Here is a 72089-nt window from a genome sequence, read left to right on the forward strand (position 1 = left end):
TGATGGGCACAACAAAACAAGTATAGACTAGATCGCCTAATTTGGAACAAAGCATTGCATATCCGTTTATTTGGAAAATGATTTGAAGTTTGCTACTCGCAAGTAGGCTAAGACACGGATTTTAATGAATTGTTCCAATTCAAGCAATCCAACCTTCACCCACAGGCATTTAGGCAATTATATCACATAAGCAATTAGCCTCATGGCAAGTATGCTGTCATGTTAACACTCGCATACATTCAAGATGCTAAAGCATAAACGCTTACGGTGTACTCCGAGCCAAAACAAGAAACTAGTTAGTAATCAATGCATGATCCTAGTTCATGTCAACAATGGCTAATGCAACACATGCAAAATGCAATTAAGATAGGTTCGGCTATCCTAAGAATGGCATATGGGATGCGACAATTTAATACACATATTCAACTTGGAATTGAAATACAATGCAATTAGTATGATGCGCCGAGCCCGGTGTATGCAATACTGATGAATGGATGCAAACATGCATAGCATAAGGTATGCTAATTGAAACATGCCCTAGAACTAACCATCATAAACGGTTAAATAAAAGGGAGAAAGAAATGAAGGTTGGAAGACATGCATTACACACACGTACGCTTATTACAACAATTGGCTCTCTAGAGGTAGAGACCGAAAGAATAATACAAATTAACTAATTAACTAACTAACAAGCTAATTAATTATTACATAACACTTAACTAATTAAACAAATCAATTAAGCTACTAAAGCAGTAAAGCAGCCTCGGGAAGAGGGGCAAATGCATGCATGCTTGACTCTGCTCGGAAATCCATCGCCATGCCTCATGTTGCCTCTGTTTACACTGCTCTGTACCTCTGAAAACTGCACAAGTCTCAAGGATGCTTCTGAACCACTCCCTGAGCACTGTGAGAGATCATCGACCAAGAGGAAAGGCCACCGGCCAAGGGGAACTGGTCATCGACCATTTGTGAGGCTCTCGGCCAACAATTTGTAGTTGGCCGGCACTGCAGATGGCCGACCGGCCATTTCTTCCTGCAGAATGCTGTTTTGCTGCAGTAGAGGACAAACAGAGCATGACAATGCATTTACAATACAATGTTCGCATAACCATCCGCCTATCATGTCATGACCTCAAGGGGGGTATGGTTCTCGACTCTCGGGCCATCAATCACACATTTCAATGCATGATGACCAAAGGAGCCAAGTGTGCAATTCAATATCAAATGAAATGTACAAAAACACATAAGGGACCCCAACCTCTATCATGCTTGATCAAAAGGCAAGGGATGCATGCTCAATGTTATGCAACCTAAGCATGCAAACAAGCTAATGCAACATGAGCATGTGAACAAGCATGCAAACATGCAAGGCATGTGACAACACTCAAGGATAAGCAAGCATGTAACAACATGTGAGGGACAATGTATGCAAACATGCAAAGCAACTTAACCAAAGATGTATGCCAAATGCAATATAACTCAAGCATGCAACAACATGCAATAGGCCAAGTATGCAACAACATGCAAGGCAAGCATGCAACAACATGTGAGGGATGGACTTAAACCAAAATGGGCAGCTCTCAAATAAGCCCAAGTCAGTGGCCAAAGTGATGCAACAAAGGCATGGAATACACCTACAAACATGCATGCCAATTGGCCTAGCACTTAAGCATCAAGAGAGCAACTTTCAAGCACACTTAAAAGAGGATAAACATGGACATATGACAAGCGTGTGAAGCCCTAAAAACATGCAAGGGATGATGCCAAATCAAATAAACCATGCAAGTAAGGCATGCACTAAAGCTTAAAGCTTGAAACTAGCCAAAGGACTCAAACAATGGCTATGTGAAACAAACCCCAAAGGGCCAAGGGGATCTAAAACAGTCCCAAGGCAGGTCTAAACAAGACCAAAAGTGAGTTCAAAGCTAGCCAACACAAACTAGAACACAATGCCAAAAACATGAGGTATGCAAGGCCACAAAAGAGGTGTCACGCTACACCTAACACAACCAAACATGGCATGACTTAAGCAACAAAAATCAGAGTTATGGCATGTTAAAATGAGCCCAAAAACTCACTTAGATGGCATCCCAAAGACCTAAGCATGGTGGCATACACAATGACACATTCATGAGGCATAAAACACATACTTTTTAAGACATTAAAGGAGTGATAAGTACAAGTGTACAAGCATGAAACATGGACTGAAATAACATTGTAAGTGATGCCAAACCACTGAAATGGTCCAAATGAAGCATGCTAGTGACTTGAATACTCAAAGCTAACAAGCTAAGATACATGGTAGCTATAAAAAACAATGCAAGCATGACCAAGACAAAAAAAATCAGAGCTCTAGCATGTTAAAACAAAGCTAAAAGCTTCATGGAGTTGAGCCAAAACATGCAAGCATGATAGTCTAAATGCAAGATACATGTTAAGCCAAATCATGGGATAACAAGACAAGTACATGATGCATACAAGGAGCCATTAAACCAACCTTAGATAGAGGTAAAACATGGCAAAATAACACCAAATACTTGCTGAAATGAAGCTAAAACAAGCTTAACAAACATGCTACAAACATAAGCCATTTATGCAAGCATTCAAGACAATAAGGAAAGGGGATGACACTCTCCTATTTAGGACTTCAAAACCACCTCTCCACCACTAAAAATTCTCTGGATTTCAGTGGTAGAAAGGTCATGCAAAGCTCAAATCAAGGGCCAAAAGAGATGACCTAAAACAAGGCCTAACAAGGCCTAAGAGGGGGGAAACAATCCCAAACCTCAAAATGACCTTAAACAAAGATCTAAAGCACACAAAATCAAAACTTTTATCAGTTATAAACTAAGCTTAAAACAATAAGCAAGAAGGGCTAAAAGCCTAAGCAAGAAAGGGGTATCCAAAGCAAGAATGCTCACCCTTGAAGAACCTCTTCAAAAACACCTCTCCAGCAACTTTTCCAAGTTTAAACCACTCCAAGAACTCTGAAACTAACTCCCTAGTGCCTCAACAACAAGAGGATGGTGTAATGCTAGGTGTTTGTGTGCAATAGTGAGACAAAATCACACCTTTGAGCACAAATACACACACAAATGTGAAGAGAGGAAGATATAGAGATAGATAGATACAAACTCTCTAAACCTAATTTTCAGAACCTCTAAGAAGGGAGGAGGAGCTCCCTTTTTATAGAAGTCCAACTTCTAAGCTTCCAAAGCAAGCAAAATCAAGAGCCAAATCCATCCATGCACATGTATGGAAGGGGGCAATTATGCATGCCAGCTGGCACTAAATATCGGCATAAAGCAGATGAACAGGGTTTGGCCAGCAAAAATGGCCGATTGACCAACACAATGGCCGGCCGACCAAATACAGTGTCGACTGGCCAACACTCTTGGTCGATGGCAAGGGAACATGGTCGATGGCCTCAGGCCTTGGCCGGTGGGTTGAGAAAATGGCCAACACGCCACCCTCTTCCCTCAAAAGCAAAAACACAAGTGTTTGGTCCACAACCAAGCACAAAACAGACAAGTTAAGAGATCTTGAGGCAAGGTGCGCGGTCGAGACCTCCGAGAAATCAAAACGAACACGGACATGGATGATCATCGAGTGTTCAAACGATGACGTCCAAGTCTTGAGGACGGTAAAAAATGGAGTGTCTACACATGGGAATGTAAATCCCTATCTTAATGATATTCCTGTGCGACCATAATATATTGTAAATCGAAAGAAATTCGTAAAAGATTGAGAAAATAATCCAAAATGAAATTTGGAGGTAGAGGACATTTGGGGTAAGTAATAAAAGCATTTTTGGCTTGGAAACGGAAAGAATTTGGTTTTCTGGGCATAGTGGTTTATAGAAAGAAGAAAATCTTGTTTTGAAAGAAGGAGAGTAAAACAACGTAGTTTCTGGGTTCCTCTCCGTACAATGCAAAACTGGGCTTGTATTCTCGTTAGAGAATGGAGATACCTCTATATAGAGGTAACGTTTGTGCGTATGCCTTAGGCGGGGTGTTAATATTACCGCCCCGCCCCCTTTACTACGTGTCACGGATCTTTAGAATGATACCACGGTGAAGCCGTTGAGTAAAAAAGAAAAGAATGAATACAAGAATTGCCGAAAAAAGTTGTATTAATAAAATTTGGAATCACACATATGATGAACTAAACAATTACAATGAAACCAGTCAAGGAGGGAAGGTGACGTTGAAGGGATCCAGTCCATATCATCATTTACCAATATGATGATTGGAATGCCCCCTTTTATATATTTGTCCTTCCCATACTTGACGTTTACAATCAAATCCCTCTGAGATCCTACTAAAGCCTTAAGAGTCTCAGTGGGGATTGCTTTATATCTAATATCATCTGTTAGATAAATAATGCAAAATTGTCAAAATTAGAAAAATACAATTTATTAAAAAAATAATTATGACATCCTAATGATCTGGCCCAACATGTTATTTTATGACATTCACTTGTAAAAATAAACGACAAATATTATTTAAAAATTAGACCATTTATTTTTTGAAAAAAAAAATATAATTAGCTAATATAACTACAGATCAACTTGATCTTTTTAATGAATGATCTACACATTATGATTTAAAAAATAAATGTTCAAATTATTGAGACGGGACTTATGATAAGTCCCACGAGCTTGAACAACACGGTTCAGTATAAAATTGTCATTTGACTAGTGCTTTTTTAGTTGGCTTTTTTGAATTGAGATTTTTTTAGCTTTGGACTAAAAAGTTCGTTTGGGTTAATATTTTTGATATTTTTGAGTGAAAAAATATAATGATTATGATTTAGATATGAGATTTTGTCTTTTAACTTATTTAGTCTATTACCTTTTGTTTTTTTTTTTTAATCCAAAAAATCCTAGCCAAACGAAAGACTAGTGTATCTTTTTTTCAAATGTATATATATTTGTTTTAAAAAAACATTTAAGTCTTTAAGATCTTAAAATTTCAAGTGTTTGGACCAAATTTCGACGAGCTTACTAAGGCCCCGTTTGGGGACTTATTTTTTTAGCCAATTAGCCAAAAAGTTACTAAATTAGCCAAAAAGCCAACAACGCATACCAAGAAGTCGAAGATTCTCTTTTCTCTCTTCTTTTTGCACATCTTTTCGTAATTAGCCAAAAAGTCATCCCAAACATACAAGTTTTTTTTTACCTACCTTTTTAGCCAAATAGCCAAAAAGTTACTAAATTAGCCTGTTCCCAAACGAGGCCTAAATACGGAAAAAAAAATTGTGTTGAATGAACTCTTAATCAAAATTGGTCATTTTTATTTTAAAACAAAATTTTAATCTAAAAATATTTAAAAAGGAAAAAAAATGTTATTCTCAACTTGTTTTGCGAAAATTTTATTGGATTGATTTTTCATGGTGCAGTACAGACTTGTTTGAGAATTTGGCTAGTTTAATTGCCTTTTTAATTATTTTATGAGATGAAAAAAAAATTATATTTGAGATGATTTGTAAATTTTTTTGTAATTAAATAAATGATTGTAAGAAAAAAAATAATTATTTAATATATAAAATTTGAAATTTTACCTTATTAATTATTTAAATATTTTTTATATTTATTCACTATTTAAACCAAAAAAGATATTCCTACATTTTTGTTTGCAAAATATTTAAAATCCAATTAAAGAGGTACTGATAGGAGTTAGTGGGCTCACCCAAGATTCACTTTAATGATGTTTTTGTGCGGTCTGCGAGTAAATCATCAATACAAATAATTAAGAATAATGTTTGAGGGCCCGAAATGAATTTGGCTCAAAACCCAAAACGACGTCGTTTTGGGTTTTGATTTTTTTTTTTTCCTTCCTCTTCTTTCTTTTCTTCTTCTTCTTCTTTGTTTTGAACCTGAGAAGCAGAGGCGAGAGAGAGAAACAGAGGAGAGAGGTGGGAGCTTGTCGTCGGTCGCCGGCCAATCGTCGCAGCTCATCGGTCGTCGGCCGATCGTCGCCTCTGCCTCCGCCCGCCTCCGCCTCTGCCTCTGCCTCCGCCCGCCTCCACCTCCGCCTCCCTCCGCCTCCGCCTCCAGGCCTATTTTTAGGGCCCCCTCTAGTTCTGCTTCTTCTTCTTCTTCTTCTTCGTTCTTCTCAAATTCAAGCCAAATTTGGCTCGAAACCCTTTCGGGCTCTGTAACAGAGCTGAATAATTAAATTGATTAAAAATCAATGTTCATGTAATTAAATCATATTTATGCTTATAAAATGAAGCGTCTATTTTAAAGGGTGAAACAACAATAAATCTTAAAATGTGATTTTGTAAACGGTTTAGTCCTTTCTTTTTTCTTATAAACTCAAAGGTGCCATTAAAGTAAAAATTACATAAAAAATTAGTCATTTTCATGTTTGGATTTAATTTTTTAGGGATAAAAGTGATTTTCTCAAAATGTAAAATTACATATTTAGGCAATTTGCACTATTAGAAGTTTTGGATTTTCCCTTATTCTAGAACAAATTACACATTACGAACAAAAACCTAAACTCTGATGTAACACTCTAATAACGTAACACTTCAATGTAACACACTAAAAAACTCATTGGTATAATTTTTCCAAATGTAACAGCGTAACACTCAAAAAAATTTCTTTGGTGTACGTTTCCCAAACGTAACGCTCCAAAATTTAAAAAAAAAAATAAAAATCCTTAGTGTACTTTTTCCAAGCGTAATACTTCAATCAGTGTAATCTCAAACGTAAAACTCCAATGTAACATACAAAATACTAAAAAAACTCCTTAATATACTTTTTTCAAACGTAACACTCACAGTTTGAAATGGTTTGAAAAATCTCAAATTCTTTTTTTTTTTTTTTTAGTGTTACATTGAAGTGTTACGTTTAGAAAAAGTACACTAAGATATTTTGTTTGTTTGTTTGTTCTTTTTTTCTTTTTTTTTTTTTTTTTGTTTGTTATATTGGAGCATTACATTTGGATAAGTTCACCAAAATGTTTTTTTGTGTGTTATATTAAAGTGTTACACTAAGGAATTTTTTTGGAGTGTTATATTAAATTGTTACGTTTGAAAAAAAGTATACTAAGGAGTTTTTTTGTGTATTACATTAGAATGTTACACTAAGAATTTTTTGTGTGTTACATTAGAGTGTTACAATAAAGAATTTTTTTAGAGTATTATATTATAGTGTTTTTTTTTTTTTTTTTTTTTCGGGGGTAGGTAAGTCATATATTTAACCAAAAAAAATAAATATTACAATGACGTTTATACCACGCCTAAAGGCAACGCACCCTACAAAAAGGGAAAACACACCTAGCTGCTACAGACAATAGATTAAAATTAAAGTCCGGAGCTAGGCTACCACAATATAACACATTGGACAAGTTAATAGTAAATAATTTCAGTCCAATACATCAAAACCCTTGCAACAGCAAATTTATCTTCCCTGTGAGAGGCCGTAAAGCAGCAAAAGGCACTGCAGCAGCAAGGACTTTGAAACACAGCAACACACGCATAAGCTGGACCGCACTCCACACACAAAGGGAGCGTGAAAACCACGCCAGAGCGACCCACCTTCATCATCCTCAACGCACGGCACCGGAAGAGCAAAAGCCATATCAGCACTAGAAGACACGGCACAAGCTTCATCCTCACTTCATGTCGGACCAACAAAGATACAGATTGGTGGCCAAACTCCGGCGCAGCAGCTCAGCAGCAGCTCAACACACAACTTTCAGAGCTTCGGTAAAATGCATCGTTGTCTTTTTCTCCGGCACACCTCCGACAACACACAACCAAAAAGATTCCTCTCCTTACACAAAAAGCCATAAACAGAGCACTAGGAATACTGGAAATTTGATCAGAGAGGTTGGAATCAGAATAACCACCCACTTTCCATCTCATCTAAGCACCACACTAAACTATGGTGGTGTCACGCATGACATACTACTTTACACAGTCTCAACACCATAGATCAGGAAAAATTATGAAGGTAGATGTGGGATTATTGACTCTCCCCAGCAAACAAATCTCTAGGAACTCTACACTCTTAATCAGCCATGAAGATCCAAGATAGGGGATCACAAGAAAACAAAACCCTAAAAGATATATCTAAATTAATATGGGTAAACACAAAATCAATACCTCCTAACAAATGATCAATGAAATACGGTGGAGGAGTAATGGATTCTCTAAGAAAATGGAGAGAACCCGGAGGAGGACCAATGGTTACCCCGGGGGGAGCTTTCTCTCTCTAGATTCTAGAGAGAGAGGCTTTGCTTTTTTCCCCAAGTGGTAGGATTTTATATTATAGTGTTATATTTGGAAAAAGTAAGAAGTTTTTTTTGTATGTTACATTAGAGCATTACACTAAGGAATTTTTGTGTGTTATATTAAAGTGTTACATTAAGGAGTTTTTTTTTGTGTTATATTAGAGTGTTATGTTTGGAAAAAATATGCTAAGGAGTTTTTTTGTGTGTTACATTAGAGTGTTACAATAAGAAATTTTTTTGTGTGTTACTTTAAAGTGTTACATTAAGTAGTTTTTTTGGAGTGTTATATTGGAGTATTACGTTTGGGAAAAGTACAGTAAGAAATTTTTTTTTATGTGTTACATTAGTGTTATGTTTGGATGTTAATTAATGTCAATGTTACAATAGGGATGAACAACACAAAAAGGAATGAACACCACACCAATAACACCACAAACGGGATAACATCATCCACCTACAAATCACTCCACTAAATCCCCACAAAAAAAAAAAAAAAAAAAATGGAAACTTAAAACCTACCTTACCCACGCACACCCAACATTAGGAAACAATCCAAACAAAATCACACACAAGGATAAACAAGTAAACTTTCAATCCCAAATCAAGGAAATGCAGCATACCCAAAATAAAAAGGACTAATTGGCTTGAAAGAAAACTTCTAGGACTAAATGAAATAACTTTTCTCCAAATAGGATTTATGAGTAATTGTTCCCATTTTTAAAGGAGAATTCTATTATACATATTTCTTATCATATGTATTCTTAGTTACATTATTATTTTTTTTTCTTTAGTTATGACTACGAGCATCGCCAACAGTAGTAAGCATTTTACTTACCTAAATATTATTATAAAATATACATTTTATTTTACCTATCAACTGTTTAATCTTAGAGAGTGAGTTGTCCATTACCATCTCTATATGGTGACAACTAAGGATACGTGTATCGGATCTTTAAAATGATACCACGGCGAAGCCATTGAGTAACAAAGAAAAGAATGAATACAAGAATTGCCGAAAAAAAAATTTTGTATTAATAAAATTTGGAATCATTCATATAATGAACTAAACAATTACGAAGAAACCAGTCAAGGAGGGAAGGTGACATTGAAGGGATACAGTCCATCCATATCATCATTTACAAGTATGATGGTAGGGATGCCCCTTTTTACATATTTGTCCTTTCCATACTTGACGTTTACAGTCAAATCCCTCTGAGATCCTACTAAAGCCTTAAGAGTCTCAGTGGGGATTGTTTTATATCTAATATCATCTATTACCTTAAATAATGCAAAATTGTCAAAATTAGAAAAAGACAATTTATTTTAAAAATAATTATGACGTCCTAATGATTTGGCCCATTGTGTCTTGTCGGATCGTGACTTCCCACAAAGGTAGAGAAATGTTGGTCGTTCTGGGCCGGTTCCGGACTCCTGTTAGACGGAAATGCAGGTCCAAAATCAGAACATGTTAGATGAGATGGTTGATGCAAATTATTTAATTTATTTTTTAATTCGAAGTCTTCTCGAATGACTTCGTTTGCACAGTCTTTACATAAAATAAATCTGTATGTCCATCTACTTACGAAAAAAATATTATCCTTCACCCATTGGGACAATTGTGGAGGAAGGGGGGGGAAGTTTGTGAATTTGGATGTGAATTTGGTTGTCCGCAAAATGGTGAATGGATTGTGATCTGAGTACCAGATCCATTGGTCGTTAGTCCAGAATGTTTCTAAGGAAAGAGGCCTTATTAGTGGAGTCGTTGATAAGGTCCCTCCATAGTTCATTCTGGGATTTGGTATCTGGAGATCTACCAGAAGGTCGAAAAGCCCCCCACTCGATATGGTTTCCCTCCTTGGAGAGATACTTTTTGTAGTTTGTGGAGGAATGGAGACGTTGGATGTTTGGGTGAAACACTGACCCATTGTCTGTAGAAATATCAAAGAAATTAGAATTTGTTATGTCTAATTTCTTGTCGCGTTGGATCATCACATGGGAATGTAAATCCCCATCTTGATGATGTTCCTGTGCGACCATAATATATTGTAAATCGAAAGAAATTCGTAAAAGACAGAGAAAATAATCCAAAATGAAATTAGGAGATAGAGGACATTTGGGGTAAGTAATAAAAGCATTTTTGGCTTGGAAACGGAAAGAATTTGGTTTTCTGGGCATAGTGGTGTATAGAAAGAAGAAAACCTAGTTTTGGAAGAAGGAGAGTAAAACAACGTAGTTTTTGGGTTCCTCTCCGTACAATTTAAAAATGGGCTTGTATTCTCGCTAGGGAATGGAGGTACCTCTATATAAAGGTAACATTTGTGCTTAAGCCTTAGGTGGGGCGTTAATATTACCACCCCGCCCCCTTTACTATGTGTCTCGAATCTTTAGAATGATACCATGGCGAAGCCGTTGCGTAAAAAAGAAAAGAATGAATACAAGAATTGCCAAAAAAAGAAATTGTATTAATAAAATTTGGAGTCATACATATAATGAATTAAACAATTACAATGAAACCGGTCAAGGAGGGAAGGTGACATAGAAGGGATCCAGTCCATATCACCATTTACAAGTATGATGGCAGGGATGCCCCTTTTTACATATTTGGCATTTCCATACTTGGCGTTTACAGTCAAATCCCTCTGAGATCCTACTAAATCCTTAAGAGTCTCAGTGGGGACTGTTTGATATCTAATATCATTTATTACATTCAATAATGCAAAATTGTCAAAATTAGAAAAATACAATTTATTAAAAAAATAATTATGACGTCCTAATGATCTGGCCCACTATGTTATTTTATGACATTTATTTGTAAAAATAAACGACAAATATTATCTAAAAATTAGACCATTCATTTTTTGAAAAAAAAAATACAATAAACTAATATAACTACAGATCAACTTGATCTCTTTAATGAATGATCTACACATTATGATCTAAAAAATAAATGTTCGAATTATTGAGACAGGACTTTTGATAACTCCCACGAGCCCGAACAACACGGTTCAATATAAAATTGTCGTTTGGCTAGGGCTTTTTTAACTGGCTTTTTTGAATTGAGATTTTTTTAGCTTGGGACTAAAAAGTTTGTTTGGGTTAACATTTTGATTTTTTTGAGTGAAAAAATATAATGATTATAATTTGGATCTGAGATTTTATCTTATTAACTTATTTAGTCTATTATCTTTTGTTTTTTTTAATTATTACTTAGTCTGTTATCTTCCTTTTTTTTTTTTTTTAATCCAAAAAATCCTAGCCAAACGAAAGACAAGCGGATCCTTTTTTTTAAATGTATATATATTTGTTTTAAAAAGTTTTTAAGTCTTTCCATGTTACAAGATCTTAAAATTTTTATAAATGTATGGACCAAATTTCGACGAGTTTACTAAATACGGGGAAAAAAAAAATTGTGTTGAATGAACTCTTAATCAAAATTGGTCATTTTTATTTTAAAACAAAATTCTAATCTAAAAATATTTAAAAAGGAAAAAAAAATGTTATTCTCAACTTGTTTTGCGAAAATTTTATTGGAGTGATTTTTCATGGTGCAGTACAGACTTGGTTTAGAAATTGGCTAGTTTGGTTGCCTTTTTAATTATTTTATGAGATGAAAAAAAAGTTATATTTGAGTTGATTTGTAAAATTTTTTTTAATTAAATAAATGATTGTGAGAAAAAAAATTATTTAATATATAAAATTTGATATTTTATTTTATTAATTATTTAAATATTTTTTATATATATTTATTCACTATTTTAACCAAAAAGGCTATTCCAACATTTTTGTTTGCAAAATATTGAAAATCCAATTAAAGAGGTACGGACAGGAGTTAGTGGGCTCACCCTAGATTCACTTTAATGATGTTTTTGTGCGGTCTACGAGTAAATCACCGATACAAATTAGGGGTGCAACTCGGGCAGGTTCGGTCGGATTGGGGGTCTGTCCAAGCCCGACCCGAATTGTATTTGGCAGTGCCCAAGCCCGACCATGAACCCGAGCATTGCTGCCCAAGCCCGGCCCGAGCTTTGTATTTTGAGCTCGGGTTAGCCCGAATTGCCCGAATTGCCCGAATTACCCGAATTGCCCGAGTCCAGAAACCTGTAGGTACATCTAAGGGTAGACATAAAAGATGCTAATCTAATGGTAGAAGACTAACAAAAAATAAATAAAAAATAAAAATTAAGACTAACTCTTTTACTTAATAGAAGACTAACCAAAAAAAAATAAAAAATAAAAATTAAGACTAACTCTTTTACTTAATTTATATATATTATATAATTTATTAAATTATATATATATTATATATTATATAATTTATATAATATATTAAATTCAATTCGGGTTCGGGTTGCTCGGGTTGGCCATTAGTTCTGCCCAAGCCCGGCCCGAATTGCAATTCGGGCATCAAAATTTTGCCCAAGCCCGTCCAGATTGCAAGATATAGTTGCCCAAGCCCTAAAAAAACTCGGGCTGGGCTCGGGTTGCTCGGGTTGAGCCCGCCCGAGTTGCACCCCTAATAGAAATAATTAAATTGATCAAAAATCAATGCTCATGTAATTAAACCATATTTATGCTCATATGAAGCATCTATTTTTAAGGGTGAAATATCAATAAATTTTAAAATATAATTTAATAAATGGTTTAGTCTTTTCTTTTTTCTTATAAATCCAAAGGTCGGGTGTCTCTATTTGCACACCACATTTGGTCTCAAGGCACATTACTTCTTAATGCACACCAAACACAAATTTGACTTTATTATTTTTGCTTAATACACACCATCCATTTTCAAATATACCTAAAATGTCCTCATCTTCTTCAACCATCCCACCAACCCCAACCCCAACCCTAACCCTAACCCTAACCCTAGCCGCCGCCGGCCGTCGCCTCTCCTTCCTTCTTCTTCGGCGAATCTCTTCCTCACTCCTCCATCCATCACTCTCCCTGCCTTACCACTTCCAACCACAGTCCCAAACCCTTCCACCCGCTTCTTCCCTCCACCACTGGCTCAACCACCTCCCCATCATAACAAGGGTGCATAGCAAGATATTTAATAGCAGCCTACATATACACAACAACATATGTAAAACAGACACAGAACTATCTTTTTATTTCCTAAAATAAAAAATTTGAAACTCTTTATTAACTTGCTAGTAACTGGAGCTTAAACATAGAATATATAGCTGGAAATTTGTTCAGAAATGTGAAGTTTTGCAATGTCATAATATGATATCCACCCTTTATGAACTAAAAGAAAAAACAAGAAACTAACAAGGGATACAAAGCACAAAAACAAAACCAGTCACCCTCAGCACAATATACCAAAAAAAAAAAAGGACAAAACAAAACACTATACATCATCAAAATATTAAAAGCTGCAACCAAATGGGTTAAACACAGACCTCCACATGAAATTCAAATATAAAATGACCTATACGACACAAAATAGATCATATCAAATATAGTCAGAAATTTATTTATTTATTTTTTTTTTTGAGTGATACGATCTGACAATCATCCCAATACTAGCTAAAAAAATGAAGATTTGAAATAAAATTCTATGCGATCTAGGGTTATGCGAGTCTAAATTGAAATTCTGACTGAGGTTTTTATCAAGGGTCTTGGTGAATTAATTTAAAAAAAAAAAAACCAATTAAATTCTTTCACTGTCACGAATTAGGCGGTGGAGAGTGGTGGTGTGTGGGGGGTGTATTGATATTCTTTTGTGGTTATTTTGGTCATTTTATGTAAGGTCATTATTGTAATAAAAAATAATCAATTAATGGTGTGCCTTGAGACTATATGTGGTGTGCAAATAGAGGCACCTCTCATTAAAGTGAAAATTACATAAAAAGGTAGTCACTTACACATTTGGATTTAATTTTTTAGGGATAAAAGTGATTTTTTCAAAATGTAAAATTACATATATAGGCAATTTACACTATAGAAGTTTAGGATATTCCCTCATTCTAGAACAAATTACACATTACGAACACAAACCTAAACTCTAATGTAGCATTCTAATAACGTAACATTTCAATGTAACACACTAAAAAACTCATTGGTGAACTTTTCCCAAATGTAACAACGTAACACTCAAAAAAAAATTCTTTGGTGTACGTTTTCCAAACGTAATGCTCCAAAGTTAAAAAAAAAAAAAAAAAAATTTCTTAGTGTACTTTTTCCAAACGTAACACTTCAATCATTGTAATTTCAAACGTAACACTCCAATGTAACATACAAAACACTAAAAAAACTCCTTAATGTAATTTTTTCAAACGTAACACTCACAGTTTGAAATGATTTGAAAAATCTCATATATATATATATATATATATATATATATTTTAATGTTACATTGGAGTGTTACGTTTAGAAAAAGTACACTAAGAAATTTTGTTTGTTTGTTTGGTTTTTTTGATTTTGTTTTGTTTTGTTTTTTTTTTTTGTGTATTACGTTAGAATGTTACACTAAGGATTTTTTATGTGTTACGTTAGAGTGTTACAATAAGGAATTTTTTTAAAGTATTATATTATAGTGCTACATTTGGAAAACCTAAAAAGTTTTTTTGTATGTTACATTAGCGCATTGCACTAAGGAGTTTTTGTGTATTACATTAAAGTGTTACATTAAGGAGTCTTTTACGTTATATTAGAATGTTACGTTTGGAAAAAATACACTAAGGAGTTTTTTATGTGTTACATTAGAGTGTTACAATAAGAAATTTTTTTGTGCGTTACTTTAGAATGTTACATTATGTAGTTTTTTTGGAGTGTTATATTGGAGTATTACGTTTGGGAAAAGTACTTTAGAATGTTACATTATGTGTTACATTTGTGTTACGTTTGGATGTTAATTAATGTCAATGTTACAATAGGGATTAGCAACATAAAAAGGAACGAACACCACACCAATAACATCACAAACGGGATAACATTATCCATCTACAAATCACTCCACTAAATCCCTATCCAAAAAAAAAAAAAAAAATGAAAACGTAAAAATCTACCTTACCCACGCACACCCAAGATTAAGAAACAGTCCAAACAAAATTACACATAAGAGCAAACAAGCAAACTTTCAATCCCAAATCAAGGAAATACAACATACCTAAAATAAAAAGGACTAATTGGTTTGAAAGAAAACTTCTAGGACTAAATGGAATAACTTTTCTCCAAATAGGATTTATGAATAAATTTTCCTATTTTTAAAGGAGAATTCTATTATACACATTCCTTATCATATGTATTTTTAGTTACGTTTTCTTTTTTTCTTTAGTTATGACTAATAGCATCTCCAATGGTAGTAGGCATTTTACCTATCTAAATATTACTATAAAGTGTTATTTTATTTTACATATTAACTGTTTTATGTTGATAGAGAGATACATATTTTGGGTGTGTATGCGATTAGAGACATGGTTTTGTGCTTGAATAAGTTCATTTTTTCTGGACTTGTTTGTGGGATTATTATATAGTATTATTATTACTATTGTTTTGTTTTTTTAAATATATATATATATATATATATATATATTTTTAATTAGAAAGTGGGTCTCTCTGATGAGTGGTGTGGATCCAGCTCATGTATGAGCCTAACTAACTCCACGCCAGCCAAAGCCCAAGAACATTATATTATTATTATTATTATTATTATTATTATTATTATTATTCCAATAATTTAGGATGTACCTTAAAATCATTCAAACATTTTTATTTACAGTATTGTTTTGTTTTAACAATCAATTTCGGATTCCCATAAATAAAATAAAAAAATAAATCAATTTGGGATTGAATTGCCAAAATGATAAGTCATTATTTTTTTTAAAATTGACTTACTTATAATTTTAAGAGAGATTAATGTAATTTATCCTTTAAAGATTCACAATGAAGGATAATTATCATGTATGGAAGAGAGTAAATTCAACCTTTTTTTTTTTTTTTTTATTAGCAAAAGAGAACTTTATTGATGACGAAAACATACAAATACATATGAGATGAACATCAATAACTTGGTGGAAGAGCAGAAGCGCATCAAAGCTAACAACCCAATTCCAACTAGGTTGGCACCGAGAAGAAAGTCCAATCATCTGCGAGCTCAACCACATAGGGATGGTGAGAGACCATGCCCAGAAATAAAATAAAGACCCCAAAAACTGAACCCCCAAATCACCATGCAACACCCAAATAATTCCAGCAACAAGCAGCTCCTAATAAGCCCACAGACCTCATGCAGACCACACTCCAAAGAACTCCAGACCAATTCAATAGCATCATCTATAATCACCACCTAGCTAGCAGCAGCAGTGGCAAAACCTGTGATGACTATATTCTCCACCCAGCCAACAAATTCAGCAGCAGCACAGATCAGACCAGCAGCATTAGCGGCAACTCTAGATCTGCATCCAATATTGCAAACTTCTCCAGTTCCCCTGCAGCTGAAAACTGCCAACGGCTAGACACCATATAACACCACATCCTATAACACCACACAACAAACCAACTGCAACATCATATAACATCACATCCTCAAAGGCATCTACGGATCAGCTGTGATATAGCCTCCAAATTTGGTTGAGCTCCCCTAAATAAACACTCATTAATTGCATGGTGGTAAAAATAATGTTTAAGAGTAGATATGTAATGCTCAAAAAGTCAAGAGGTAAATTGGATATTCACTTGCCAAAATTACTTCATTCTTTATTTATTAAGCTTTTAATTGAATGAATTGATCATCAAGTAAATAATGGGTTTATGTATTTCTTCTTTATCATTTCATCAAATTTCCAAGCTTTCTTTTTTCGCAAATAATAAATCATAAGTTGAATGTTTTAGAAACAAATCTGTTAGATAACCAATTTTTCTATCAAAATAATTTACACCATATTTAGTTAGACTGTTTTTTAATCATAAATTTGAGTATAAATTTAAAAATAAAAAAATAAAAAGACATTAAAAAAATGAGTGAAATGTAGTTTAAAATTTATTTAAATAGATTAATGTAAATAATTTTATTTTTTTAAAAAAAATTATTCAAAACTTGTAGCATTTTGGTCACTTGAACCACAATTCAAGGTTCAAATGAGGGAATTTAATATTTTACCATTTTCATGTAGTGGGCAAATAATATTCCTATGGTAATAAAACTAATTATCATGTAACCCTACCCGTTAATTGGGATCATTGAAATATTAGTATTCAAATTATGAAGAACATGTGACATATATTAATCTTAGAGAGTGAGTTGTCCATTACCATCTCTATATAGTGACAACTAAGGATACGTGTCTCGGATCTTTAGGATGATACCACGGCGAAGCCGTTGAGTAAAGAAAAAAGATGAATGAATACAAGAATTGCCAAAAAAAGAAATTGTGTGAATAAAATTTGGAATCATACATATAATGAACTAAACAATTACAATGAAACCAGTCAAGGAGGGAAGGTGAGATTGAACGGATCCAGTCCATATCATCATTTACAAGTATGATGGTAGGGATGCCCCCTTTTACATATTTGTCCTTCCCATGCTTGACATTTATAGTCAAATCCCTCTGAGATCCTACTAAAGCCTTAAGAGTTTCAGTGGTGATTGTTTTATATCTAATATCATCTATTACATTAAATGATGCAAAATTGTCAAAATTAGAAAAAGACAATTTATTAAAAAAATAATTATGACGTCCTAATGACCTGGCCCACTGTGTCTTGCCAAATCGTGACCTCCCACAGAGGTAGAGAGATAGACGGAAATGCAAGTCCAAAATCAGAACATGTTAGATGAGATGGTTGATGCAAATTATTTAATTTATTTTTTAATTCAAAGTCTTCTCGAATGACTTCGTTTGCACAGTCTTTACATAAAATAAATCTATATGTCCATCTACTTACGAATAAAATACTATCCTTCACCCATTGGGACAATTGTGGAGGAAGGAGGGGGAAGTCTGTGAATTTGGGTGTGTAAGGCGACAACGTTTCGCGAAAATGGTTGTCTGCAAAATGGTGAATGGATTGTGATCTGAGTACCAGATCCATTGTTTGTTGTTCCAGAACATTTCTGAGGAAGGAGGCCTTATCTATGGAGTCGTTGATAAGGTCCCTCTAGAGTTCATTATGGGATTTGGTATTTGGAGATCTACCTGAAGGTCGAAAAGCTCCCCACTCGATATGGTTTCCCTCATTGGAGAGATACTTTCTGGAGTTTGTGGGGGAATGTCGACGTTGGATGTTTGGCTGAAACACTGATCCATTGTCTGCAGGAATATCAAAGAAATTAGAATTTGTTATGTCTAATTTCTTGTTGCACTGGATCGTCACATGGGAATGTAAATCCCCATCTTGATGATGTTCCTGTGCGACCATAATGTATTGTAAATCGAAATCAATTCGTAAAAGACTGAGAAAATAATCCGAATGAAATTAGGAGGTAGAGGACATTTGGGGTAAGTAATAAAAGCATTTTTGGCTTGGAAACGGAAAGAATTTTTTTTTCTGGGCATAGTGGTGTATAGAAACAAGAAAACCTTGTTTTGGAAGAAGGATATTGAAGTTTCTAAGCTGAAGCAGAATAGCAGTTCAACTGCTTCAACTGATTCTGTTACAACCAATGCTGCAACTGATTCTGTTATATCAGCTACACCAAGAAGATTCCCAAAGCCTCTACCATCTCAGCCATACAGTGGTCACTATCACTCTGTTGTAACAACTTAGAGGTTACATACAAGTTTATAAATAAGCATTGTAAATCAACATTGATGTATCTCTGAAAAAAAGATAATACAATAGGTTCTTTCATTTCTTCAAAGGAAAGTAAAACAACGTAGTTTTTGGGTTCCTCTCCGTACAATTTAAAACTGGGCTTGTATTCTCATTAGGGAATGGAGGTACCTCTATATAGAGGTAATGTTTGTGTGTATGCCTTAGGCGGGGCGTTAATATTATTGGCCCGCCCGCTTTACTACCTGTCTCGGATCTTTATAATGATATCACGGCGAAGCCGTTGAGTAAAAAAGAAAAAAATGAATACAAGAATTGCCGAAAAAAGAAATTTTATTAATAAAATTTGGAGTGATACATATAATGAACTAAACAATTACAATGAAACCAGTCAAGGAGGGAAGGTGACATTGAAGGGATGCAGTTCATATCATCATTTACAAGTATGATGGTAAGGTTGCCCCTTTTTACATATTTTTCCTTCCCATACTTGACGTTTACAGTCAAATCCCTTTGAGATCCTACTAAAGCCTTAAGAGTCTTAGTGGGGATTGTTTTATATCTAAGATCATCTATTACATTCAATAATGTAAAATTGTCAAAATTAGAAAAATACAATTTATTAAAAAAAATAATTATGAAGTCCTAATGATCTGGCTACTATGTTATTTTATGGCATTTATTTGTAAAAATAAACAAGTATTATTTAAAAATTAGACCATTCATTTGTTAAAAAAATATATATAATAAACTAATATAACTACAGATCAACTTGATCTTTTTAATGAATGATCTACACATTATGATTTAAAAAATAAATGTTCGAATTATTGAGACGAGACTTATGATAAGTTTCACGACCCCGAACAACATGGCTCGGTATAAAATTGTCATTTAGTTAGGGCTTTTCAGTTGGCTTTTTTAAATAGAGACTTTTTAGCTTGGGACTAAAAAGTTCGTTTGGGTTAACATTTTTTTTTTTTTGAGTGAAAAAATATAATGATTATGATTTAGATATGAGATTTTATCTTATTAACTTATTTAGTCTATTACCTTTTGTTTTTTTTTTTTTTTTAATCCAAAAAATCCTATCCAAACGAAAGACAAGCGGATCCTTTTTTCAAATGTATATGCATTTGTTTTAAAAAAAACTTTTTAAGTCTTTCCATGTTACAAGATCTTAAAATTTTTATAAATGTTTGGACCAAATTTCGACGAGTCTAGTAAGTCCTTGTTTGGAAAGTAACTTTTTTAGCTTAAAAGTAAAAAAGTCACTAAAAAACTCAAAAAGCCAACATCATATATTAAAAAGTCAAAGATTTCATTTTTTTCTATTTTTTGCATATTTTTTTGTAAAAAACTAAAAAGTTATCCCAAATATACTAGTTTTTTTTATATCATATTTTAGTCAAAAAGCTAAAAAATTATTAAAAAACATATTCCCAAACGAGGCCTAAATACGGGAAAAAACAAATTTGTGTTGAATGAAATCTTAATAAAAAATGGTCATTTTTATTTTAAAACAAAATTCTATTTTGAAAATATTTAAAAAGAAAAAAAAATGTTATTATCAACTTGTTTTGCCAAAATTTTATTGGAGTGATTTTTCATGGTGCAGTACAGTTTAGTTGCCTTTTTAATTATTTTATGAGATGAAAAAAATTGTATTTGAGATGGTTTGGAATTTTTTTTGTAATTAAATAAATAATTGTGAGAAAAAAATAATTATTTAATATATAAAATTTGACATTTTATCTTATTAATTATTTAAATATTTTTCATATTTATTCACTATTTTAACCAAAAAAAACTATTCCTACATTTTTTGTTTGCAAAATATTGAAAATCCAATTAAAGAGCTACTGATAGGAGTTCGTGGGCTCACCCTAGATTCACTTTAATGATGATTTTGTGCGGTCTGCGAGTAAATCATCAATACAAATAATTAAATTGATCAAAAATCAATGCTCATGTAATTAAATCATATTTATGCTTATATAATGAACACTACAAGAAATAATAATTTTTGCGACGTTTTTTTAACGGCGTTTTCGTAAACATCATCTTTATTAATATTTAACGATGTTTTAAAAACGTCGCATATTTATTTAATTAAAACAACACCGTTTTATGATCAAAGGTGTTTAAAAGCACCTCCAAATGCTGTACATCACACGCGCCTATTTTGAATATGAGAATAAAGCTTTGTAAACCCTCAGGTCTTCAGACATAAATATTGAATCCTCTGAACCCTTATCCTCACGTTGCGCCTCTCTCTCAATCCTCTCTAAACCCTTATCCTCACGTCGCCTCTCTCTCAATCCTCTCTAAACATTGAATCTCACATTCAAATCTCACAAATTCACCGATTTCGAAGCTCTACCTCCACCACCATCTGCACCGGCGAGGTAGCGAGATTCATCGATTCAAATCTCACAGATTCACCGATTTCATATCGATCTGCACCGCCACCGCGATTTCGATTCAGATTGGTCTGCACTGCCACCCCGATTTTGATTCTCTCTCTAGATCTCTCTCTCAGAGATTCATCTTTGATTTCATCTCAGAGCGATTTTGATTTCTCTCTCTCTCTCGATTTCAAAGCTCCACCGCCACAACCATCTATGCAAGCTTCCATGGCTTAGCACCTCATCTTCTTATCTCTTCCACTTTGTATATACATATATATATATATGTATATTTATCGATTCTCTCATGTACATGCACGTATCTGTATAGACACCGATCGATAATGGAGTAGAGCTTCTTCGATTTGATCTATTTTCTACACTGCCCAGGCCTTACCGAGACATTCCTCGACGTTTTACTCTCCTCAGTCCTGATTTGGCTCGCTATCATGATCAGCCTTGTTATCGGTTGGTTCTAGCGCCCTAGGTGGACCGGTTTTTAACCGCACATCATGTTCGGTTTCTTCTATATAGGTGTGTGTGTACATTAGTACTAACATTCTATGAATTTAGTGAGCAATCATTTTAGTTGTTGAGGTTTTTAATGTAATCTTTGGGATAATAAAGTATTTTTCATTGATTATAGGTCGGCTTCCTAACACAAAGAGGTTGAATTTGGAAGCTGTAGGTGTTGAGCTTGACGAGATGGGAGCCGTAAAGGTTAATAACTTTTTCTTCGTCTTTTATTGCATTTGTTGTTCTTTGATGTGATGATGTGTGTATGGCATTGGCAGTGTTTAAAAAATTATGAACAAGAGTGAGATTGTATTTATGATGGTTTTTTTTTTTTTTGGGTTAGTTTTTCAGTGCTACGTGTATCAGAGATGGTTGAGTTTATTTTGGGGGTTTTTCACAGCATTTGCTCACTACTACTTCTCCCTTGTTTGGTTAACAATGTTTTCACCTAGATCTATTATTTCATGGCCTATTTGATGTTGGTGATTCAAAATTGTTTTGCTTGTGAAAAAAATGTATGTACCATGAGAAGTTAACTTCTTTGAGGTTCCCTACCCCTTTCATCTTGTATTTCAGGTGGATGAGTTCTCTCGCACAAACGTTCCTAGCATATGGGCTGTTGGTGATGTCACAAATAGATTGAATCTTACTCCCGTGGCCTTAATGGAAGGCACCTGCTTTTCAGTGTGTGCTCAATTTGTACCCTGATTAGTTATCATCATTGAATTCTCATTTTTTTTTCCGTTATTAATTCATCATTCAATTCTTTGCTTTGCCTGCAGAAAACTGTTTTTGGTGGACAGCCTACCAAACCTGACTACAGCAATGTACCTTGTGCTGTATTCTGGTAAAGTTTCTTCTGTTCTAGCAAATGCTTCATTTTTCTTCCCTCATATAATTCACCTGAGAGTATCCATCAGTATAATGGAAGTGCTAAAATTGTTCTTGGTGCAGTTTTAAAGTTTTTATTCATATTCAGAGCTTGATAGAAATAAGTTGTTCCAGTAGTTTCATTTTTCTAATGAACCAATTCTATTTATCTTTTTATTGAAATTTGTTTGTGATATATGATTAGCTTGTGTTTTTTTGTTGTTTTACAGCATACCACCTCTTTGTGTTGTTGGACTAAGTGAAGAAGAGGCTATTGAGCAAGCAAAGGGTGATATTTCGATTTTTACATCAACGTTCAATCCTATGAAGAACACTGTCTCAGGGTATGTGATTGGACATCTAATTTAGTAGATAACTTTATAAGCTTAGAGGGAAACAACTTACCTTTTTGGTGTAGGAATTTGTTGTAATGTCATGGCTTGCAAGGCAAGGGATTTAGAATTTCTTCTTTTGATGATTCCTAATGGTTCAGTACTTTGAAGTCATTGGATTTTTTTTTCTAGAAAACATGATTATCTGTGGAATTCCATTTGACGCAATTATGTATACAGACGGCAAGAGAAAAAGGTTATGAAGCTTGTTGTTGATTCTGAGACAGATAAAGTTATTGGAGCATCCATGTGTGGGCCAGATGCACCTGAGATTATGCAGGTATCATTGTCTCTATATCGGGTTTCATAAAGTTCTTAACCTTCAGCTACGTATAGGTTTGAATTCTTCATTCACTTGGAACTGGATAATTCATACTTTGTTGTGATCCTGAATGGATCATTGCATTGGAACCGCGCTACCCTCATGTTTTTTAATCTGGCATCTGAATTTATGTTTGTTAAGCTGTGGGAGATTCTTGTAAGAATGTTTTACGGGGATCGTTTATTGTTAACCCTATGTGGATTGTTGCTTCATTAACCTTCTGATTGTTTCAATTGTCTCCAGATCTAATCGTGTGGTACATAAGTGATAACGGCCACAGGAAATGGGAACAGGGGATCTGGCCTTGTTATCGGTTGGTCGCTGACATTCGTCATTCGTTACGCTGGTAGCTGATATAGTGGTCCACTTCACGTGTTGCAATGCTGGCGCTAGATGAGTCATAGAGTTTGCTAATTTTACTTTCTATTGGTTAATATATTTTGGGAAAATTTTGTATTAATTGAGTTTTTAAATTGGGTAAATATTAGTCATTGTCTTATGATTTGGCTTTCATTCACTTCTTCATATTTGTATGCATCTAGGAGTTGGTCCTACCATTATGAAAACATGTGTCCTGGTTTGTGCCTTTTGTTCATTAATTCATCATCTAAGAATGGTGGGTTACGATATTTTGTGACTTTCAGCTATTACTGTCAATAAGTTTATCATATTGGTGATTTGAGCGTTTTCCTTTCATATTGTTTTTCTTTTTTCAATGCTTTTTGGGTTGAATCGAATTTCTTTTGCCTCAAGCACCATGGTTGCAACGGTTGGACTCTTTGTTCTTTTCGTTTTGGGCACTAGCTGGGCATGTGATGCCAGAGAATTAACGACAACCGAACTCTCTAGTAGAGAAACGGTGATATCTGATGTTTCAGGTAGTTCTCTTTTTTCTTTTTTCCTCTTCCAAATTTATATAATTTAAAGATTTTAATGTTCGCAGCGCATGATACTTAAGTATATATCCAAATAAATCAATGTTTTCTGGCTACAGTGTTGCAGATAAATCACCAGGAATCAGAAGGCACAATTAAAGCTTCAGAAGAAGTTGGAAGGAATGAAAATGTGTGCACGCTGTGTGAAGAGTTTGCTGCCAAGGCAATTGAGTACCTCGAGGACAACAAGACTCAGACGGAGATGATTGATATCCTTCACAACACTTGTGCTCGGCTGATCCCTATTGAGCAAAAGGTAGTAACTGACATAAATGCCATTGGATTTGAATAAACTTGTTTGTTCACCATAATCCCGAGCTTTAGGCACTGTCAAGTTTCTCATGCCTAATTTGTAAACACTAATAGAATTAATGAATACCCAATTACCCATTCTAGGTAGTTATTATTAGATAGTGATGTTTTTCGGTGATTGCCACCAAAAACATCTGCAACCACATGATTTTAGCCTTCACTAGTTGATTGGTTATCTTGATCAGCAAGTGTTGGGATTCAAACTGTCTGTTTGCATGAATGGATCTATCATCTTTGTCATGTTGATTTGTATAAAAAATGAGTAGGTTCCCTTCATTTGAATGGCCCATCTTCTTCACATATGGTGATAATTGGAAGACTTACATCTATAATATTTTTTTGGCAGTGCATAACTTTGGTGGACTATTATGTTACTCTCTTATTCTCAGAGATTGAATTATTGCAACCCGAAGATTTCTGCCAAACGTTCTATCTTTGTGAACAAAGGGTACTCGCTTCTCAGTCATTAGCTGAGGATAAGTGTGAAATTTTCCATCTTGCTATTTCGGAAGTTATAGTGAAGTTGAAAGATCCTGACACACAGGTACATATACTTCCAATCATCAGCTGATCTCCAAGAAATACAATTATAAATTGTATCTTTCAATTTACAACTGCAAATTACCTTTGTGACTTTATTTTGTTCTTCAATGTGGATTTCATGTCTAAAACTCATTTCTATCTCTAGAACATTTTCTTTCTAGTTGAGGACGGTAAACTCATTTCTTTATTTTTAATTGTTTATGGATGTAATATTCATTTACATTGCAGATATAAATATAGAAAAAATATAATTTTTTCCTTTATCTCCACCGTATCCGTATCCTTCTATATGTGCCGTACACATCTTAAATACTATATCTAGTACCTTATTGTACGTATTCTCTTATTAGGAAATTTGTTACCCACATTCAATGTTATAAACTCATATTTAGAACTTGTCCTTATTAGGGCTCCTGAAGCGTGGTCCTTGTAGCTGATCTTGTGGTTTTTCCCTATCAGTCTCTTCTTTCAAAATCATCACGTGAATCACTTGGTGTGAATCTAAAGAATGATATCGTTATAATAGATGAGGCTTACAATCTAGCTGACTCTCTTGTCAGCATATATGACTCAAAAAATACAGGTATAAAAATATTACCCTTGTTTTCATGATGGCTTCTTTATTTTCTTATTTTTTTCATTCTTGACTTAAATGACTATAATGTCTGATATTTTTCACTAGCAAGCTTAAATTCTTAATAATGATTATTGGAGAATTTTGGTGAAAGTAAAATCATCAAAAGTTTATGACTATTTATCTTTCTCCTCTATAGTTGGAGCATGTATATTCTCAAGTAGGAAGGTATTTCGAATAACCTACTCTAATTCTGTTTTGAATTGTCATTTTATATTTTGCATTATATTTAAATGTATCAGAAATGTGTTTCCATTTTACTTTGTCCAACTTTTATGCATGTTTGTTGTTCAGCTGCTTCAACAGCAGAGAATTAAGGATCCATGGGTACTAATATAGCTTTGCAGGTAAGGGATAATGCTATTTTCCCTCTCCTGTTCGATTTCTACCTTTTCATCGCTCATACATTTTTCATTCCTGACTTGTTTTGTAGAAAATGGTCTTGCAAGCTGGTGGTGTGAATCTTCCTGGAGTAGGGACAGGACCCACAATAACTGCAGAGACTCCAACCAAAGTTCTATGCTTGACTGAGGTATGATTAATAGTAACCTCTGTAGTTCGACTTTTTTCTTCCCCATGCCAACCCCCTTTACAGTAATTATTGTCTATTCGTGCTAATGGTGTTTCATTTTGGGGTACCATGAAGCTAATTACTGCTGATGAACTGATGGATGATGGAGACTATGAGGAAATTTTAGAGGACATGAGGGAAGAAGAGAAGAAATTTGGTGAGTGTTTCATCCCATAATAGTTACTGTTGTGTTTTAAATTTGTGTGTACACTCTAATGTATGCCTTCCATTAAACAATCATCTCTATGAATTAAAAAGAAATAAAATGATTTGGACATGTGTTATACAAAAGTGCTTAGACAAGGACCTGATTACACCATCTTGTTATGTAGACATTGCATTCATAGCAAAAGATGCAAGTCCACATCCCACTAGTCATAATATTATTTAAAAATCAGAACATATTCTCACTTGACATGTCAAAAATGGACCTAAAAACTCTAAATATAGTAGAATAAGACTTAGAAAATAAGTGGCAGCCTTTTATTTTTAAAACTAAAATACTTTAATTTAAACAATAAATGCTTATTTAAATAAATAAATAAAAGAAAGAGAAGTTGTGGAAGCATTGAGTTTGACTGACCTGATGCTTGATATATTATATTAGATCATGTTTATTTCACTAAAATAGCAATAGATAATTCATCGTCCAAATCACTTTAGCTTTAAACATCCTTAGATGATGAATTTTGACATTTTTTGTTCCTGAGAGAAAAAAAAATGAAAAAAGGTTAAGAATCTGTTGGGTCTGACTAGATCTTATTATATCCTAATTAAACAGCTTGATCACCAACATAACAACAAATTATGATTAGGTATTGGTTACTTCTATATTAAACTCTTAGAATTGTATTATGACCTTTTCTTGGAATTTGTCGGACCTGATAGTATCAAAAATTCATGAATTGTAAAACGTGAAACGAATTGTAAATCGTGCAATTCACCATCGATTCTATTACAAAATAGATTTGCCCATAAATTTGCATTGATATAGGCATGAATCATGAATTTAAGCCTACAACCGATTAATGTTTATGATTAAGCAACTATTCAATTATTATTACACATTATGTACTTGAATGAAAGTTGCCATTGTGTTGTGCTCATGTCTACTGCTTCAGGACTTGTATTTACAGCTGATTGTTTCTTTATAATATACTAGTTTTTTTTGTATCATATTTTAGTCAAAAAGCTAAAAAATTATTAAAAAACATATTCCCAAACGAGGCCTAAATACGGGAAAAAACAAATTTGTGTTGAATGAAATCTTAATAAAAAATGGTCATTTTTATTTTAAAACAAAATTCTATTTTGAAAATATTTAAAAAGAAAAAAAAATGTTATTATCAACTTGTTTTGCCAAAATTTTATTGGAGTGATTTTTCATGGTGCAGTACAGTTTAGTTGCCTTTTTAATTATTTTATGAGATGAAAAAAATTGTATTTGAGATGGTTTGGAATTTTTTTTGTAATTAAATAAATAATTGTGAGAAAAAAATAATTATTTAATATATAAAATTTGACATTTTATCTTATTAATTATTTAAATATTTTTCATATTTATTCACTATTTTAACCAAAAAAAACTATTCCTACATTTTTTGTTTGCAAAATATTGAAAATCCAATTAAAGAGCTACTGATAGGAGTTCGTGGGCTCACCCTAGATTCACTTTAATGATGATTTTGTGCGGTCTGCGAGTAAATCATCAATACAAATAATTAAATTGATCAAAAATCAATGCTCATGTAATTAAATCATATTTATGCTTATATAATGAACACTACAAGAAATAATAATTTTTGCGACGTTTTTTTAACGGCGTTTTCGTAAACATCATCTTTATTAATATTTAACGATGTTTTAAAAACGTCGCATATTTATTTAATTAAAACAACACCGTTTTATGATCAAAGGTGTTTAAAAGCACCTCCAAATGCTGTACATCACACGCGCCTATTTTGAATATGAGAATAAAGCTTTGTAAACCCTCAGGTCTTCAGACATAAATATTGAATCCTCTGAACCCTTATCCTCACGTTGCGCCTCTCTCTCAATCCTCTCTAAACCCTTATCCTCACGTCGCCTCTCTCTCAATCCTCTCTAAACATTGAATCTCACATTCAAATCTCACAAATTCACCGATTTCGAAGCTCTACCTCCACCACCATCTGCACCGGCGAGGTAGCGAGGTTCATCGATTCAAATCTCACAGATTCACCGATTTCATATCGATCTGCACCGCCACCGCGATTTCGATTCAGATTGGTCTGCACTGCCACCCCGATTTTGATTCTCTCTCTAGATCTCTCTCTCAGAGATTCATCTTTGATTTCATCTCAGAGCGATTTTGATTTCTCTCTCTCTCTCGATTTCAAAGCTCCACCGCCACCACCATCTATGCAAGCTTCCATGGCTTAGCACCTCATCTTCTTATCTCTTCCACTTTGTATATACATATATATATGTATATTTATCGATTCTCTCATGTACATGCACGTATCTGTATAGACACCGATCGATAATGGAGCAGAGCTTCTTCGATTTGATCTATTTTCTACACTGCCCAGGCCTCACCGAGACATTCCTCGACGTTTTACTCTCCTCAGTCCTGATTTGGCTCGCTATCATGATCAGCCTTGTTATCGGTTGGTTCTAGCGCCCTAGGTGGACCGGTTTTTAACCGCACATCATGTTCGGTTTCTTCTATATAGGTGTGTGTGTACATTAGTACTAACATTCTATGAATTTAGTGAGCAATCATTTTAGTTGTTGAGGTTTTTAATGTAATCTTTGGGATAATAAAGTATTTTTCATTGATTATAGGTCGGCTTCCTAACACAAAGAGGTTGAATTTGGAAGCTGTAGGTGTTGAGCTTGACGAGATGGGAGCCGTAAAGGTTAATAACTTTTTCTTCGTCTTTTATTGCATTTGTTGTTCTTTGATGTGATGATGTGTGTATGGCATTGGCAGTGTTTAAAAAATTATGAACAAGAGTGAGATTGTATTTATGATGGTTTTTTTTTTTTTTTTGGGTTAGTTTTTCAGTGCTACGTGTATCAGAGATGGTTGAGTTTATTTTGGGGGTTTTTCACAGCATTTGCTCACTACTACTTCTCCCTTGTTTGGTTAACAATGTTTTCACCTAGATCTATTATGTCATGGCCTATTTGATGTTGGTGATTCAAAATTGTTTTGCTTGTGAAAAAAATGTATGTACCATGAGAAGTTAACTTCTTTGAGGTTCCCTACCCCTTTCATCTTGTATTTCAGGTGGATGAGTTCTCTCGCACAAACGTTCCTAGCATATGGGCTGTTGGTGATGTCACAAATAGATTGAATCTTACTCCCGTGGCCTTAATGGAAGGCACCTGCTTTTCAGTGTGTGCTCAATTTGTACCCTGATTAGTTATCATCATTGAATTCTCATTTTTTTTTCCGTTATTAATTCATCATTTTTTTAATATGATATAAAAACTTGTATTTACAGCTACAGCTTGCCCCTTGATTGCTATCCGAGGGCGGTAGGAGATGTCGAACTGGCTGAGTTCTACTGACCACTGCATTAGTCTACCTGAGAGTTCTGGTTGCTGCGTGACCTTTTTCAGGGGTTGGTCGGTGAGGACCACTATGGAGTGGGCTTGGAAGTATGGGCGGAGTCGTCTGGAGGCAATGACCAAGGCCAGGGACAGTTTTTCTAATAAGGGATAGTTCGGCTCCGCTCCCCTGAGAGCCCGACTGATGTAATAGACCGGCCGTTGGATTGAGCCATCTTCGCTGAGGAGGGTTGCACTGACTGCGGTGCTCGATACTGCTAAGTAGAGGAAGAGGGGCTCGCCCGTGATTGCTTGTGAAAGAAGGGGAGGATTGGCCATGCATTGCTTTAACTGTTGGAAGGCCTCTTCGGATTCAGCTGTCCATTCAAAAGTCTGCCGAAGAACTCTGAAGAATGGTAAGCACTTATCTGTTGCACGGGAAATGAAGTGGTTGAGGGTCGCCACTCGGCCAGTGAGTCTTTGAACTTCTTTGACCGTCCTAGGTGACTGCATCTCAACCAAGGCCTTGATCTTCTCAGGGTTAGCTTCAATGCCGCACTGACTAACCATAAAACCCAAAAACTTTCCAGATCCTACGCCGAAGGCGCACTTCTCTGGGTTGAGCTTCATCTGGTACTTGCACAAGGTGGCGAAGGTCTCTCGTAAGTCAGTGAGGTGATCGGAGGAATATTTGCTTTTGACTAGCATGTCGTCGACGTAGACTTCCATATTCCGGCCTATTTGGTGATGGAAAACAGTATTAACCAGCCGTTGATAGGTGGCCCCAGCATTCTTCAACCCGAACGGCATTACACAATAGTGGTAGGTACCTCGGTCGGTAATGAATGATGTGTGTTCCCGATCAGATGTGTGCATCAGGATTTGGTTGTACCCAGAGAAGGCATCCATGAAGCTGAGCATTTGATGACCGGTCGTGGCGTCGACCAGCAGATCTATGCGGGGAAGAGGGTAGCTGTCTTTGGGGCAAGCTCAATTCAGGTCAGAGTAATCGACACAGAGTCGTCATTTGCCATTGTGTTTGCGGACGAGGACCACGTTGGACAACCATCTAGGGTAGTCCACATTTTTAATGAATTGGGCCTCGAGGAGCTTGTCAACTTCTGCAGCTATAAGAGTGTTGCGCTCCGGATGGAAAATGCGTTGCTTCTGGCGGTGGGGTCGAAAGTGGGGTTCGATGCTGAGGCGATGGGTTATGAAGGAGGGGTCAATGCCTGGCATGCCTGAATGGGTCCAGGCGAATACATCTCTGTGCTCGGTCAGGAGAGCGGTAAGGTCGGCCTTGGCTTGGGAAGGTAGTTGGCTGCCGATTTTGGCAGTTTTGATTGGGTTGGTGGGATCAATGTTAACTTCAACAAGTTCCTCCATAGGTTCTCCTCTGACCAGCTCGTCCTCGTCTTGGATGTCAAGCCCTTCGATGATCATGGCCTCTTTCAGCTTGACTTCTTTAAGGGAGGCGACATAACACTTCCTGGCCACGGTCTGTTCTCCTTTGACAGTTCTGACGCCGAGGTCAGTAGGAAATTTGATGGCAAGGTGATAGGTGGATGTGATGGCTTAGAAGGCGTTTAGGGTTGTGCGGCCAAGGATGATGTTGTAAGCAGAGGGGCAGTCGACCATAAGGAAGGTGAGCAACTTAGTGGTCTGCCTCGGGTGTTTGCCAATGGTTTTAGGTAGATCGATGGAGCCGATGGAGGTCACACGGTTGCCGGTGAAACCGACCAGAGGGGTTTGGAGAGGAGACAAGCTTTCTTCCCCAATCTTGAGCTGGCGGAAGCAATTAAGGAAGATGATGTCTGAAGAGCTGCCGTTGTCTATGAGAACTCATCTGACCTTGTAGTTGGAGAGGATGGCGGAAATGACAAGGGGGTCATCATGTGGGTAGCGGACTCCTGTACAGTCGGTGTCCGTGAAGGTGATGGGTTCGATCCACTGTCTTGACTGCTTGGAAGGTCGGTCCACCGTCGCCACTGCTTTGTCTGAGCCTTGTCTTATTTTTCTGAGCTCTGCCTTCTGAGCCGAGCGGGATGGTCCCCCGCAAGCAAGGCCGCCTGAAATGGCTCTGATTTCTTCGACTGGTGGAGGGGGATTGCCTGGAGGTCAAGGCTGTGGCGGTGGGCGATCATGGCCTTGGTTAGGTGGGGCTTGGTTCCGGGGTGGTGTATGCCGGCGGTTGTTCCTGGGAAGGTCGGTTCTTTGCCTCTGCTGAGGGCGGGTGTTTGTGAATCGGCTGAGGCGGCCCTAACGTATGAAGGTCTCGATCTGATCTTTGAGGTTAATACACTCCTCGGTAGTATGGCCATGGTCTTGGTGGAAACGGCAGTATTTGGACTGATCTTTTCGATTGGAAGGGTTTCGTGAAAGCAGGGGCCACTTGAGGGGGTAGTCCCGCTGGATCTGATTGAGGACGTGTTCCATGGGAGAGTTGAGTGGTGTGTACCGCTCGAACCGACCGGGCGGTCAGGTCGGAGCTGACCGGTCGGCTCGGTGGGGTCGGTCATTATAGTGGGGTGTTTGCCTATTATACTAGGTGGTCCTAGGTTCTGAGTCTTTCCTCTTGTCTCTGGGGGTCGGATTTTTAGTGATTGGCTCCTGCCGAGCGGCCAGGGAATCTTCAGCATTCATGTACTTCTGGGCTTTGGATAGTAGGGCTACCATGGTGGTTGGAGGGTTTTTGGAGAGGAGAAAAGAAAATCGGACGACCGTAGGCTGGCCATGAAAGCCGTGAGGATGACCTTGTCGTCATTCTTCGCCACTTGAAGGGCTTCGGTGTTGAAGCGGGTGATGAAGCTGCGGAGTAACTCCCTCTCGGTCTGACGAATGTTAAGGAGTTGGGTGGCTGGGCGTCTCTGACGCTGGGCTCCGATAAAATGGCTCAGGAAAGAGTCACTGAGGTGTTGAAAGGTGGAGACGGAGTCCGCCGGTAACTGGCTAAACCACAACCGAGCTGATCCCTTCAGTGTCACGGGGAAAGCTCGGCAGATGATCTCGTCAGGGAAAGCATGAAGGATCATGAGGGTGCGGTAGGTTTCCAGATGGTCAACTGGGTCCGTTGTGCCATCGAAAGAGTCAATGGTAGGCATTTTGAACTTGGCGGGCAATGGTTTGTCCCGGATGGAGGCAACAAAAGGCGAGTTGGCGGTGACCGAGGGCTTGTGCTGAATGTTCTACATGACCCCTTGTAGTTGGAGCTTCATAGCTCAGAGTTCAGCGTCTCAGAGGGGAGTGTTGTCGCCATGGTTGGTCAATGGAGGCTGGACGCTGCTGGCTTCCCCCTCAGGGGCTAGTGCCACGACTGACGGGCGTGAGGGTGGAGGTGGTAGGCTCATATGTGGAGGAGGAAGAGGTTGTAAACCTTCTGGGTTGAGCGGAGGGGGTTATGGAGCAATGTGGACCGGGGTTCTTTATTGGTTGGGTGGAATATTTGGAGGTGGAGCGGGGAGGTTTCTTTGGAGTAAAGCACTGATCAGGGCCTGATTTTGCTCGGCCATGCGGTTAATACTGTTGGTAAGTTCGATGATGTACTGTGGTGGGTTGTTTGGATGGGGAGGGTCTGTTTGATGATCGGCGGTATTATGGTGAGAAGCCATGGATCTAGTCGTGACCATACACCTGGACGGGTGAGAGGAAAAGGTAACGGGAAGAAATGGGGGCTCCGGCGATAGTGAACACAACTAGCGCACAAATAAACCACAACTTCCCACAAACGGCGCCAACTAATGATGCGATTAGTCCTGGGTGGATGGGTCGGGTTAGTCCAAGCTCTTCAAGTTCCGATCTAGGCGGATGATTCCACCAGATGACCTGCAAGCAAGTCCAAAGGGGAACGGGGTAGTCCCCCAGTGAACCCTCCGGCCAGCAAATCAGTAGAGGAAGAAGGAAATATATATATAGAGAGAGAGATAGAAAAGCTTAACCTTCCTCTTGTCTTCGATTCTTGCTTATATCCTTTGGTAATCATTTCACTGTCCCTTGCGACGTGCCCCCTTCCGCCGAAAGCCTGTGCCGTAGCTTACCTTGTTCAGGGTGAGGGGGCTCTGTTCCGACGGGGAGGTGTTGTCGTAATAAATGCTATGATGGGCTACATTAATGGTGATGTGTTGTGGCAATAACTCTGTAGATCTTTGTCTGCTAATGTGGCCTGTGTTTCATCTGCCATGTGCCCGAATGTCATTGGCCCTCCATGCCCAGATGGCCTCCAGCTGTCCTGGGCTTTGCCAGCTGGGTTATGCTATGGGTCCCAAGCGATGGGTTTGGGGTTGTTTGCTGTGGGCTGTAAGCCTTATGGGCCTATCTATGTCATAATACACAAAAAAAACTCCTTAGTGTACTTTTTCTAAACGTAATAATTCAATATAAACTCCAAAAAAATTCTTTAGTATAACATTTTAATGTAACACACAAAAAAACTCTTTGGTATACTTACCCCAAATGTAACGCTCCAATGTAACAAAAAAAAAAAAAAAAAAAACAAACAAAACAAAACCAAAAAAAAGAAAAACAAACAAACAAACTAAATAAATTTCTTAGTGTATTTTTTCCAAACGTAACACTCCAATTTAACACTAAAAAAAAAAAAAAAAGAATATGAGATTTTTCAAACTGTGAGTGTTATGTTTGTAAAAAGTACATTAAGAAGTTTTTTTAATATTTTGTATGTTATATTGGAGTGTTACGTTTGAGATTACACTGATTGAAGTGTTACGTTTGGAAAAAGTACACTAAGGAATTTTTTTTATTTTTTTTAACATTGGAGCGTTACGTTTGGGAAACGTACACCAAAAGATTTTTTTTGAGTGTTACGTTGTTACATTTGAGAAAAGTATAATAATGAATTTTTTAATGTGTTACATTGAAGTATTACGTTATTAGAGTGTTATATTAGAGTTTAGGTTTTTGTTCGTAATGTGTAATTTGTTCTAGAATGAGGGAATATCCTAAACTTCTATAGTGCAAATTGCCTAAATGTGTAATTTTACATTTTGAGAAAATCATTTTTATCCCTAAAAAATTAAACCCAAACATGTAAGTGACTACCTTTTTATGTAGTTTCCATTTTAATGGGACCTTTGGGTTTATAAGAAGAAAAAAAAAGATTAAACCGTTCACAAAATTATATTTTAAAATTTATTGGTGTTTCACCTTTAAAAATAGATGCTTCCACTGCTGGAAATTGAGCTTTTAGTGGCGTTTAAAAAACACCGCTATAGGTATCAAAAACGCCGCCAACTTTTTCACGACGTTTAGTACCAAACGTCGAAGATGCGGCTGTCGCTGTAACTTTATGACGCTTTAAAAGCGTCGCTGTATCAGTATAGGCGGCGTTTTAAAAAAAACGCCGCTAAATGTGCTGCATAATGATACAATGACGTCACTCCACATTTAGCGACGTTTTAAAAACGCCGTGATAGATCTTTTCTATTTTAAAAATATAACCGTTGGTATTCTATAGTAGCGTTTAAAAACACCGTTATAGCTTCATTTTTTTTATAAAAAAAAAATTTGTGCTAATTCTGTGAGATTTAACTAAAAAAAAAACCTTTTATAATGATGAAAAATATACAATATATTGACTAAATTTAGGTAAACATAATACTAGATCAATTCATGCTTCTCAATATGCAAAAATATTTCAATTCCAAGATGAAATAAAGTTAAACTAGTACCTAGTGGTAAGTTAAAAATTATTACAAAACAAATCGGCACAAAAGATGCAATTCAAACTAATTATACATGTAAGTACTATGAAAGCATCCACTAAGAAACAAAAATTCTCGGGTTCTATAAGGAAGATGATGGTCCTCTGTTCACATCTCAGCATTGTTGACACATCTTGTGCGGTCACCTGCCAAGCATTCACCAAAATAGGTGTTAACAAGGACAAATTCAGAGAAGTGAATCCCATTACTGCAATCCCTTAAGTTTATAATCCTTCATATCGTGCATGCTAGGTGACAAAAGATGAAGATATACAAACATCAACGTAGGAAGTATATCCAATACAGTATTCATAAGACTAGGAGAATTTACAAAAATCAAAACTATATTATATACAATGAAGATTGAAATGTATGCATAATTACCTGGAAGCTACCATCACCAATGAAAGCAATCACTCGCTTATTCCGTGCAACCTGTCCATATCCAAGAGTCACACCTACAGCCCAGCCAATTGATCCATATTGCATCTGGAACTCATACATCCATATTACTTCATTGGTTTATTCATTCCTAAGGAGAGTTGTTGTTGTATTTATTGTCTCCAACAATTGACTGAAAACAGAAAAGAAAATAACTAACCATGAGAAAACAGAAAAGGCGGATGTAAGCAATGCCCAACTCATCAATGCACCATCAACTGAGCAGAAAAAAAACTCCCACCTTTTTGACATTCTATGGCAAAAATGCCAAAAAAAGAAAAAAGAAAAAAGAAATGCCTCCCTTCTTCCTTAAAGAGTCTAAACCATAATCAAGAGCTGTCAAGATGTTAACTTATGGTAAATGAATCTTATTCACATTAGCCAAACAAGGAATCAAGAGAAAGAATTTAAAAAAAAAAAAACCCTCTTTCTATGCCTTTATTGTTGCTACTTGTTCATAACAATATTATATCCCACTACAGGCCTTGTGAAAACGGTGAATCACTTACTTATTCACTACTTGGTTGATTCTCGTCTTTGGATGTTCATTGTTGCAATTTTTGGATGTTCATTGTTGCAATTTATGGTTCTACCTTTCCAACACCTGGGACCTGCTCTCCTCCATTAGGTGACGGGCGGGGAATAATGACATTCACCAAGACTCCTAAACATTCACCCAAGTAGAAGAATATTTAGCAGGATTGACATCCATGAATTCATAAAGAAACAATCAGCTGTAAATACAAGTCCTGAAGCAGTAGACATGAGCACAACACAATGGCAACTTTCATTCAAGTACATAATGTGTAATAATAATTGAATAGTTGCTTAATCATAAACATTAATCGGTTGTAGGCTTAAATTCATGATTCATGCCTATATCAATGCAAATTTATGGGCAAATCTATTTTGTAATAGAATCGATGGTGAATTGCACGATTTACAATTCGTTTCACATTTTACAATTCATGAATTTTTGATACTATCAGGTCCGACAAATTCCAAGAAAAGGTCATAATACAATTCTAAGAGTTTAATATAGAAGTGACCAATACCTAATCATAATTTGTTGTTATGTTGGTGATCAAGCTGTTTAATTAGGATATAATAAGATCTAGTCAGACCCAACAGATTCTTAACCTTTTTTCATTTTTTTTTCTCTCAGGAACAAAAAATGTCAAAATTCATCATCTAAGGATGTTTAAAGCTAAAGTGATTTGGACGATGAATTATCTATTGCTATTTTAGTGAAATAAACATGATTTAATATAATATATCAAGCATCAGATCAGTCAAACTCAATGCTTCCACAACTTCTCTTTCTTTTATTTATTTATTTAAATAAGCATTTATTGTTTAAATTAAAGTATTTTAGTTTTAAAAATAAAAGGCTGCCACTTATTTTCTAAGTCTTATTCTACTATATTTAGAGTTTTTAGGTCCATTTTTGACATGTCAAGTGAGAATATGTTCTGATTTTTAAATAATATTATGACTAGTGGGATGTGGACTTGCATCTTTTGCTATGAATGCAATGTCTACATAACAAGATGGTGTAATCAGGTCCTTGTCTAAGCACTTTTGTATAACACATGTCCAAATCATTTTATTTCTTTTTAATTCATAGAGATGATTGTTTAATGGAAGGCATACATTAGAGTGTACACACAAATTTAAAACACAACAGTAACTATTATGGGATGAAACACTCACCAAATTTCTTCTCTTCTTCCCTCATGTCCACTAAAATTTCCTCATAGTCTCCATCATCCATCAGTTCATCAGCAGTAATTAGCTTCATGGTACCCCAAAATGAAACACCATTAGCATGAATAGACAATAATTACTGTAAAGGGGGTTGGCATGGGGAAGAAAAAAGTCGAACTACAGAGGTTACTATTAATCATACCTCAGTCAAGCATAGAACTTTGGTTGGAGTCTCTGCAGTTATTGTGGGTCCTGTCCCTACTCCAGGAAGATTCACACCACCAGCTTGCAAGACCATTTTCTACAAAACAAGTCAGGAATGAAAAATGTATGAGCGATGAAAAGGTAGAAATCGAACAGGAGAGGGAAAATAGCATTATCCCTTACCTGCAAAGCTATATTAGTACCCATGGATCCTTAATTCTCTGCTGTTGAAGCAGCTGAACAACAAACATGCATAAAAGTTGGACAAAGTAAAATGGAAACACATTTCTGATACATTTAAATATAATGCAAAATATAAAATGACAATTCAAAACAGAATCAGAGTAGGTTATTCGAAATACCTTCCTACTTGAGAATATACATGCTCCAACTATAGAGGAGAAAGATAAATAGTCATAAACTTTTGATGATTTTACTTTCACCAAAATTCTCCAATAATCATTATTAAGAATTTAAGCTTGCTAGTGAAAAATATCAGACATTATAGTCATTTAAGTCAAGAATGAAAAAAATAAGAAAATAAAGAAGCCATCATGAAAACAAGGGTAATATTTTTATACCTGTATTTTTTGAGTCATACATGCTGACAAGAGAGTCAGCTAGATTGTAAGCCTCATCTATTATAACGATATCATTCTTTAGATTCACACCAAGTGATTCACGTGATGATTTTGAAAGAAGAGACTGATAGGGAAAAACCACAAGATCAGCTACAAGGACCACGCTTCAGGAGCCCTAATAAGGACAAGTTCTAAATATGAGTTTATAACATTGAATGTGGGTAACAAATTTCCTAATAAGAGAATACGTACAATAAGGTACTAGATATAGTATTTAAGATGTGTACGGCACATATAGAAGGATACGGATACGGTGGAGATAAAGGAAAAAATTATATTTTTTCTATATTTATATCTGCAATGTAAATGAATATTACATCCATAAACAATTAAAAATAAAGAAATGAGTTTACCGTCCTCAACTAGAAAGAAAATGTTCTAGAGATAGAAATGAGTTTTAGACATGAAATCCACGTTGAAGAACAAAATAAAGTCACAAAGGTAATTTGCAGTTGTAAATTGAAAGATACAATTTATAATTGTATTTCTTGGAGATCAGCTGATGATTGGAAGTATATGTACCTGTGTGTCAGGATCTTTCAACTTCACTATAACTTCCGAAATAGCAAGATGGAAAATTTCACACTTATCCTCAGCTAATGACTGAGAAGCGAGTACCCTTTGTTCACAAAGATAGAACGTTTGGCAGAAATCTTCGGGTTGCAATAATTCAATCTCTGAGAATAAGAGAGTAACATAATAGTCCACCAAAGTTATGCACTGCCAAAAAAATATTATAGATGTAAGTCTTCCAATTATCACCATATGTGAAGAAGATGGGCCATTCAAATGAAGGGAACCTACTCATTTTTTATACAAATCAACATGACAAAGATGATAGATCCATTCATGCAAACAGACAGTTTGAATCCCAACACTTGCTGATCAAGATAACCAATCAACTAGTGAAGGCTAAAATCATGTGGTTGCAGATGTTTTTGGTGGCAATCACCGAAAAACATCACTATCTAATAATAACTACCTAGAATGGGTAATTGGGTATTCATTAATTCTATTAGTGTTTACAAATTAGGCATGAGAAACTTGACAGTGCCTAAAGCTCGGGATTATGGTGAACAAACAAGTTTATTCAAATCCAATGGCATTTATGTCAGTTACTACCTTTTGCTCAATAGGGATCAGCCGAGCACAAGTGTTGTGAAGGATATCAATCATCTCCGTCTGAGTCTTGTTGTCCTCGAGGTACTCAATTGCCTTGGCAGCAAACTCTTCACACAGCGTGCACACATTTTCATTCCTTCCAACTTCTTCTGAAGCTTTAATTGTGCCTTCTGATTCCTGGTGATTTATCTGCAACACTGTAGCCAGAAAACATTGATTTATTTGGATATATACTTAAGTATCATGCGCTGCGAACATTAAAATCTTTAAATTATATAAATTTGGAAGAGGAAAAAAGAAAAAAGAGAACTACCTGAAACATCAGATATCACCGTTTCTCTACTAGAGAGTTCGGTTGTCGTTAATTCTCTGGCATCACATGCCCAGCTAGTGCCCAAAACGAAAAGAACAAAGAGTCCAACCGTTGCAACCATGGTGCTTGAGGCAAAAGAAATTCGATTCAACCCAAAAAGCATTGAAAAAAGAAAAACAATATGAAAGGAAAACGCTCAAATCACCAATATGATAAACTTATTGACAGTAATAGCTGAAAGTCACAAAATATCGTAACCCACCATTCTTAGATGATGAATTAATGAACAAAAGGCACAAACCAGGACACATGTTTTCATAATGGTAGGACCAACTCCTAGATGCATACAAATATGAAGAAGTGAATGAAAGCCAAATCATAAGACAATGACTAATATTTACCCAATTTAAAAACTCAATTAATACAAAATTTTCCCAAAATATATTAACCAATAGAAAGTAAAATTAGCAAACTCTATGACTCATCTAGCGCCAGCATTGCAACACGTGAAGTGGACCACTATATCAGCTACCAGCGTAACGAATGACGAATGTCAGCGACCAACCGATAACAAGGCCAGATCCCCTGTTCCCATTTCCTGTGGCCGTTATCACTTATGTACCACACGATTAGATCTGGAGACAATTGAAACAATCAGAAGGTTAATGAAGCAACAATCCACATAGGGTTAACAATAAACGATCCCCGTAAAACATTCTTACAAGAATCTCCCACAGCTCAACAAACATAAATTCAGATGCCAGATTAAAAAACATGAGGGTAGCGCGGTTCCAATGCAATGATCCATTCAGGATCACAACAAAGTATGAATTATCCAGTTCCAAGTGAATGAAGAATTCAAACCTATACGTAGCTGAAGGTTAAGAACTTTATGAAACCCGATATAGAGACAATGATACCTGCATAATCTCAGGTGCATCTGGCCCACACATGGATGCTCCAATAACTTTATCTGTCTCAGAATCAACAACAAGCTTCATAACCTTTTTCTCTTGCCGTCTGTATACATAATTGCGTCAAATGGAATTCCACAGATAATCATGTTTTCTAGAAAAAAAAATCCAATGACTTCAAAGTACTGAACGATTAGGAATCATCAAAAGAAGAAATTCTAAATCCCTTGCCTTGCAAGCCATGACATTACAACAAATTCCTACACCAAAAAGGTAAGTTGTTTCCCTCTAAGCTTATAAAGTTATCTACTAAATTAGATGTCCAATCACATACCCTGAGACAGTGTTCTTCATAGGATTGAACGTTGATGTAAAAATCGAAATATCACCCTTTGCTTGCTCAATAGCCTCTTCTTCACTTAGTCCAACAACACAAAGAGGTGGTATGCTGTAAAACAACAAAAAAACACAAGCTAATCATATATCACAAACAAATTTCAATAAAAAGATAAATAGAATTGGTTCATTAGAAAAATGAAACTACTGGAACAACTTATTTCTATCAAGCTCTGAATATGAATAAAAACTTTAAAACTGCACCAAGAACAATTTTAGCACTTCCATTATACTGATGGATACTCTCAGGTGAATTATATGAGGGAAGAAAAATGAAGCATTTGCTAGAACAGAAGAAACTTTACCAGAATACAGCACAAGGTACATTGCTGTAGTCAGGTTTGGTAGGCTGTCCACCAAAAACAGTTTTCTGCAGGCAAAGCAAAGAATTGAATGATGAATTAATAACGGAAAAAAAAATGAGAATTCAATGATGATAACTAATCAGGGTACAAATTGAGCACACACTGAAAAGCAGGTGCCTTCCATTAAGGCCACGGGAGTAAGATTCAATCTATTTGTGACATCACCAACAGCCCATATGCTAGGAACGTTTGTGCGAGAGAACTCATCCACCTGAAATACAAGATGAAAGGGGTAGGGAACCTCAAAGAAGTTAACTTCTCATGGTACATACATTTTTTTCACAAGCAAAACAATTTTGAATCACCAACATCAAATAGGCCATGACATAATAGATCTAGGTGAAAACATTGTTAACCAAACAAGGGAGAAGTAGTAGTGAGCAAATGCTGTGAAAAACCCCCAAAATAAACTCAACCATCTCTGATACACGTAGCACTGAAAAACTAACCCAAAAAAAAAAAAAAAAACCATCATAAATACAATCTCACTCTTGTTCATAATTTTTTAAACACTGCCAATGCCATACACACATCATCACATCAAAGAACAACAAATGCAATAAAAGACGAAGAAAAAGTTATTAACCTTTACGGCTCCCATCTCGTCAAGCTCAACACCTACAGCTTCCAAATTCAACCTCTTTGTGTTAGGAAGCCGACCTATAATCAATGAAAAATACTTTATTATCCCAAAGATTACATTAAAAACCTCAACAACTAAAATGATTGCTCACTAAATTCATAGAATGTTAGTACTAATGTACACACACACCTATATAGAAGAAACCGAACATGATGTGCGGTTAAAAACCGGTCCACCTAGGGCGCTAGAACCAACCGATAACAAGGCTGATCATGATAGCGAGCCAAATCAGGACTGAGGAGAGTAAAACGTCGAGGAATGTCTCAGTGAGGCCTGGGCAGTGTAGAAAATAGATCAAATCGAAGAAGCTCTGCGCCATTATCGATCGGTGTCTATACAGATACGTGCATGTACATGAGAGAATTGATAAATATACATATATATATGTATATACAAAGTGGAAGAGATAAGAAGATGAGGTGCTAAGCCATGGAAGCTTGCATAGATGGTGGTGGCGGTGGAGCTTTGAAATCGAGAGAGAGAGAGAAATCAAAATCGCTCTGAGATGAAATCAAAGATGAATCTCTGAGAGAGAGATCTAGAGAGAGAATCAAAATCGGGGTGGCAGTGCAGACCAATCTGAATCGAAATCGCGGTGGCGGTGCAGATCGATATGAAATCGGTGAATCTGTGAGATTTGAATCGATGAATCTCGCTACCTCGCCGGTGCAGATGGTGGTGGAGGTAGAGCTTCGAAATCGGTGAATTTGTGAGATTTGAATGTGAGATTCAATGTTTAGAGAGGATTGAGAGAGAGGCGACGTGAGGATAAGGGTTTAGAGAGGATTGAGAGAGAGGCGCAACGTGAGGATAAGGGTTCAGAGGATTCAATATTTATGTCTGAAGACCTGAGGGTTTACAAAGCTTTATTCTCATATTCAAAATAGGCGCGTGTGATGTACAGCATTTGGAGGTGCTTTTAAACACCTTTGATCATAAAACGGTGTTGTTTTAATTAAATAAATATGCAACGTTTTTAAAACATCGTTAAATATTAATAAAGATGATGTTTACGAAAACGCCGTTAAAAAAACGTCGCAAAAATTATTATTTCTTGTAGTGTTCATTATATAAGCATAAATATGATTTAATTACATGAGCATTGATTTTTGATCAATTTAATTATTTGTATTGATGATTTACTCGCAGACCGCACAAAATCATCATTAAAGTGAATCTAGGGTGAGCCCACGAACTCCTATCAGTAGCTCTTTAATTGGATTTTCAATATTTTGCAAACAAAAAATGTAGGAATAGTTTTTTTTGGTTAAAATAGTGAATAAATATGAAAAATATTTAAATAATTAATAAGATAAAATGTCAAATTTTATATATTAAATAATTATTTTTTTCTCACAATTATTTATTTAATTACAAAAAAAATTCCAAACCATCTCAAATACAATTTTTTTCATCTCATAAAATAATTAAAAAGGTAACTAAACTGTACTGCACCATGAAAAATCACTCCAATAAAATTTTGGCAAAACAAGTTGATAATAACATTTTTTTTTCTTTTTAAATATTTTCAAAATAGAATTTTGTTTTAAAATAAAAATGACCATTTTTTATTAAGATTTCATTCAACACAAATTTGTTTTTTTCCGTATTTAGGCCTCGTTTGGGAATATGTTTTTTAATAATTTTTTAGCTTTTTGACTAAAATATGATATAAAAAAAACTAGTATATAAATCCTATTCAGCCGGTGGCACTCCTCAATGTCCAGAGGGGCAATTCTGAGATTTTGACAGTCTCCAGAGGAGTATATCAAGGAAAACAGAGGCAGCCTAGGCATGGCAGTGCACTTCCGAGCAAGACCCGAGCACGCATTGCATTGAGCTCTCTTCCCGAGGAGGTTTACTGTTTTTCCTAGCTTAGTTAGTTTGTTAACTAATTAGGTAATTTGTAATAATTAATTAGCTAGGATAGTTAATTCATTATTCAATTTGTAATATTCTTTCGGTCCCTCCGAGCGAGGGCGAATCTGTAATAAGTGTGGGTGCGTGTGTGTGCATGTCTTCCAATCCCCACTTCTTTCTTCCCTTTTACTTACCTGCTTTGATGGTTAGTAATAGGACATGTTTAATTTAGCATACCTTATGCTATGCATGCGTGCATCCATACATTTGTCTTGCATGCACCGGGCTCGGTACATCATGCTAACTGCATTTGTACTTCAATTCCAAATTGAATACGTGCATCAATTGACTGCATTTCACATGCCATGCTTAGGTTAGCCGAGCCTATTCTAAGTGCATCCTGTGTGTGTTGCATTAGTCAATTCGACATGAACTAGGACCATGCATGTTGGCTAACTAGTTTACTGTTTTGGCACGGAGTACTATGTAAGTATTTTCCTGCTTTAGCATATCGCATGCGTGTGAGTGCTATCATGACGGTATGATTACCATGCAGCTAGATGCCTATGTGATAAACTGTTTGAATGCCTGTGGGTGAAGGTTGGATTGTCTGAGTTGGAAAAACTCGTTGAAATCCGTGTTTTAGTCTACTCGCGAGTAGCAAATTCCAAAGTGTTTTTCAAGACAAACGGATATGCAATGCTTATTTCCAAATTAGGCAATCTAGTCTATACTTGTGTATTGTGCGCATAATATAGTAATTCTAGGCTAATAAATGGAATAAGAACACGTAACGTTTTTAAAACTGGATATCACGGTTAGTAGAGGCCGATCTTCGGATCGGGCGAGAGGGGGTGCTCACAGCTGACCTTCCCCAATCGTACCCAAGCTCCCGAGCCGAGGCAACTTTGGCAATGACGGACATGTGGCCTTTGGCGCAGAGTCAGGGTTTCCTAAATTTCCCCATTAAAAAATATTTAGGTGGCGACTCTATATCTGGCAAAGCAGTCCATGTTTGGCACTTCTTTCAAAAATCTGTTTTTCTCAAAACGATTTGCCGAATTTGGACTCTTTGGTTTAGATTAAGAACCGTGACAATTCGAGAGTCCGAACTGTGGCGAGGGCCCCACGCGGGCGCGTCTACAACCCCCGCTCGCCCGATCAAAGATCGGCCTGTACTAAGCACGATATCTTGTTTTTGAAAACACATGTGTTCTTATTCCGGTGAAACAACTCATTCTTCGGGCACACAGCTCAATTTCGGGCACGCAGCTCATTCTTTGGGCACACAGCTCATTTTCGGGTACACAGCTCATTTTCGGGCACACGACTCATTTTCAGGCACACATGGGCACACAGTTCATTTCGCTTCATTTTGAACATGCAGCTCACACATTTCAATTCTGAACACGCAACTCATGGATTTTCATTTGTACGTAGCTCATTCTAAATTCTGAACACACAGCTCATTCATTTCATTTTGAACATGCAGCTCACACATTTCAATTCTGAACACGCATCTCATAAATTTTCATTTTTGAACACACAGCTCATTCACTTCATTTTGAACACGCAGCTCACACATTTCAATTCTAAACACATAGCTCATGGATTTTCATTTGCACGCAGCTCACACATTTCAATTCTGAACACGCAGCTCATGGATTTTCTAAATTCTGAACACGCAGCTCATAAATTTTCATTTCTGAACACACAGCTCATTCACTTCATTTTGAACACGCAGCTCACACATTTCAATTCTGAACACGCAGCTCATGGATTTTCATTTGCATGCAGCTCATTCTAAATTCTGAACACACAGCTCATTCACTTCATTTTGAACACGCAGCTCACACATTTCAATTCTGAACACGCAGCTCATGGATTTTCATTTGCACGCAGCTCATTCTAAATTCTGAACATGCAACTCATAAAACAACACTGCTTAATCTGAACACACGGCTCATAACACAGTATTCTTTTAATTTTGAACACACAGCTCATTTTGAAGATACAGGATGCGATGACGGAACTTGCAGAAGTTGAAACAAACTCAGATGCTGGACATTTTCCCTTTCTTCTTTTGCTTCAAAGTCTGGAACCTATATAGCTTCAGATAGGTCCTGGTTTTACTGTTCCCACATGACCCAGGTTGAACCCTGCGGTTTTTGAAAGAACAAAATCTTGTTTCGCACAAATGTGGAGAACAGCACGGCACTCTGAGCACAAAACAATTTTTTTTTTTTTTGAAATTATAATGAGAAAAGGGTCTCAACCGGGTATTGAGCCAACGATTGAACACAGTGCACCACGACTCAACAATAAAGAGAAAGACAAGGTAAGACAACTTAAACACATCTATAGACACCCGAAACGACTCAAAACAAGAATTGATACAAACAAAATGACTGACACGACACACAAACGTGTTCCAATTGTAAGAGACCTCTCAGTGCACGAGGAGCCAGTTTCTCCGAGTATTGTTTCCCACCCTTTCTCATTTGTGATTCTCACATCACTCGGCCCTCAGGCTCTGTTTTTCTGAAAAAACCATTTTTCTCACTTTTTTCTCTGAGCGCACATCTCTCTATTCTTCAATCTCTAATTTTTTTATCCCTCCCCTTGGTGGTTGATGGATAAGCAGGAAGTTGTGGGTTCTTGCCTATGGTATTCTATCAGATTCTCATTCTTGTTCACAACAGTGAGTTTCTCCCACAGGGGAGTTGCAATGTGACCAGATGCACAGCAGATTTGCCACTGACATCGGTTGATGGTGCTCTACTGGGGAGTTTGGACGTGATCAGATTTGTCCGGATGAGAGAGTGGAATACCTTGCTCCATTCCAGTTCATGCTTCGCACTTGTCTTGATACCTCGCTGCTCGAAGGATATGAGAGCTTTCAGCCCTTTTCTGTTAGCTTCCGTTGTGCCCTTCTTGGCGAATAGGGTGGCCTTCTGGCAAATGCATTGACAACGGGGGAAAGAACAAGAAGCCTGACTCAACTGTGCCCTTAGTTCATCATTTTGACCAATTTCTTGTTTTGGTTTTCTACTACAACAATTTTGACCAACATGAGAGTTAGATTCACATGCTTGTTCGATTTTTCGATTTAAAATCATGCAAGTCAGGTTATGAGCACTTAAAATTTTCCTTTTTTGGGTCCAAGAAATGGTCCAGGTTTGGAAGAAATGGAATAATGTTTGAGAAAATTAGTCAACCTCAGTAAAAATTCTCAAAAACTATTTTTTTTGCAAATGGCCACTGCTCGACCAACACGGAACTTACTCTTGAGATGCACAACCTCAGATTCGAAGGAAAATTGCCTCTTGTTTGAACGACACTGTATGGCAATGGAAAGTTGCCCCTTGTTTGAATAGCACCGCAACACACTGTAACCAGTTTTCAAGGTGATGATCACAACCAAACTCTTGGATACAGAGAAAACAACGATGATCAGAACCATTACATGGACACAGTCGATTTGGAAGTGTTTGTGGCTAGACTTCAAAATGAAGTTGCCTACGTATCCCAAAAATGGGAATCAAGCCTTACGTAGTTCGGGATTAAGGTACACTCGGGTATTAACCTCTCATTTTGCGCTCTAACTTTTGCCAAGGCTGCCCTTCTGGGTTTTCAACCTTGCGAGCTACGTTCTTCTTTTCTTTTCAATTCTTTTCATTTCTTTTCTACTTTTTTTTTTCATCTTTTCCTTTAATTTTCTTCATTTTTTTTCTTTTTTTTTTTTTCATTCTTTGCATTTTTCTTTTTTTTGTTCTTTTTCTTGCTCTAACTTTTGCCTCGGTCGCCCTTCCGAGTTTTCGGCCCAGCGAGCCTCTCAAGGGTAAAAGTGTAGCTTTGTGCATGTCAAATGGTTTTGAGATCCTAAAGTCATCTGAATCTAAGAGAATTGCTGCTGTTCGCTGACGATGTAGGAGTCCATCCAATGGGGGGCTGAATTTTCCCCTAGTGTTCTGGATAGGAACTCGGTTATCCTTCAGCAATACTTTCTTCTTTCCTCCCTTTTGGGATTTTGCATTCTTGCCGATCTTTGTTAGCTTGAGATACATCGTAATTTTTTTGACTCTTCGAGCACCTTTGCATTTTTGCCCCTAGTTCGAGGGGTGCTTTCGATCTAGTTTTGCAAGCTTCTTTTGACGACATCTGATCTTCTTGATCTGACTTCCCTGTCCCTAGTTCGAGGGTTGCTTCGAATCTGGCCACACAGGCCTCACATTGTAGTTGACTGTTGAACATTCTGAATTCATGTTCAAGGTTTGAAAGTGAGGGGTCGAGTCTTGGGGCTGAGAGTGATTCTAAGCTGCACAATCTCAAGAGCGATTCCACACAGGTCTTCATAGCACCACGCAAAACATTTTTTGAAATCTTTTAAGAAAACGACTAGTCACTCACACTGAAGACAGCGCGGAACCAATTTGGATCAAGCCAGGATCCTTCTCAGTACTCACATTAACAAACATGATCTCATTCATTAAGGGCTTAGCACGCCTCTCTTTCCCTCAATTGATCAAATTTTGCAAATCTCGAGGAATTCCTTCCTTTTCGTTTTTATCACAATATTCAAAAAAAAAAAAAGGTTTGAAAACTTAGGTCAATGCAATGAATTCAAGGCACAGAAAAGACACAGCTTCTAGTCAAATACTTCCATCTCTTTCAGAACTTCTGGCACAACTAGCACAAGGCAGAAGCAAACACAAGAGTGTGAAAATCACTGCTGTTCATTCAAATCTGTTGGCATTACTGGCTCTAAGGTAGAAACAGACTCAAAAGAAAACGAAAAGACAAATACAAAACAAGCAAGTGATGTCCGAGGTAACACCCCCGAAATCACCCGACTCCAACAAAACAGGACTACCTCGGTATAACAAGATAGACCCAACTGACTCAGTTAAAAAAGACTGACTCAATAATAATAATAATAAAAAAACAAGACTGACCCAATACCCAAGTCAGAAAGTACAAAAAACAGCATTCGCAAACGCTCAAAACAGTGCGTGCCATACACCACATCTGAAGTAAACTGAACGTCGCCCGCAGGTGGTTCATCCCCTGATCACAGACTCGTACTATCCCCTAAGTTCACTGATCCAAAGACGATGGACTTTGCTGAGCTTGGTGGGATGATGACCTCGTTGTCAAACAAATCATGTACTTCGTGGCGAAGACGAAAGCAATTGTCGGTGCTGAGACCGGTTTGTTGATGGTACGCACAGTACTGGGTAGTATCATGACCGGGTAGAAGACGACCAGGGAGAGGTTGAGGCTCAAGGGGTTTGAGATGACCTTTTTCAACAAGGATTTGAAGAGCCTTGGACAAGGGCATATAGAGGGCATGGAAGACCTTGCAACCTCGGGGTTGGTACTTCGAGGTTTGTGGATTTTTGCTGGGCGCACTAGCGAAAGGGTTAGCAGGTGCTGGCTTGGTTTGCCGATCCCTTCCGAGTGCAGGATTAGAGCTCAAAGGATTGTTTCTGGTACGATGACCCTTCTCCTGATTTGCCCCTTGACTCAGACTGCTCTCATTCTGAGTGGCAAAAGTGCCATCGACAATCTGTGCAGTAACTGCGATCGCTTGCTGTTTGTTCAGCCCCTTGGCTTTCAAAGCCTCAATAGCCCGCCGAAGGTGTTCATGGGGACCAATGTCCGCCTTAACCTTGTTCTTACCACTGGCCTTCTTCCAATGCAGTTAGTCCTAAGATTGGGGAGCCCTTTGGTATGAAATCCCTGGTAGGCGATGTGGTTGATGATGGAGCAAAAACTCCATAGGCTAAATCCGCCACTATTCTCTGAAGATCTCTAATCATCCTCATCAACTCAGAAGTGGTGGGTTCATGGGTTTGAGATGATTGGGATTTCGAGACTGGATGTGTGGTAGGTGCCCTAGATGGGTGTTGCATTTCGACATCGGTCTCACCCTGCATGGCGATTTCCTAGTTTAACATTGCTACCATGGCCACAACTTCTTCCGAACACTGTGCCATCACGGTCTGCTAAGTTTGGACGAAGGTGATGCGACTGGTGACTAACGGATTAGATGAACCAGTAAGCCTTGACTGGCTTTTCTTTAACTTTCCTCAGTGAAGGAAAATACTGGCTGCTCTAAATTGAATCTTTGAACCTTGAAAGAGAAAACAGGCAGCATCTCAGCTCAATTTCACCAGAACAGATATAAGCATAACCGAATAACTATATTCGATCACTGATCACTGCTCTCCAAATTACTGCCCCAAAACTGAATCTGATACCCGCAGATATAACTGATTCTCAAATACCGATGCCCGCAGGCCTGATACCCAGACCTGCAAACCGATACGTGCAACCTGTAGAGACACACTCTAACAGCACATAGCAAGCAAGTGAGAACCAAAAACACCCCTATGGAGGGGTAGGGTTTCCCTGTCCTATTTTGTCAAGAGTTAGGATTTCACTACGCACGCAGCGGTTTCAAACAACCTACAATCGGGTAAGCAACCTGTCCTAGTTTGGCATGGTCACTATGGATTCCGAATATGCACTAGGTCGAATGGTCAAAAAGGGTGCCCCGGTAAAAATCGGGGTTTATGTTCCCATCGTGGCAGAGCCCGTAACCGGTCAGCCTTGTGGCACGCTTCTCAAAGCGAGCATCCGGCAAACCGTTCAAGAATAGCAGATGGCAAACACGGTGTCCTAGGCGCACCAATGCAAATGCAAAGCAAAGAAACACATAAGTGTAATCAAAACAAGATATCATAAGTTCGAGTCAAGTTCTCTAAATCCCCAGCAGAGTCGCCAAAAACTGTAGACGCGCCCGAATGTCCCGGGAGAATGCCGTTTTGTTCATTGGGCTCACTACAGTTCGGACTCAATGTCATGGTTCTTAATCTGATCTCGCATAGTGCAATACGAGATTGATAAATCACCAAAGAGTCCAAATCTGACAAATCGTTTTGAAAAACTGATTTTTAGAAAGAAGTGCCAAACATGGACTGCTTTGCTAGATACAGAGTCGCCACCTAAATATTTTATTTTGGGAAAATTTAGGAAACCCTGACTCGTGCCTAAGGCCATGTGTCCGTCATCACCAAAGTTGCCTCGGCTTGGGAACTTGAGTACGATTGGGGAAGGTCATGCAATGAGCACCCCCGCTCGGCCGATCAAAGATCGGCCACTACTAAACATGATATCTTGTTTTTGAAAACATACGTGCTCTTATTCTAGTTTATTGGCCTAGAATTGCTACGTGATGCACACAGCATACAAGTATAGACTGGATCGTCTAAGTTGGAACAAAACATCTCATGTTTATTTTTGAAAGCGATTTGCTACTCGCAAGTAGCCTAAAATGCGGATTTTGCCACCCTCAAGTGGGCTTAGAAAACATGGTGATTTTTCACTCTCAAGTGGGCTTAAAACTTGCAATCAATGAATTGTTCCAATTCAGGTAATCCAACCTTCACCCACAGGCATTTAGGCAGTTATATCACATAAGCAGTTAGCCTCATGGCAAGTATGCTATCATGGCAGTCACTCACACATATGCAAGGATGCTAAAGCATAAACACTCACTGAGTACTCCAAGCCAAAACAGAAGATAGTTAGTAATCATGCATGATCCTAGTTCATGTTTAAGATGGCTAATGTAACACATGCGAAATGCAACTAAGATAGGCTCAACTATTCTAAAAATGGCATGTGAAATGCAACAGATAACATGTATTCAACTCGGAATTAAAATACAATGCAGTTAGTATGATGTGCCGAGCCCGGTGCATGCAAGACAGATGAATGAATGCAAACATGCGAAGCATAAGGATGCTAATTGAAACATGCCCTAAAACTAACCATCATAAGCTGGTAAATAAAAGGGAGAAAGACGTTGGGTTGGAAGACATGCATCACACACACGCACACTTATTACAACAGTTGGCCCTATCGACGGAGGGTCCGAATAAATAATACAACACCAACTAGCTAATCTAAACCAATCTAATTAAACTAGTTATTACACGACCACAATGGATAACAAATTACAGCTAATTATTACATAACTCTAACTAATTAACAAATTAGCTAAGCAATTAAACTATCATGCAAACTACATGAAACGGACCGCCTCAGCTCTGCCTTGGCTGATAAAGGATGCATGCATGCTCGAGATGCCTTGTCGGGAAATCCATCGCGATGCCCTGACTTGCCTTTGTTTGCAATTGATTTCAGAAATTTGTACAAAGCTCCAGAGAGATGAAACTCCACCCCTGGAAACTGTGGGAAGGCTGCCGACCAGCTTATGGGCATGGGAGACCAATGGCCGACCACCCTTTGTGGTGGAAACCAAAGAAGGTGGTCGGCCTGCCAGAAAACCTGGTCGGCCGACCAGTTTCTTCTCCTGGATTCTGGTTTTCTGTAACAAGGAGCAAGAGAGAGATATGGAAAGGTATTTTCAACATATGTGTGTACGACCACTCTCCCTATCATTGTACAAGCTCAAGGGAGTATAGGTCTCGATCCTTGGGCCACTAATCACGCATCTCAATGCATGATGGATGAGGAACCGAATTGCACAACTTAATATAGAATGAATGCACACACAAGCACCTAAAGCCAACAACTCCGTCATGGGTAGTCAAGAGTGTCGGCGACCGGGAATTGAGGCACATTTCGTCACTTTGAGTATGAAACGTCTCTCATTTCCCGTGTTTGGACTAACTCCTATTCCGAACACAATGTAACAATCAATGGCATGCACAAATGCAACTCTAGCATGCAATCCTAAATGCAATGCAACTAAGTCATGCAAACATGCAAGGGACAACATGCAAACATGCAACTAGCATACATAATGCTGTGAACTAACATACTCAATGCACATGACACTTAGCATACACAATGCACATAGAAACTAACATACACAATGAGATTAACAAGGCATGCACAATGCAATGATCAATCATACGACAACGTGGCATACTCAATGCTATGGACTACAATGGCATACTCAATGCAAAATGGACTTAAACCAAAATGGGTGGGCCTCAGCCACACCCAAATCAGTGGCCATACATGATGAAAACAAGACTCTAAAACTCATGCAAACAAGCCTAATGCAATGGCCTCGAGCCTAAGGCACAAAAACACAACTTTGCACATGCATTGAAAGGATTAAACATGGAGTACAATAGCATATATTCCAGCTCTGAAATGGGCATATAACATGACTCCAAAATGACTCCGGGTCATGCATACAACTCACAAAACGCATGTTGAATGGCTCAAGCATTGAAACTAGTGAAGTGCATTACACTATAGGCATGTAAAGTGATGCTCAAATGATGAAACCAACCCCAAACAGACCCTATGCAGGCCCAAAATAGTAGCAAAATGGGTTGGGATGATGGCTTGAAAGGCACAAAAGTGAAGCTTATGCAATGGCTCGCAAATAGGGCATAAATGCACAACTCTAAAGAGCACTTAAAGCATGGAAAGTATGGAAGGGTAGCACCCCTATAAGCTCTGAAATATCAGGCCCAATGATGCCAAAACATGTAAATAGCTCAAGTTAAGCGTGCAAGGAACCTCCAAACTCAAAGCTAGTCAATGCTATTACACAACAAGTATGCATGGCTAGCATTTTTCGACCAAGGGACCTCAAAATAGAGCTAAGGCAGCCTAAAATATAAACAAAACCAGTTTGAAGTATGGCCAAAATATGCTAGAATAGAGGGCCAAAACAACATGCATTGTGAGCTAGTGAGCATGAGTTACACTACAAGCATATGAAGCACGTGGAGGACTACCAAACCAAGCAAAAACAGAGTCATGGCATGCCAAATGATGGCCAAAAACCCACTGAAACAAGACCAATACATGTAAGAATGACATGCTCCTTTGATAAGCCATGAAAGGGATTACTTTACACATGCAAGAAGCAAGCAAAAGGGTACCAAACCAGCCATGGTCAGAGCCTAGGAAGGTCCTATAAATCACCAAAAAGTTCCTGAAAAAGGCCTCCAAATGGTATAAACATATGCTCCTTTGGTAGGCCAAAAATGCAAGTAAACAAGACAACAAGAGAGAGGGTCACCCCTCTCTGATTTAGGCCCTCAAAGCCACATCCTCACCACTGAAAATCCACTAGATTTCAGTGGTAGGAAGGCCAAGCAAAGACTAGCTTGAATGCCTTATGGCATGTCACAAAACAAGGCTAAATAGAGCATGCAAGAGGGTAGATGATCCCCAACACCAAAAGAGTCTTAAACAAACATGAAAATCACTTAAATATGAACCTTTTTACAGTTGACAACCAAGCTCAAATAAGCATGCAAATGAGGCTAAGAGAGGGATCAAAATAATGCTTAAAAGAGGGAAAAGTGATTACCCTTGAAGCTCAACAAAAATCAGCAGGTTTTAGGACCAAAAAACTAACTCCTCAACCTCTGAAAATCCCCTCCAAGAACCATAGATCAATGATGAAAGTGTATGGCTATGAGGTGTAGTGTAAAAGGGTCAAGAACAACACACTTTTGGCCCCAAAATGTAGAGATATGGAGAGAGATATATCTTTTGCCTTAAACCAAAATTTGAACCTGGTATAAGGAGAGGAAGGGTCTCTCTTATAGACAAGCAAGGCCAAAGATTCTTCAAGAAGCTAAAAACAAGGGTCAAGATCCTTTATACACGTGTATGGAGGATCCAGTTTGTGCTTTCCAGCTGGCACAACTGGCATGCACTCAGACAGACAAAGCAGGAGGGAGCTGGCCGACCAGATAAGGTGGTCGGCCGACCACTTCCCCTGGTCGGCTGTCCAAGGCAAGTGGTCTCCCAAAAAAAGGTGGTTGGCCAGTGCAATTGGTGGTCTCCACACTGAAAGCAAGTCAGTGGTATGGTGGGAGACCAGCAAATGTGGCCCAAAGACCAAGAAAACCAGCTTCCCGATAAGAAAACTGGCTGGCAGGGAGAAAGTGGTCTCCAAGGAGAAAAGTTGGTCTCCCACCATTGTATCACCACCCAAACAAGGAAACAAGGTTCATGCCAAAAATGAACCAACACAGATGTAAAACGAGAGTTCGGGGGGCAAAGCGCGCAGTCGGGTGCCACGAAAACTGGCTGTTGCACACCAAAAGTGACGTACGGCCACGAAAGTGGTCTCCCAGACCACAGTGTCCCTCTAGACAGAGGACACAAGGTGTGTTCCAAAAATCGTGCCAAACGGAGAGTGCTAAGCGGTCCCGAGCCAAGGCGCGCGGCCGACGGCTACGAAAATCAAAAACTAGTTTCCAAACGGGAACAGTGGCCTACGACCACGAAAAGGGAAGGGAAACCAAACGCGTGCCAAACGCGAAAGGAGAAAGGGAAACCAAATGCATGACAAACGCGAGAGGAGAAAGGAAAACCAAACGCGTGCCAAACGCGGGAGGAGAAAGGCAAAGCGAATGCGTGCCAAATGTGAGAGGAGAAAGGGTAAGAAAACACGTGCCAAACGTGAGAGGAGAGGTAACCAAACGTGTGCTAAACGTGAGAGGAAAGGTAACCAGACACCTGCCAAAGGCGAGAGGAAAAAGAGTAACCAAACGCATGCCAAATGTGAGAGAAAAGGTAAACAAATGTGTGCCAAATGCAAGAGGAAAGGTAACCAAACGCGTGCCAAACACGAAAGGAAAGGTAACCAAACGCGTGCCAAACGCGAGAGGAGAAAGGGTAACCAAACGTGTGCCAAACGCGAGAGGAGAAAGCGTAAGCAAAAACGTGCCAAACGTGAGAGGAGAGGTAACCAAACGCGTGCCAAACGCAAGAGGAAAGGTAACCAAACGCGCGCCAAATGCGAGAGGAAAGGTAACCAAATGCGTGCCAAACGCGAGAGGAAAGGTAACCAGACACCTGCCAAATGCGAGAGGAAAAAGGGTAACCAAACGCTTGCCAAATGCGAAAGGAAAGGTAAACAAACGCGTCCCAAAGTGAGAGGAAAAGTAACCAAACGCGTACCAAACGCAAGAGGAAATGTAACCAAACGCGTGCTAAACGCGAGAGAAGAAAGGGTAACCAAATGCGAGAGGAGAAACGGTAACCAAACGCGTGCCAAACGCGAGAGGAAAGGGTAACCAAATGTGGCCCAAACGCGAGAGGAGAAAGGATAACCAAACGCGTGCCAAACGCGAGAGGAAAGGTGACTAGACGTGTGCCAAACGCGAGAGGAAAGGTAACCAAACGTGTGACAAACGCGAAAGGCGAAAGGGAAACCAAACGCGTGCCAAACACAAACGCGAGACGAAAGGGAAACCAAATGCGTGCCAAACGCGAGAGGAATGGGAAACCAAACGCATGCCAAATGCGAGAGGAAAGATAACCAAACGCGTGCCAAACGCAAGAGGAGAAAGGTTAACCAAACGCGTGCCAAATGCGAGAGGAAAGGGTAACCAAACGCGTGCCAAACGCGAGAGGAAAGGGCAACCAAACGCGTACCAAACGCGAGAGGAGAAAGGATAACCAAATGCATGCCAAACACGAGAGGAGAAAGGATAACCAAATGTGTGGCAAACGCGAGAGGAAAGGTGATCAGACGCGTGCCAAACGCACGAGGAAAGGTAACCAAACGCGTGCGAAATGGGAAAGGAGAAAGGGAAACCAAATGCGTGCCAAACGCGAGAGGAAAGCTGACCAAACGTGTGCCAAACACGAGAGGAAATGGAAACCAAATGCGTGCCAAACACGAGAGGAATGGTAAACCAAATGCATGCCAAACATGAGAGGAAAGGAAATCAAATGCGTGCCGAATGCAAAAGGAGAAAGGGTAACCAAACGTGTGCCAAACGCGAGAGGAAAGGGAAACAAAATGCGTGTCAAACGCGAGAGGAAAGGTAACCAAACGCGTGCCAAACGCGAGAGGAAAGGAAATCAAATGCATACCGAACGCGAATGGAGAAAGGGAAACAAAACGCGTGTCAAACGCGAGAGGAAAGGTAACCAAACGCGTGCCAAACGCGAGAGGAAACGTGACCAGATGCGTTCCAAACACAAGTGGAAAGGTAACCAAACGCGAGAGGAGAAAGGGAAACCAAACATGTGCCAAACATGAGAGGAATGGTAACGAAATGCGTGCCAAACGCGAGAGGAAAGGGAATCCAAACGCGTGCAAAACGCGAGTGGAAAGAGAAACCAAACGTGTGCCAAAGGCAAAAGGAATGGTGACCAAACGCGTGCCAAACATGAGAGATAAGGGAAACCAAACTGTAGACACCCCATTTTTGACCGTCCTCAAGACTTGGACGTCACCGTTTGAACACTCGGTGATCATCCATGTTTGTGTTCGTTTGGAGTTCCCGGAGGCCTCGGCTACGCGCCTTGCCTCAGGATCTCCAAACTCGACCGTTTAGTGTCTGGTTTTGCACCAAACACTTGCATTTTGCCTTTGAGAGGCAGGGTAGGGCTTGTAGACCATCCCCACCCATCACTGGCAGTGGCTAGAGGCCACCGGCTGGTTTTTGTTGCCACCGGCAATGTATATTGCCGGTCGGCACTCAATTTTGCCAAAATGGCATTTTTGGCCGGCTGACTACTGTGCATCTGTTTTTGCAGATATTTTAAGACAGCTGTCTTGCTTCACAGGGATCTCCCCCTTGTGAAGCTTGTCTTGTAAGCTTTACAAGACAATAAGGCTCTATAAGAGAGAGCCTTCTCTCTTGGCCTTAGGGTTAGACACTTGAGACACTTGAGAGAGCTTAGACAGCCATTGTTAGGGTTTGAGTTCTAGGGTTAGGGTTTGATACACATTATCTCTCTCTTTTTCCCTCTTGTGTGTGTTAAAGTGTGTTTGTGTCTTACTATTGCACACAAACACATAGTGTTTCACCTTCACTTAGCTACTGAGGTCCTAAGAGGTTGGTTTTGAAGTTTTGGAGCTATTTTCAACCTAGAAGGAGCTGTTGGAGCATCTTTGTTGAAGGGGGCTTCAAGGGTGAGAATCTAGTCCCTTTATTCCCCATTTTTGCATCTTATTTTTACCTGTCTTAAAATCGTTTTTGAGCTTGGTGTATAATACAAAAAAGTTCTGTTTTTAGATCCTCTTAATTGTTTATTAAGTGTGTTTTGTGGTTTGGAGGTGTTTGACCCCTCTTAGGCCTTGAAAGGCCTCATTTTGTGCTATTTTGAGTGAGTTTCGAGACTTTGGTGTTTGGGCCTCTTCACCACTGAAATCTTGAGGGATTTCAGTGGTAAAGATGGTTCCTTGAAGTCTCCAAAAGGGGAGGGCCACCCCCTCTCCTTGTTGTCCTTGTAATGGACCATTTTTGGCCTCTTGAGAGAGCATCAGGTTAGAGTGTGTATTGATCATGTCTTGGCTATTTTTTGTGCCTATTATATCATAATATGCCTCTGTTTATTGTTGGTTTTGGTACACCATACATGCTTAGCATACCTACCTTGTAATGCCATGTTTATGCCTCAATGCGCCTTAGGTTGTTAGCCTTTGTTAGAGCATGTTTTAGGCTTAGTCTTGTGAAGGTTTTGTGCATATTTTGCCATGTTTTAGGTCTGTCCATAGTTGTTTGGGTCGGATTTAGCATGCTTAGTATAGCCCCTTTGCACTCCGGCTTGTTGGCCCTAAGTGTATGAATGTATAGCATGACATTTTTGCATTGATTTGGTAATTTCGAATCATCTACCATGTCATTTCAGTCCCATTTGTATGCCTATATGTTTACCTTGAATGTATCTTTAATGATTTGAAAGCTTGTGCAGTGTGTTCCATGTTTTGGCCATTATGCATGCCTTTGAATTGAGCCACTTAGATGCCATCTAGGGGGCCCCCTTTGCATGATCTAGGTCTGCCTTGAACCTATTTTAGGCCCCCTTAGCCTTGTGAGGCTTGGTTGGCTTGGTCATGCTTCAAGCCTCTTTGATTTGCTCCAAGCACTTAGGCCATTTGTTGCATGTTTAACTTGACTTGTTGCTTGGTTTGGCACCTTGTATTAACATGAATTTCAGAGCTTATAATGCATGCTATTTTGTCCATGAATGCCTCTTTCAAGTGTGCTTGAGGGTTGTCCAATTTGTGCCTAAGTGTTGGCCCTTAATCATATGTATGTGTGCATGTGTTTTGGTCCCTTGTTTTGGTCATTTTGGCCCTTGTTTTAGGCCTTATTAGAGCTGCCTAAATCATGTTTAAGTCCATCTTGACATTAGTTGGCATTGCCTCATGTTTGCTTGTATGCTTGCATAAGTGCCTCGCCATGCCATGTTGCATCCTGAGCTTGCATGCCTAGGTTGCATTGCATCTTTCATGCACGCCTTGTTCCTTGACATGATGATAGGAATTGGGCCTTGTTTTGTTTGTATGGTTTGCATTTCATTTGACATGAAAGTTGCATACTTGGTTCCTTGGGCCATCATGCATGGAAATGCGTGATTGGTGGTCCGAGGATCGAGGCACATGCCCCTTTGAGTCATTACCATGATAAGGGACATGATTGGTGCATATATGCCTTGAATTGTGCTGCCATGCTTTGCCTTGCCCTCTGTTGCTGTCATTTGCAGATTCTGCAGGAATACTCTGCCGACCGGCAGTGTCAAGTGCCGACCGGCAATAATTTCCCTGCCGACAGCTTCATTTTGTGCCGGTGGCCACATCCCACTGCCGGTGGAAATTCCATGCAGCCGGTGATGTCTCCCAGCATCCAAGGAAGCAGTCCTGAGGTTTTGGCAGCCTCCAGAGGACAGAAGGAAGGAAAACAGAGGCAGCCTACGCATGGTGGTGTATTTCCTGAGGCGATTTCCTGTTTTTCTTAGATTAGAATAATTTGCTTAGTTGATTAGGCAATTTGTAATATTTAATTAGCTTGCATAGTTAATTAATTTGTATTATTTATTTGGTCCCTCCGAGTGAGGGCAAATCTGTAATAAGTGTGCGTGAGTGGTGTGTATGTCTTCCAATCCCCACTTCTTTCTTCCCTTTTACTTACCTTCTTTGTTGGTTAGTAATAGGGCATGTTTAACTTAGCATACCTTATGCAATGCATGCGTGCATTCATGCATTTGTATTGCATGCATTAGGCTCGGTACATCATGCTAACTGCATTTGTACTTCAATTCAAAAATTGAATATGTGATAGTTGATCGCATTTCATATACCATGTTTAGGATTAGCCGAGCCTACTTTAATTGCATCCTGTATGTGTTGCATTAGTCAAATTAACATGAGCTAGGACATGCATGTTTGCTAACTAGTTTACTGTTTTGGCACGGAGTACTATCTAAGTATTTATGCTTTAGCATCCCGCATGCGTGTGAGTGTTGCCATGACAGTATGCTTGCCATGCGGCTAAATGCATATATGATAAATTGCTTGGATGCCTGTGGGTGAAGGTTGGATTGTTTGAGTTGGAAAAACTCATTGAAATCCGTGTTTTAGCCTACTTGCGAGTAGTAAATTCCAAAACGTTTTCAAAACAAACGGATATGCAATGCTTATTTCTAAATTAGGCAATCTAGTCTATACTTGTCTGTTGCGCGCATAACATAGTAATTCTAGGCCAATAACCGGAATAAGAACACATAACGTTTTCAAAAACGGATATCATGGTTAGTAGAGGCCGGTCTTTGGACCGGGCGAAAGGGGGTGCTCATAGCTGACCTTCCTCGATCGTACCCAAGCTCCCGAGCCGAGACAACTCCGGTGATGACGGACATGTGGCCTTCGGCACCGAGTCAGGGTTTCCTAAATTCCCCCATTTTAAAATATTTAGGTGGCGACTCTGTATCTGGCAAAGCAGTCCATGTTTGGCACTACTTTTCAAAAAATCTGTTTCTCAAAACGATTTGCTAGATTTGGACTCTTTGGTTCAGATTAAGAACCGTAACACGAATCGAGTCCGAACTGTAGTAGCGAGGGCCCCCTTCGCGGGCGCGTCTACACAAACGCGTGCCAAACGCGAGAGGAAAGGTAAACCAAAGGCGTGCCAAACGCGAGAGGAAAGGGAAACCAAACGCGTGCCAAACAAGAAAGGAGAAAGGGAAACCAAACGCATGCCAAACACGAGAGGAGAAAGGGAAACCAAATGCGAAAGGAGAAAGGGAAACAAAACGCGTGCCAAACGCGAGAGGAGAAAGGAAAACCAAACGCGTGCCAAACGCCAGAGAAGAAAGGGAAACCGAACGCGTGCTAAACGCTTGAGGGGAAAGGGTAACCAAACACGTGCCAAACACGAGAGGAGTGGTAACCAAACGCGAGAGGAAAGGTAACCAAACGCGTGCCAAACGCGAGAGGAAAGGTAACCAGACGCGTGCCAAACGCGAGAGGAAAAAGGGTAACCAAACGCGTGCCAAATGCAAGAGGAAAGGTAAACAAAAGCGTGCCAAACGCGAGAGGAGAAAGGGAAACCGAACGCGTGCCAAACGCTTGAGGGGAAAGGGTAACCAAACACGTGCCAAACACAAGAGGAGTGGTAACCAAACGTGAGAGGAAAGGTAACCCGACGCGTGCCAAACGCGAGAGAAAAAAGGGTAACCAAACACGTGCCAAATGCGAGAGGAAAGGTAAACAAACGCGTGCCAAATGCGAGAGGAAAGGTAACCAAACTCGTGCCAAACGCGAGAGAAGAAAGGGTAACCAAACGCGTGCCAAAAGCGAGAGGAGAAAGGGTAACCAAACGCGTGCCAAACGCGAGAGGAAACGGTAGCAAAGGCGTGCCAAACGCGAGTGGAGAAAGGATAACCAAACGCGTGCCAAATGCGAGAGGAGAAAGGATAACCAAACACGTGCCAAACGCGAGAGGAAAGGTGACCAAACGCGTGCCAAACGCTAGAGGAATGGTAACCAATCGCGTGCCAAACGCGAGAGGAAAGGGAAACAAAACGCGTGTCAAACGCGAGTGGAAAGGTGACCAAACGCGTGCCAGATGCGAGAGGAAAGGAAATCAAATGCGTGCCGAACGCGAAAGGAGAAAGGGAAACAAAACGCGTGTCAAACGTGAGAGGAAAGGTAACCAAGCGCGTGCCAAACGCGAGAGGAAACGTGACCAGACATGTGCCAAACGTGAGTGGAAAGGTAACCAAACGCGAGAGGAGAAAGGGAAACCAAACGCGTGCCAAACGCGAGAGGAAAGGGAAACCAAACGCATGCCAAATGCGAGTGGAAAGGGAAACCAAACGTGTACCAAAGGTGAAAGGAAAGGTGACCAAACGCGTGCCAAATGCGAGAGGAAAGGGAAACCAAATGCGTGTCAAACGTGAGAGGAAAGGAAAACCAAAGGCGTGCCAAACGCGAGAGGAAAGGGAAACCAAACGCGTGCCAAACGCGAAAGGAGAAAGGGAAACCAAATGCATGCCAAACACGAGAGGAGAAAGGGAAACCAAATGCATGCCAAACACGAGAGGAGAAAGGGAAACCAAATGTGTGCCAAACGCGAGAGGAGAAAGGAAAACCAAACGCGTGTCAAACGCCAGAGAAGAAAGGGAAACCGAACGCGTGCCAAACGCTTAAGGGGAAAGGGTAACCAAACACGTGCCAAACACGCGAGGACTGGTAACCAAACGCGAAAGGAAAGGCAACCAAACGCGAGAGGAAAGGTAACCAGACGCGTGCCAAACGCGAGAGGAAAAAGGGTAACCAAACGCATGCCAAATGCGAGAGGAAAGGTAAACAAACGCGTGCCAAATGCGAGAGGAAAGGTAACCAAATGCGTGCCAAACGCAAGAGGAGAAAGGATAACCACATGCATGCCAAATGCGAGAGGAGAAAGGATAACCAAACGCATGCCAAACTCAGGAGGAAAGGTGACCAAACGCGTGCCAAACGTGAGAGGAAAGGTAACCAAACGCGTACCAAACGTGAGAGGAGGAAAGGTAACCAGACCCATGCCAAACGCGAGAGGAAGGGGAAGCCAAACGCGTGCCAAATGCGACAGGAGAAAGGGAAACCAAACGGTTGCCAAACGTGACAGGAAAAGTAACCAAACACATTCCAAACGCGAGAGGAGAAAGAGACACAAAACACGTGCAAAACGCGAGAGGAAAGGTGACCAAACGCGCGCCAAACCCAAGGGGAAAGGGAAACCAAACGCGTGCCAAACGCGAGAGGAAACGTGACCAAACGCGTGTCAAACGTGAGAGGAAAGGTAACCAAACGCGTGCCAAACATGAGAGGAGAAAGGATAACCAAACAAGTGCCAAACGCAAGAGGAAAAGTGACAAGACGCATGCCAAACGGGATAGGAAAGGTAACCAAACGCGCGGCAAATGCGAGAGGAGAAAGGGAAACGAAACGCCTTCCAAATGCGAGAGGAAATGTAACCAAACGCGTGGCAAACGCGAGAGGAGGAAAGGTAACGAAACACGTGCCAAACGTGGGAGGAAAGGGAAACCAAATGCGCACTAATCGCGAAAGAATTAAGGGAAACCGAACGCGTGCCAAACGCGAGAGGAAAGGCAACCGAACGCGTGCCAAACGCGAGAGGATATAGGGAAACCAAACCCGTGCCAAACGTGAGAGGAAAGGTCACCAAACCCGTGCCAAACGCGAGAAGAAAGGGAAACCAAACGCGTGCCAAACACGAGAGGAAAGGGAAACCAAACTCGTGCGAAACATGAGAGGAAAGGTAAACCAAACACGTGCCAAACGCGAGAGGAAAGCGAAACCAAACGCGTGCCAAACGCGAAAGGAGAAAGGGTAACCAAACGTGTGCCAAACGCGAGACGAAAGGGAAACCAAACGCGTGCCAAACGCTAGGGGAAAGGTAACCAAACGTGTGGCAAACGCGAGAGGAAAGGTGACAGGACGTGTGGCAAACGCGAGAGGAAAGGTAACCAAACGCGAGAGGAGAAAGGAAGACCAAACGCGTGCCAAACGCGAGAGAAAGGTAACTAGACGCGTGCCAAATACGAGAGGAAAGTCAACCACACGCGTGCCAAACGCGAGAGGAAAGGTAACCAAACGCGTGCCAAACGCGAGAGGAAAGGTAACCAAACGCGTGCCACATGCGAGAGGAATGAAGAAAGGGAAACCAAACGCGTGCCAAACACGAGAGGAGAATGGAAAACCAAATGCGTGCCAAACGCCAGAGAAGAAAGGGAAACCGAACGCGCCAAACGCTTGAGGAGAAAGGGTAACCAAACACGTGCCAAACACGAGAGGAGAGGTAACCAAACACATGCCAAACGCGAGAGTAAAGGTAACCAGACGCGTGCCAAATGCGAGAGGAAAAAAGGTAACCAAACGTGTGCCAAATGCGAGAGGAAAGGTAAACAAACGCGTGCCAAATGCGAGAGGAAAGACAACCAAACGGGTGCCAAACGCGAGCGGAGAAAGGGTAACCAAACGCGTGCCAAATGTGAGAGGAGAAAGGGTAACCAAACGCGTGCCAAACGCGAGAGGAAAGGGTAACCAAACGCGTGCCAAACACGAGAGGAGAAAGGGTAACCGAACGTGTGCCAAACGCGAGGGAGAAAGGATAACCAAACGCTTGCCAAACTCAAAAGGAAAGGTGACCAAACGCATGCCAAACGCGAGAGGAAAGGTAACCAAACGCGTACCAAACGCGGGAGGAGGAAAGGTAACCAAACCCGTGCCAAACGCGAGAGGAACGGGAAACCAAACGCGTGCCAAATGCAACAGGAGAAAGGGAAACCAAACGCTTGCCAAACGTGCCAGGAAAGGTAGCCAAGCACGTTCCAAACGCGAGAGGAGAAAGGAACACCAAACGCGTGCGAAACGCGAGAGAAAATGTGATCAAACGCGTGCCAAATGCGAGAGGAAAGGTAACCAAACGCGTGCCAAACGTGAGAGGAGATAGGGAAACCAAACGCGTGCCAAACACGAGAGGAAAGGTAACCAAATGCGTGCCAAACACGAGAGGAAAGGGAAACCAAACTCGTGCCAACTGCGAGAGGAAATGTAAACCAAACGTGTGCCAAACGCGAGAGGAAAGGGAAACCAAACGCGTGCCGAACGCGAAAGGAGAAAGGGCAACCAAACGTGTGCCAAACGCGAGAGGAAAGGGAAGCCAAACGCCTGCCCAATGCCAGGGGAAAGGTAACCCAATACATGCCAAACGCGAGAGGAAAGGTGACTAGACGCGTGGCAAACGTGAGAGGAAAGGTAACCAAACGTGTGCCAAACGCGAGAGGAGAAAGGGAAACCAAACGCGTGCCAAACACGAGAGGAAGGCAACCAGACGCGTGCCAAACGCGAGAGGAAAGGTAACAACAAATGTGCCAAACGCGAGAGGAAAGGTAACCAAACGCGTGCCAAACGCAAGAGGAAATGTAACCAAATGCGTGCCACACAAGAGAGAAAAGGTAACCAAACGCGTGCCAAACACGAGAGGAGAAAGGGTAACCAAACGCGTGCCAAACGCGAGAGGAAAGGTAACCAAAGGCATGCCAAATGCGAGAGGAAAGGCAACCACACATGTGCCAAACACGGGAGGAAAGGTAACCAAATGCGTGCCAAACGCGAGAGGAAAGGTAACCAAACGCGTGCCACACGCGAGAGGAAAGGTAACCAAACGCGTGCCAAACGCGAGAGGAGAAAGGGTAACCAAATGCGTGCCAAACACGAGAGGAAAGGTAACCAGACGCGTGCCAAACGCGAGAGGAAAGGTGACCAGACGCGTGCCAAACGCGAGAGGAAAGGTAACCAAATGCGTGCCAAACGCGAGAGAAAAGGTGACCAGACGCGTGCCAAATACGAGAGGAAAGGTAACCAAACGCGTGCCAAACGCGAGACGAGAAAGGGAAAACAAATGCGTGCCAAACGTGAGAGGAAAGGTAACCAAACGCGTGCCAAATACGAGAGGAGGATGCGTAACCAAACGCGTGCCAAACTCGAGAGGAAAGGTATCCAAACGCGTGCCAAACGCGAGATGAAAGGTAACCAAACACGTCCCAATCGTGAGAGGAAAGGTATCCAAACGCGTGCCAAACGCGAGATGAAAGCCAACCAAACACGTCCCAATCGTGAGAGAAAGGTAACAAAACGCGTGCCAAACGCGAGAGGAGAAAGGGAAACCAAATGCGTGCCAAACGCGTGCCAAACGCGAGAGGAAAGGTGACTAGATGCGTGCCAAACGTGAGAGGAAAGGTAACCAAACGTGTGCCAAACGTGAGAGGGGAAAGGGTAACAAAACGCGTGCCAAACGTGAGAGGAAAGGTTAACCAAACGCGCCCCAAATGCGAGAGGAGAAGGGATAACCAAACGCGTGCCAAACGCGAGAGGAAAGGTGACCAGATGCGTGCCAAACGCGAGAGGAAAGGTAACCAAATGCGTGCCAAACGTGAGAGGTGAAAGAGAAACCAAACGTGTGCCAAATGCGAGAGGAAAGGCAACCAAACGCGTGCCACACGCGAGAGGAAAGGTAACCAAATGTGTGCCAAACGTGAGAGGAGAAAGCGTAACCAAATGCGTGCCAAATGCGAGAGGAAAGGTAACCAAATGTGTGCCAAACGCGAGAGGAAAGGTGACTGGACGCATGCTAAACGCGAGAGGAAAGGTAACCAAACGCGTGCCAAACGCGAGAGGAGAAAGGGAAACCAAATGCATGCCAAACGCGAGAGGAAAGGTAACCAAACGCGTGCCAAATGCGAGTGGAGGAAGGGTAACCAAACGCGTGCCAAACTCGAGAAAAAAGGTATCCAAACGCGTGCCACACGTGAGAGGAAAGGTAACGAAACGCGTGCCAAACGCGAGAGGAGAAAGGGAAACCAAACGTGTGCCAAAGGCGAGAGGAAAGGCAACCAAACGCGTGCCACACGCGAGAGGAATGGTAACCAAACGCGTGCCAAACGTGAGAGGAGAAAGGGTAACCAAATGCGTGCCAAATGCGAGAGGAAAGGTGACTGGACACATGCCAAATGTGAGAGGAAAAGTAACCAAACGCGTGCCAAACGCGAGAGGAGAAAGGGAAACCAAATGCATGCCAAACGCGAGAGGAAAGGTAACCAAACGTGTGCCAAATGAGAGTGGAGGAAGGGTAACCAAACGTGTGCCAAACTCGAGACGAAAGGTATCCAAACGCGTGCCAAACGTGAGATGAAATGTAACCAACACATCCCAATCGTGAGAGGAAATGTAACAAAACGCGTGCCAAACACGAGAGGAGAAAGGGAAACCAAACGCGTGCCAAACGCGAGAGGAAAGGTAACCAAACGCGTGCCAAATGCGAGGGGAAAGGTGACTAGGTGCGTGCCAAATGTGAGAGGAAAGGTAACCAAACGCGTGCCAAAAGCGAGAGGAGAAATGGTACCCAAACGTGTGCCAAACGCGAAAGGAAATGGTAACCAAACGCATCCCAAACGCAAGAGGATAAAGGATAACCAAACGCGTGCCTAACGCGAGAGGAATGGTGACCAGATGCGTGCCAATGCGAGAGGAAAGGTAACCAAACGTGTGCCAAACGCGATAGGTGAAAGGGAAACCAAATGTGTGCCAAACACGAGAGGAAAGGTAACCAAACGTGTGCCAAACGCGAGAGGAGGAAAGGTAACCAAATGCGTGCCAGACGCGAGAGGAAAGGGAAACCAAACGCGTGCCAAACATGAGAGGAAAGGTAACCAAACGCGTGCCAAATGCGAGAGGAGAAAGGGAAACCAAACGTGTGCCAAACGCGAGAGGAGAAAGGGGAACCAAACGCGTGCCTAACGCGAAAGGAGAAAGGGAAACCAAATGCATTCCAAAATTTCTCTAAATGAACATTACATACAATACCGTGCATGAACGGGAAAGAAACTAGATAGGTACAATGCAATACAATGCATGATGTTTAAGGAATGCAGTAAACAAACATAGCGGCGCTCCAGAAAGCATCTCACGGGGTGAGTGGCGATAAACTGCTCTACTTTGATGGGGATCCCCCCCTCGTGTTCCTCGAACACTTACCTTCAACTCACAGTACAAAGGTGCTAAAATACTGACAAGGAGCAATATCTGCTGGGGAAGCCACGGGTGCCGCTTTTCTTCTTGATCACGTTCAGAACTTTGCCTCATTGCAAAGCCAAGGTAACCCTGGTGGGGAACGGTACTCAGTGAGAGCACTTTCATTGCCATTTTGGCTTTGAAATAATCAACATAGTATTCTATTCACTTTGAACCCACAGCTCATACAGCACACTGCTCATTCTGAACACACAACTCATTCTGAACATACAGTTCGTAACACAATACTCTGTTCATTTTGAACACACGGCTCTTACAGGACACTGCTCATTCTAAACACACAGCTCATAACACAGTACTTTGTTTACTTTGAACATACAGCTCACACAGCACACTGCTCATTGTGAACACAGCCTATTCTGAATATACGGGATGCAATGACGGAACTTGCAGAAGTCGAAACAAACTCAGAAGCTCAAAATTTTTCTTATTTTCTTTTGCTTCGCTGTCCGGGACCCATATAGCTTCAGATAGGTCCTGGTTTTACTACTCTCACATGACCTGGGTTGAACCCTGCATTTTTTATGAAAGAAAAAATCCTGATTTGCACAAATGTGGAGAACGACACAGCACTCTAGGCACAAAACGAGTAATCATTTTTTTTTAAAAAAAAAAGGTTCTCGACCGGGTATCGAGCCTACGATTGAACATAGCGCACCATGACTCAACAATGGAAAACAAAGGTAGACAACCTAAACACATCGAGAAACACTCAAAACGACTCAAAACAAGAATCGAGACAAACAAAGCAACAGACACGACACTCAGACGTGTTCCAAAGACAAGGGAACCCTCAGATCACGAGGAGCCAGTTTCTCCGGGTATTGTTTCCCACCCTTTTCTCATTTGTGATTCTCACATTACTCAACCCTCAGGCTCGGTTTTTTTCTCTCTCAAAACCTTTTTCTCACTTTTCCTCTCAACGTACACCTCTCTATTCTTTAATCTCTCATTTTTCATCCCTCCCCAGATATGGTTGATGGATAAATTGAAGATTGTGGACTCATGCCCAGCATATTCAGCTCACGGCTGTTTCTTCCGACGATATCTAGTCGATACCCTTGATGAGGGGATGGAGTATCTTTATCCCTTCCAATATGTGCTTCGCACTTGGCTTGATACCCCGCTGTTTGGAGGGTGAGAGAGCTTTCAGCCCTTTGTTGTTACCTTCAGTTGTGCTTTTTTCTGGCAGGTAGAGTGCCCTTCTTGGCAAGTACGTTAATAATACGGAAAAAACAGAACACTTGACTCAACTGTGCCCTTAGTTCATCATTTTGACCATTTTTTGTTTTGGCTTTCTACTAAAACAATTTTAATCAATATGAGAGTTAGATTAACATACTTGTTCAACTTTTTGATTCAAAATCATGCAAGTTAGGTTATGAGCACTGAAAATTTTCCTCTTTTCGGGTCCAAGAAATGGTTCAGTTTTGGAAAAATTGAATAATTTTCGAGAAAATTAGTCAATTTTAGTAAAAATTCTCAAAAACTATTTTTGCAAACAGCCACTGCTCAACGAGCACAAAACCTACTCTTGAGATGCACAACCTCAGATCCATAACAATAGAAAATTGCCCCTTGTCTGAACGACGTTGTATGACAATGGAGAGCTGCCCCTTGTTTGAATAGCACCACAGCACACTGTATGGCAACGAAAAGTTGCCCCTTGTTTGAATAGTACTGCAGCAGACTAAACGACAATGGAAAGTTGCTCCTTTTTTTAATAGTACCGCAGCACACTATAACCAGTTCTCAAAGTGACGATCACAACCGAACCCTCGGATACAGAAATGAGAAAGATGATCAGAATCATTACGTGGACATAGTCGATTTGGAAGTGTTTATGGCTGGACTTCAGAATGAAGTTGCCTACGTATCCCAAACATGGAAATCAAGCCTTATGTAGTACGGGTTAAGGTATACTCGGGTATTTAATCTCTCCTTTTGCGCTGTAACTTTTGCCAAGGTCGTCATTTCTAGGTTTTCAACTTTGCGAGCTTTGTTTTTCTTTTTTTCATTCTTTTCTTTTCTTTTTTGCATTTTCTTCATTTTTCATTCTTTTTCTTCTTTTCTTTTCTTTTTTTTTTATTCTTTTCTTTGCTCTAACTTTTGCCTAGGTCGCCCTTCCGGGTTTTCGGCCCAGTGAGCCTCTCAAGGGTAAAAGTGTAGCTTTGTCCATGTCAAATGATTTTTAGGATCTCGAAGCCATCCGAATCTAGGAGAATGGCTATTGTTTGCTGATGATATAGAAGTCCATCCAATGGGGACTGAATTGCTCCCAGTGTTGTAGATAGGAACTCGATTGTCCTTCAGCAATATTTTATTCTTTCCTCCCTTCTGGGATTTGGAATTCTTGCTGATCTTCATTAGCTTGAGAAATATCCCAATTTTTGACTCTTCGAGCACATCTGACATTTTTGCCCCTAGTTCGAGGGGTGCTTCTGATCTAGTTTCGCAAGCTTTCTTTGATCACATCTGATCTTCTTGATCTGACTTGTTTGCCCCTAGTTCACGGGCTGCTTCAAATCTAGCCACACATGCCTCACATCATGATTGACCTTTGAACATTTTGAATCCAAGTTCAAGGTTTGAAAGTAAGGGGTCGGGCCTCAAGGCTAAGAGCGATCCTAAGCTACACAATCTCAAGAGCGAGTCCACACAGGTCTTCGTAAGACGGCGCAAAACATTTTTTTGAAATCTTTTTAAGAAAGCGACTAGTCGCTCGCGCTGAAGACATTGTATAACTAATCTGAATCAAGGTAGGATCCTTCTCAGTACTCACATTAACAAGCATGATTTCATTCATTAAGGGCTGAGCATGCCTCTCTCTCTCTCTCTCTCTCAATTGATCAAAGTTTTGCAAATCCCGAGGAATTCCTTCATCTTTGTTTTCTTCACAATGTTCAAAAAGTTTTGAAAAACTTAGGTCAATGCAATGATTTAAAAAGCACAGAAGAACAGGTGAAATGCACTGCCGTTTCATTCAAGTTTCTGGAACAACTGGCTCAAAGCATAAACAAACTCGAAAGTGAGAGTGAAAATCACTGCTGTTTCATTCAAATCTCCTGGTGTAACTGGCTCTACGGCAGAAACAGACTCAATTAATGTTGGTACTGAGAAGGATCCGTGTCTGGTCCAGATCGGGTCCATGTTGTCTTCGGAGGAACGCGAGCGCTTAGTCACTTTATTAAAAGATTTAAAAGATGTTTTCGCGTGGTCCTACGAAGACATGCCTGGAATCAATCCTGAGATTGTCTAACACCGGATCCCTCTTGACCTTGAGGCCTAACCCGTTAAGCAGAAGCTTCAGGGAATACGCCCGGATTGGGCTCTAAAAATCAAGGAAGAGGTCACCAAGCAGATAGATGCAGGGTTCTTGCTAGTATCTGAGTATCCTACTTGGTTGGCCAACATTGTTCTGATGCTGAAGAAAGATGGCGGAATTTGGGTGTGTATGGATTTCAGAGATCTGAACAAAGCTAGTCCGAAGGGCGACTTTTCTCTACCGCACATTGACAAATTAGTGGACTTCACCGCAGGGCATGCACTGCTCTCCTTTATAAATGGGTTTTTCAGGTACAACCAGATCTTGATGGCACCCAAGGATAGGGAGAAGACTACCTTCACCACGCCTTGGGGAACCTATTGCTACAGGGTAATGTCGTTCGGTTTGAAAAATGTTAGGGCTACTTATCAACGGGTTGCAACTACTATCTTGCACGATATGATCCATAAAGAGGTTGAGGTGTATGTGGACGACATGATTGTCAAGTCCAAGGAAAAAGAAGGCCACTACACTGCCTTGAAATTTTTTTTCCAATAGATCAGAGAGTATCGTTTGCGACTGAAT

At 39.4% G+C, this 72089-nt stretch overlaps 4 protein-coding genes across 4 annotated transcripts; 2 read left to right on the forward strand and 2 right to left on the reverse strand.

Moving 5' to 3' along the window:
• Nucleotides 1–21700: 21700 nt before the first annotated feature.
• On the forward strand, nucleotides 21701–23210 carry LOC145794580 (glutathione reductase, chloroplastic-like). The gene is made up of 4 exons (XM_082876999.1): nucleotides 21701–21904; nucleotides 22017–22090; nucleotides 22463–22570; nucleotides 22669–23210. The coding sequence occupies exons 1-4, from the start codon at nucleotides 21883–21885 to the stop codon at nucleotides 22735–22737; spliced, it is 273 nt and encodes a 90-aa protein (XP_082733125.1). The 5' UTR covers nucleotides 21701–21882; the 3' UTR covers nucleotides 22738–23210.
• Nucleotides 23211–24181: 971 nt separating this feature from the next.
• On the forward strand, nucleotides 24182–25303 carry LOC114267524 (uncharacterized). Its single transcript, XM_082877000.1, has 3 exons — nucleotides 24182–24348; nucleotides 24465–24661; nucleotides 25064–25303. The coding sequence occupies exons 1-3, from the start codon at nucleotides 24186–24188 to the stop codon at nucleotides 25286–25288; spliced, it is 585 nt and encodes a 194-aa protein (XP_082733126.1). The 5' UTR covers nucleotides 24182–24185; the 3' UTR covers nucleotides 25289–25303.
• Nucleotides 25304–39192: 13889 nt separating this feature from the next.
• On the reverse strand, nucleotides 39193–40308 carry LOC145794581 (uncharacterized). The gene is made up of 3 exons (XM_082877001.1): nucleotides 40148–40308; nucleotides 39835–40031; nucleotides 39193–39432 (listed from the first exon to the last, which is right to left on the reverse strand). The coding sequence occupies exons 1-3, from the start codon at nucleotides 40266–40268 to the stop codon at nucleotides 39208–39210; spliced, it is 543 nt and encodes a 180-aa protein (XP_082733127.1). The 5' UTR covers nucleotides 40269–40308; the 3' UTR covers nucleotides 39193–39207.
• Nucleotides 40309–41285: 977 nt separating this feature from the next.
• LOC114267513 (glutathione reductase, chloroplastic-like) lies at nucleotides 41286–42681 on the reverse strand. Its single transcript, XM_082877002.1, has 4 exons — nucleotides 42595–42681; nucleotides 42409–42482; nucleotides 41926–42033; nucleotides 41286–41827 (listed from the first exon to the last, which is right to left on the reverse strand). Exons 1-4 carry the CDS (start codon nucleotides 42614–42616, stop codon nucleotides 41759–41761), a joined length of 273 nt encoding a protein of 90 aa, XP_082733128.1. The 5' UTR covers nucleotides 42617–42681; the 3' UTR covers nucleotides 41286–41758.
• Nucleotides 42682–72089: the final 29408 nt, after the last annotated feature.

This window comes from Camellia sinensis, chromosome 7 (genome assembly GCF_055761805.1).
Source record: "Camellia sinensis isolate YWXY chromosome 7, ASM5576180v1, whole genome shotgun sequence".
Taxonomy (NCBI): Eukaryota; Viridiplantae; Streptophyta; class Magnoliopsida; order Ericales; family Theaceae; genus Camellia; species Camellia sinensis.

Excerpts from the sequence above, each read along its gene's own strand:
- LOC114267513 (XM_082877002.1), bottom strand. The coding sequence starts at position 42,616 with ATGTTCGGTTTCTTCTATATAG. Across the intron at positions 42,483-42,594 it reads GTTCGGTTTCTTCTATATAG|GTCGGCTTCCTAACACAAAG; the intron begins GTGTGTGTGTAC and ends CATTGATTATAG. Across the intron at positions 41,828-41,925 it reads TGGAAGGCACCTGCTTTTCA|AAAACTGTTTTTGGTGGACA; the intron begins GTGTGTGCTCAA and ends CTTTGCCTGCAG.
- LOC114267524 (XM_082877000.1), top strand. The coding sequence starts at position 24,186 with ATGCTTTTTGGGTTGAATCGAATTTCTTTTGCCTCAAGCACCATGGTT. Across the intron at positions 24,349-24,464 it reads GGTGATATCTGATGTTTCAG|TGTTGCAGATAAATCACCAG; the intron begins GTAGTTCTCTTT and ends TTCTGGCTACAG. Across the intron at positions 24,662-25,063 it reads TGATCCCTATTGAGCAAAAG|TGCATAACTTTGGTGGACTA; the intron begins GTAGTAACTGAC and ends TTTTTTTGGCAG.
- LOC145794581 (XM_082877001.1), bottom strand. The coding sequence starts at position 40,268 with ATGGTTGCAACGGTTGGACTCTTTGTTCTTTTCGTTTTGGGCACTAGC. Across the intron at positions 40,032-40,147 it reads GGTGATATCTGATGTTTCAG|TGTTGCAGATAAATCACCAG; the intron begins GTAGTTCTCTTT and ends TTCTGGCTACAG. Across the intron at positions 39,433-39,834 it reads TGATCCCTATTGAGCAAAAG|TGCATAACTTTGGTGGACTA; the intron begins GTAGTAACTGAC and ends TTTTTTTGGCAG.
- LOC145794580 (XM_082876999.1), top strand. The coding sequence starts at position 21,883 with ATGTTCGGTTTCTTCTATATAG. Across the intron at positions 21,905-22,016 it reads GTTCGGTTTCTTCTATATAG|GTCGGCTTCCTAACACAAAG; the intron begins GTGTGTGTGTAC and ends CATTGATTATAG. Across the intron at positions 22,091-22,462 it reads ACGAGATGGGAGCCGTAAAG|GTGGATGAGTTCTCTCGCAC; the intron begins GTTAATAACTTT and ends CTTGTATTTCAG.